General features: G+C 42.6%; 1 protein-coding gene and 3 pseudogenes across 3 annotated transcripts; 2 read left to right on the forward strand and 2 right to left on the reverse strand.

Annotated features, from left to right (window-relative positions):
• Positions 1-3,857: 3,857 nt before the first annotated feature.
• On the reverse strand, positions 3,858-6,310 carry LOC148122715 (small ribosomal subunit protein eS12 pseudogene; annotated as a pseudogene). The gene is made up of 2 exons (XR_015737523.1): positions 5,161-6,310; positions 3,858-4,349 (listed from the first exon to the last, which is right to left on the reverse strand). The product of XR_015737523.1 is annotated as a small ribosomal subunit protein eS12 pseudogene (transcript).
• Positions 6,311-10,739: 4,429 nt separating this feature from the next.
• LOC148122716 (large ribosomal subunit protein eL33 pseudogene) lies at positions 10,740-11,147 on the forward strand (annotated as a pseudogene).
• A 6,261-nt stretch (positions 11,148-17,408) lies between these two features.
• LOC125416867 (cytochrome P450 4B1-like) lies at positions 17,409-32,125 on the forward strand. Its single transcript, XM_087904714.1, has 12 exons — positions 17,409-17,630; positions 21,137-21,278; positions 21,465-21,509; positions 22,660-22,787; positions 26,074-26,198; positions 26,433-26,584; positions 26,699-26,805; positions 27,702-27,892; positions 29,568-29,701; positions 30,828-30,892; positions 30,990-31,072; positions 31,424-32,125. Exons 1-12 carry the CDS (start codon positions 17,451-17,453, stop codon positions 31,599-31,601), a joined length of 1,530 nt encoding a protein of 509 aa, XP_087760840.1. The 5' UTR covers positions 17,409-17,450; the 3' UTR covers positions 31,602-32,125.
• A 19,852-nt stretch (positions 32,126-51,977) lies between these two features.
• Positions 51,978-53,683, reverse strand: LOC148122717 (small ribosomal subunit protein eS12 pseudogene; annotated as a pseudogene). The gene is made up of 2 exons (XR_015737524.1): positions 53,633-53,683; positions 51,978-52,817 (listed from the first exon to the last, which is right to left on the reverse strand). The product of XR_015737524.1 is annotated as a small ribosomal subunit protein eS12 pseudogene (transcript).
• Between the last annotated feature and the right edge of the window lie 2,859 nt (positions 53,684-56,542).

The following is a 56,542-nucleotide window of genomic DNA, read 5'->3' on the forward strand; positions in this document are numbered from 1 at the left end:
CTTAAAAATCAAAGCTGGCTTTGGAGTTGGACACTCCAAGCTCTGTCCTTCTCTAAATTCAAGCATGTTGTTAAAATAAAAATTCAGAGTTTCTGTCTCATGTCAGGAGCCATGATATGGGACAGAAAGAAAAAAGAATTTAGAAAAAAATTTTACTTTTCTTCATACCTATCTTTGTCTCTATTGTACCTTTCATTGAATATATATGTCTGTATATGTCTATATAAATAATGTTTAAGTTTTCCACAATGAACAATGAATTTTTCTGCAGTAATCTTTGAAGTTTCCAGGAAGAAGATGGGGCCCCACAACAACAACTCTACGCAGTTGAAATGACATCATGATGTTGATAGTGCTACTAAAAGACCTGTTTTGGGTACCAGCTGCTCAAGATGATTCCAACTTGGTTAGCTGAAATGGTGTACTTTTTTTTTTTTTTTACAACGTTCTGGTCAGAACTCCAAATAGGAACCTCAAAACAATCCTACTGAATACTCAGCTACTATTTGCAATTATACCAGACAGTAATCTTGAAATTTAATCATTATTTTACTTTCATAGGATCCCATAGAAAGAACATTGCCCCCATGACAGCTGGAAGTCATTCTAGAAGACAATGCCCCCTTTCTCAATAAAGTTTGTCCTCAGGGTTAAGGACATAATTTAGGGGTTGATTATAATTGGCATAGGGTTAGGAGTTGGTAGAAAATTATATGGGATCAGGGTTCTCTTTGAAAAGAAAAGGGGGGTGAATTGAATGGGATAATAGATTAAAGTGAGCTTGCTCACCACTAATAATAGTGAGTATTTCACTAATAATAGAGTGAATACTTGTGAGCTATTATTTATAGGTAATTTACATTGGTATAGATTCTTGTATATTGATACAAACTTAAATTATATTGAATATGTTCCTATTTTAACCTACAATATTTGTATATCTAGGCAAAGTTATTTTGTCATATTTTATGCATGCATGCTTCTACCTCTGCTTAAATCATTTTTTGTATATTGATGTAATTTTAGGATATATTGATCATATTACAATGTACAATTCTACCTCTGGTCAAGATTCTTATACATTATTTACATTTTGAGGTCATTGTCCTCATTTGTTGCACAGTTGTATATTGTATAATATTCTAATATGAAGCCTTCATCTTTAAGTTACATAGATATTAAGAATTATAGATCAATAGTTATCTATGTTTGTCATACTTAGAGTAATCGGGTTCTTTAGATACATAGAGATTGTGTTCTGCATAGATAGGTAATCTTCAACCACTTTAAAGAACTGTAGAACATGGCATTTAAATAACTTAGAGTTCTGTTGATGTGAGACACGATTGCTCCTGACAGCACCCATGTATTCCCAAGAGAATGTTGAGCACCGAAGACATTCCACTTAGAGTTTGTTTTCTTCTTGGCAGGATTGACCTTTGGGCTAGGAACTGCCCATGCCTCAACCACTGACAAGGTACATGGTATCAGAAAATAGGTAAGCAGGACACAAGGAAAAAGACTGTCAAATCTTGCCAAGACAGGGTAAGACGGTTTTTCAAAGATTTCCTGCCTCTGAAAATGGTCTTTCAGTTACACTAGGCCTTAGACAAAGTGGGTTGTTTCAACATTGTCAATGAGACTTTGTGGGATTGTCTAGGTAGCCAGTTGTCTCTGTCATTTGTTGTACATTTTTGGAAGTTGCTTGATTGCACTTCCTGCTTACTCAAGTAATATTATTTCTCTTCTTGAATCTTTGATAGGGTTGGAGACTAGATAGTTGTAGTTACTTTCCTCTCATGTCTTGTCCAAGTTATTTATTATACAAGACTTATTAGGATAGAATAATTATAGGATAGAATAATTATTGGAATATTTATCACATGTTTCTTGCTTGATATCTTTGTTCTTATTGTATATAATTTTGTATTAGGCTTAAAACTCTTTTATTTAAACAAAAGGTGCTGTATGAATTCCTACATCCAGTAGCCTTTAAGTTACCTGCCTACTTTGGCGTGGTCTCATACTATTTATGCTGATCTAAAATGCCCGTCTGGCCTGTGGATGTGGGATTCTGGATGTCGGATTCAATTGCTATTCTCCATTCCAGCAGAGGATTATGACTTGTGAGTCTACCCCTAAATGAACAACCCTCTATTATTTTCAATTCTGAGCTAGTGTGGAATTTCTTTTAAGCATCCTTCTTCACACTTGGGAGAACGGAACTTGCACCTTGCCTGGGGAACACATAGAACTTACCCTGTTAATGGGGGTGCAGGTGATTTGGTCCCAGGAACATGTGGGAGAGATCTGGCCCCACCTCTCATCTGCCTTATGATTGACTGGGTGAGGGAGAGATGCTCCCAACCCATTGCCTCCTGTGGCTGGTGGGAGAGCTAACCTTGAGGTCATGAGAATAGAAGAATTGGTCCTATCCTTCACTGGCTGCAGCACACACAGTAGATCCTGCATCTCACCTGGGCAACACACTAGAGCTGACCCTGTTGGTGGGGGGCGGAATGCAGGTGAGCTGGTTCTGAGCACATGAGATCAGGAGAGCTGATCCTGTGGCCCCCACCTTGTCTGCTGTGGGGTGGCATGGGTAAAGAAAAGATGCACCCCCCCACCTATGGCAGGTGGGAAAGTTGGCCTCGGGGGCCTGAGAGTGGGAGAACTGGCTCTGCACCTCACCAACTGCAGCATTAAGGAGAGTGGGCCCTGAATTCACCTGGGCGAAACAGTAGAGCTGACCCTGGTGTTGTGGGTGCAGGTGAGCTGGCCCTTCTCCTTTCTGCCTGTTGCAGTGGATAAGTTAGCTGGGGCAATGCTGGAGAGCTCACCCTGGTGGTGTTGATGAGAGAAAGCTGGCAGGCTGACCAGTCAACTACCACCCAGGCCCAGAACCAGGGTTATGAAATGGCTCACCCCAACATCCATCTCTCTGCTGGGCGTGAAGGGGCCAGACCTGTAGATCCCAAGTTTCAGGATCTCTATGACACAAGACAACAACAGGATATCCAAGAGGAGCTCCAGTAATGGCCCAGTATTGACAGGATAGCAGAAGCCAGAGATCTCGAGCCAGACCAATGATTCATTGCAATGAACACTTACAAGTAAAGATTTATGGACTAAATGGTATACTGTGTCTCACCAGGCACAGAGTCCGTGCCAAGATTTTTCTGTTCTTTGTTTTTGTTCTTCATTTGTTTGTGTTGTTGGAAGCTGTTGGTTCATTTTCCAGCTGCCCTGACCAGAAATAATCACTCATAAACTTTATTAATTAAGTCACTGTTTGGACAATCACTTGAGCATATTGCTAGCTAGCTCTTTTATCTTAAATTAACCCATTCCTATTATTTTATATTTTACCACGAGGCTTGTGGTCTACTGGCAAGGTTCCAGCTGGCAGCTTGTATCTTTCTCCTCTGGCAGCTCCATGGTTTCTGTCTGACTTTGCCTGCTTTCTCTATATGTCTTTCCCAGCCTGGCTACATTCTGTTAAGGCACTGGCTGAAAGAAGCTTCTTTATTAACCAATGGTAATAAAGCATATTCACAGCATACAGAGGGGAATCCCCCATTATGTTTGTTTTTGTTTTTCTGGCTTTTCTTTTACATTTTATTATTTTTTTTGTGGGGAGAGAGGTTGCAAGGGTAGAGGATGAATTTGAAGGGACAGGGAGATGAATGGGATCAGGATACATGATGTAAAACCAACAAAGAATCAAAAAAGGAAAAAAAGTCTAAAGAATTATCAAGATTTTATGTCTTACTATGATAATTGCTTATGTTTAGGTGCTTTTGATTACTTAAAACCCTATCTTAACGATGTCAAAGTTCATTTCAGGTTATGTTAAATTTTTTTAAATGACAACTTTATTTTATTTTTTTGAGCCAAATTTTTTATTTATTCATTTCTTGCACTTGAAGTACTTGAGATTCTTTGCCCTAGTCTTTAACCACTACACAACTGCAACCAACTACTTTCCGTGGCTTTCCCTCTCAATCAATTTTGCAGTGGCCTACCCATTCGCCGAGTTTCTTCTTGTCATCAACCTTAATTAGGTTGATTTGGTGCTCAGCACAAAGTGCCTCCACCAACTTGACATACATAGGCTCATCACAGTTGGACGCAAGCACACAGAGATGGACTTGGCGCTTGTCTAAGGCTTTGGCAGCTTCGCGGATGCCACGTGTGAGGCCATCGTGGATGAGGGCGGTCTTCAGCACCTCTTGAAGAGCAGTGTTGACGTCCATTACACTTCCAGCAGCAATGCCTTCCTCGGCCATGGCAGCGGATTACGGGTGAGGCCGAAGCCTCCGCGCAACTCGGCGGCTACAGGGAAAAAGCTAAATGACAACTTTATAAGAAACCATTTAAAGCTATTTTAGCACATTTAATACCCTCTGTACCCATAAGAAAGATGTATAGCTGTGTGTCTGAACTTTGTGTAGTATGCAAAAGCTTGCAGTTAGTGACACATAATTCTGATACATGTAAAATGGACATCAAATGCTGTTTTACTGGTTGTATCTTGACTGTTTATATCTATCTAAAATAGATATTGAATTTTTTTTGGCATTTCTTCTATTTTAATCTGTACCACTCAGTCAAAAACAAACAAAAACAAGAAAATAAACAGACAAAAATAAATAAAGGAAACAACCATTCTGTCACTTATGTGGCCCTGTGTAAATAGAGACTGTTTGTTTGTTTCCCAGCCGCCCAGCCCAAATAATCACACAAAAACTATATTAATTACAATACTGCTTGGCCTATTAGCTCAGGCTTCTTTTTTTTTGTTTTTGTTTTTCTTGAGATGGTTTCTCTCTAGCTTTGGAGTCTGTCATTGAAACTAGCTCTTGTAGATCAGCCTGGCCTCAAAAATCACAGAAATCTGCCTGCCTCTGCCTCCCAAATGCTGGGATTAAAGGTGCTTGCTAACACTGCCTCGTTTAGCTCAGGCTTCTTATTAACTAACTCTTTTATCTTAAATTAACCCATTTCTATTAATCTGTGTATCTCTGCCTCCCAAGTACTGGGATTAAAGGTGTGAACCACCATCACCTGGTGTAGCTCAGGTTTCTTATTAGCTAACTCTTACATCTTAAATTAACTCATTTCAGTTAATCTGTATATCTCCACAAGGCTGTGGCCTACCATTAATGTTCCAGTGAGTCCTTCTCCTTCAGCAGCTACATGGTGTCTCTCTGACTCTGGTTATTCTCTCTCTATATCTCTTCCAGCCTGGCTATATTCTGCACTGCCATAGGCCAAAGCAGCTTTATTCATTCACCAATAAAAGCAACACATATGCAGAAGGACATCCCACATCAGCCCTGATGGCTAAAACTGTCATCTATATAATTTTTCCTTGAGAAAATAAATATTTTGTTATTGTATATATGAGATACACTTGTATATCAGAAAATAAGTCAGTTTGTGGTTACTTGTACTGTTGTTGGGAGGCTGCTTGTTTGTTTCCTGGCTGCCCAGACTCATGAAATAGCCACACAGAAACTATATTAATTAAATCACTGCTTGGCCAATTTCTTAAGTATATTGTTAGCTAGCTCTTACATCTAGAATTAACCCATCTCCATTATTCATATTTTACTATGAGGCTTGTGGCCTACCAGCAAGGTTTCAGTATGCCTGTCTCTGAAGGTGGCTTCATGGATTCTCCCTGACTCTGCCTCCTTCCTCCCAGCATTCAGTTTAGTTTTCCCTGCCTAACTCTACTCTTTTGCCCTATCATAGGCCCAGACAGAATACTTTATTAACCAATGGTATTCATAGCATACAGAGGGGAATCCCACATCATTGTACTATTCCTTGTAAGAAGTCTAAATTCATGATTGTGTTAGTGCTGTAGATATGTAATGGCAACCCATTCTGCTCATCACACGTACAAACCAGAAGTTGAATCTTTAAGTGGTATTTTATCCAGATAGCCAGGAATCTGAGAAGATAGTGAGTTATGGTCCAAAAGATCTGTCTTCCATGTCAACTTTAGTCAGCAAATTTTAGAGGAAGGGGAAGCAGAAGCAGTTAATCAATCATCCCAGAGTTTGGTCACCTCTGTGGTCAGGTGCTTTGTTTTATTTCTGAGATTTGTGTTGATGTTTTTCCTTATCATCTCCCCAGAGCAGGAGAAGGTTCACAAACACCAAGGCCATTGAATCTTGAATTCTCCTCATGTCAGTCATTTGGATGCCATCTAGATTCACGCAGATCTCTTCTTTCAGAATAAAGTGCAAATATGTTCTTAGGTAATTTGCTGTGCCCTTATCATTGTGTTCCCATCAGAGCTGTTATCCTATCGAAATGAAAGCAGAAGCTGAGAACTGGAGAGTTGGCTTGGTTAAGAATGCTTGCTGCTCTTCCAGAGTACCTAGTTTTGGTTCCCAGCACCTACTTTGGACAGCTTACAGCTGTCTGTGACTCTAGCTCCAGGGGATCTAGTGCCCTTTTTGGCCTCCATGGGCACCTTCACCCACACATACGCATACACATACACATACATACATGTATACACCCAATCTTTAAGAAGTAGAAGCTGAGTTTATTGTTATATTTGTGTGTACGTGTGTGTATGTGTGCACACATGTGTCAGGGTACATGTCAAGGTCAGTAGATAGCTCTGTGGAGTTGGTCCTCTCCTACCAACCTTACCTAGGTTCTGGGGATAGAACCTAGGTCAACAGGCTTGTGCAGCAAATCCCTTTACTTGTTATTTAGTAGGCTTCTGTGCTGTTCTGTCCAATGATGCTACTCATTATTGCCTTTCAAAATTTGCGTTCATTTCCTTTTTTTGCACAAGCCCCCTAAGATGCAAAGTTTGCTAGAAGACTTTACCAAGCTGGTGTTAGTGGTGCTAACCCTCCAGCCCTTGAGTTCTGATGACAACTCCTATAATATTAACTTGAGATCTCCAAAGATTTTAGCCTCTCCTCTCCCCTCCTCTCCTCTTCTCTTTTTTATTCTTCCTTCACCCTTTCCACTTCTTGACACTTATTTCTTTAAAGTTCTGGAGGCCAGAATCTGAAATCAAGGTACAGGCAGGACTGGGTCCTTCTAGAAGTTTGGAGGAAACAATGGGCTCCATACCCCTCTCTCAGCTTCTAGCAGGCGCAGGCATTCCTTAGCTTGAACTGTATCAGTTTGGTCTCTGCATCTACTATGAGTCAACACTTTTTAAACAAATTGTATGAAAACGACTAAATAATAACAACAGCATTTATGATGGGATTATCAGAATTTACCAAACACCATAACCAAAGGTACCTCACCAGAAGTGGAGGCACAAGACCAGAAATTTTAGCAAAGCTACATTTGATATAAAGACATTTCTTTAAAAAATTTATTTTAAAAATGGGGCATGTAAAGAGAATAATATTTCAGAAAGAGAAAAAAAGAAGAAGGAGAATAACTTATAAAAGGAAAATTATGCTTTATAAAAACGGAATAAACAAATAAGTAAGTAAAATAAAAAATAAAAAAGTAAACTTTTCAGGACTTTCCCTCAACTCAAAGATAAAAAGTAGCCCACACTAAAATATATTTTAAAATATTTTTATTATTTTAATTATACATATGTGTGTGCCTGCCACCAAAACAGTAACATGTGGGAGGTTCTTACATATTACCAAGCTCTGTTTCTGCTCGAAATGTCGCCTCGCTCCCTTCTGGATCACAGCTTCTATGGGCCGGCTCTGAGACTCCCCCCCCCCCCCCCCGAAGACTCCGCTGTATCTAAGAAGGCTAATGGGTTAGTTGCCCAGAAGGAAGGAGTGAGAGCAGCCGTGAATCCTGAGCCTTTGGCGTTCTGGTACCATGTGTCACCTGCTGGTAAAAGACTGAACAAGCTCTCCAACCTCTCATGTATATTTTCCGCTATACTGTGCTAATTCACGAAATCGACTCTCTGGGAATTTTAAGATATCTTGAGAGACTTGTTTAGAATGTCCTAAAATGCTATTTCTTGTGTACATAAGAACGTGTAGCACGACATAGTCAGTCTTATCCCTGCTATGAGAAGAAATACACCACGGTAATAGAGGTCCAATCCATTAAGCTTTCAAGGGGCTAAGCACCCTCCGCCCCTTCTGTGGGGACACTCACCACGCCCACCCCAGCCACTTCGGACCTCCCTCACCGCCATCTTCTCTCTCTCTCTCTCTCTCTCTCTCTCTCTCTCTCTCTCATGTGTGTGCGTGTGTGTGTGTGTGTGTGTGTGTGTGTGTTTATTTCGTGTCGTGTGCATGTGTGTTTTTGTTCTCTCTATGTTTGTCTATGTCTCCCTTTCTTTAAGTAATAAATGTCTAGCTTTATGTATAGCCTTATGTCCATTTACTCTGCCCTCCACCGCATCCAGCCGCCTGACTCTGCCGCTCGCCCTGGGGACCCTGACTCCCCTGGCCACATGGCGCTGCCACCCTGGAGATCTTGCGGGGACCCACAGCCACTAATAGCTGCTCTGTGAGCTGCCCGGGACATCCCATCATATTATTTTTAAAAAGAACAATATTGGTACTGGGACTCGAGAGATTCACCCACCAAGGGCCAGGGTTCCAACTTTACCTTTCGTCCGGGACTCTGACCACCAACTTCCGGGATTAAATCGGCCTTCCTCAACACCGCCAACTGCCTGGACTCCTTCCTACAAACAACACCGGCTTCTAATTGTAAGTTTCCTCACTCCTGCCAGCTTATCTGAGCCTTTTTAACCCGGGATTGACCGGTCCTCCCGGTGTTTCTGGGCTCGGGGAGGGGTACTTCTCTGCCCCGTCGCTGGCGTCCATTATGGCTTGCATTCTGTTAAGCCCGTGCATTCCCTCATCTGGAGGCCTGGGGCTTCCAGTCTCCTTCTTCCTCTTTATTTCAGTCTTTTCTTCCTTCCTACCTTTCTCCGGTTCAGCCTTTAGCATCCCACATGGGCACTCGGACGCCTGGGCACATGGTTTGGATGTTCGCTTGCTTCTCACCTAAACGGGGAGCCGTTCCCCATAGGCTCGAGATGCCACGGTTTTTAGGGATTTTCATGGTCTTGACCTGGGAAAGCAAGACGTACCAGCCTAAATATGCCTTAAATTGACTGTTTATGTGGATTTTTCACAATTCAACAACCAGGCAGCCCCCGGCTTTTAAAATCCTCGTGGTTTTTCCATTCAAGCCACAACACGTGGCCGCCGCCATGTTCATTGGGGTCAGGTGACTTTATCACTAGATTCACTGAGAGCCAGATCACTTGACCAAGCTCTCTCATTCTTATGTATGTCCTGCCTTTCCTCTCCCCCTCCTCGGTGTTCTTGTTAACTCTGATTACAGGTGTTTTGCATAGTGACATGCTTTCTGATAGGGCCCATCAGAAACATACACTTTACCTAATTCCTGTTCAATCTTTCTATGTAAAATAATTGTTCGTTTCATCTCGTTTCAGACTACAAAATCATAATTCTCATATTTTAAACTGGTATGTACTTTTAAGCTGTTTTCTACCATTGTCAGTTCTGCCACTAATCTTAATGTTACAAACAGTTTTTTTCTTTCTGTCTGTCTTTTTACAAATATGGATCTTACCTGTTAAGAGTCAATACAGTCAAACTCAAACCCAATCTTCCAGACAGATTCTATACTGCAGCTATACCTAATAATTAGCCCTCAACTGCTCAGAGATCTGGGGAATGCGATATTTAAATGTTTAATTATTTAAAAAACTTTTCATAACAAAAAGAGACAGGTTGGCCCCTAGCAAGCACTCTGTTTCCTCCGAGAAGACATAAGACAAACCGTCACTGACCACCTGCAGTTTGCTTCGACTGCCAAGCGCTGACCATTGGGCAAAAAACTGCCTTTCACCTAAACTGGAGACCTCCAAACGTGGACAAAATCACTGGAATCGACAGTCTAGCTGCCCAGGGTCAAGGTAGGCCTGTCTTCCTAAAGATTTCTTAGTCCACAGGGTCTTCAAAAGCCTGGCAGGCTCTACATTAAACAACAAAGGTCAAATACAACCTTCAGCGACCAGGGAGGACCAAAAAAGAGTAGCTCTGGGTGCCAACCAAGTAAGTTCTCTGTCATTTTTTAATCAAATAATGATTATTTTAATCAATAAATTTATTAAAATTTATTTTAATCAATAAATGATTTATTTAACTCAAATAAAATCTTATCCTTCTCAAAAATCTCTGACAGTCTGATAGCTGAGAGGTTTTGCCAGGTTGTCTCACCAAATAAAAATACTTTTCATTATAATTTCTGTTTTTATAAACCCAAGGAGTTCTTAATACAATATATATATATATGTCTAAAACTTCTGTTTTTCTTATAAGTTCCAGGGAGCCAAATTAAAGAACCCACTGTAAACAGGTCAGATACAAACCTCTCAATTCCCTGGTCCTAAAAATTTTTTCTCAATTTAACTTTGTCCTCTGTTCTGCCAATACCCTAACCAGGTCCAAGGGACACCAGACATTTTCATGCCACAGACACCTGTCCTGTCATGAGCAGAGACCAACTATGCCAGGATGTGACCAGCACCCAGCTTCTCTCGGATCTCCCTCACCCCCCCCCCAAAGACAACGCCCACAAATAAGCCGGGAGCAGTCATGAGAATTCGCTGCCCCAAGTCCTTCAACCTGTAATGTCTAACCTTCTACTTTTTATTATAAAAAGGATCCGGAAATGTTATTCCTTTGGATCACTTTAAGAACTAACCACGCTCTTTCAGCCATCTTGGTGCCTGTGGAGGCCTGCTGGGAACAGGACTTCTAAAAGACACTATGTCTGGAAGGCTGTGGTGCAAGGCCACGTTTGCTGGCTATAAGCGAGGTCTCCGGAACCAGAGAGAGCACACGGCTCTTCTTAAAATTGAAGGTGTTTATGCCCGAGATGAAACTGAATTCTATTTGGGCAAGAGATGCACTTACATGTATAAAGCGAAAAACAACACAGTGACACCTGGAGGCAAACCAAACAAAACCAGAGTGATCTGGGGGAAAGCCACTTGGGCGCATGGGAACAGTGGCATGGTCTGTGCCAAATTCCGAAACAACCTTCCTGCAAAGGCCATTGGACACAGAATCCGTGTGATGCTGTACCCATCCCGGATTTAATGAAAAGTAAATAAATAAAAGTAGATTTGTGCTCTTGTAAAAAAAAAAAAAAAAGAACTAACCACGCCCACCCCAGCCACTTCGGACCTCCCTCGCCGCCATCTCCTCTCTCTCTCTCTCTCTCTCTCTCTCTCTCTCTCTCTCTCTTCTCTCTCCTCTCTCCTCTCTCCTCTCTCCTCTCTCTCTCATGTGTGTGTGTGTGTGTGTGTGTGTGTTTATTTTGTGTCATGTGCATGTGTGTTTTTGTTCTCTCTATGTTTGTCTTTCTCTCCCTTTCTTTAAGTAATAAATGTCTAGCCTTATGTCCATTTACTCTGCCGTCCACCGCATCCTGCCGCTTGACTCTGCCGCTCGTCCGGGGACCCTGACTCCCCCAGCCACATGGCACTGCCACCCTGGAGATCTTGTGGGGACCCACAGCCACTACCAGCTGCTCCGCGAGCTGCCCGGGATATCCCATCATATTATTTTTAAAAAGAACAATAGTGGTGTCATGTTGTGAGTGGATGCTGGCCCTGCCCTCTCCACTTCTGCATCACAGTATAACTTTTGAGGTTGTTTCGTGAATATAGTTCTGGCCCCACCGACTGCATTTATGCTCTGCGCAAAACAAGGGAAAGGTGGGTTTGGTCTCTGGAACGCAACAGGTTGGAAAGATTTGAAGGCTATAATGCACACTCAAATGGCTGCCAGGGAGAAAGTGCACACATTCAAAAGGAGTGTAGATTAAGGTTTGAGTTGGTGTTTTTGGAGAGAAAGGCGCTGGCTGGAGGCTTCCTGGAAGACAAAAGCTCCCAGATAAAGGCAGCACCTTTCTCTCTCATCTTCCCTTCCACGTCTACAGCCCCTGTTTTCCTCTGACAACTAACAAGTCTAGATTTTCAAATACTCTTTTTGAGGCTCTAAAATGGAGCCTTCCAGTCTTGCTGCAGTCTTGCATCATGTAGGCTCTCAGCCAAGTGCCATTGAATAAGGAATTTAAGCCTGGGATTTGGGCCAATGGCATATTGGAAAATGTTTAACAGCTGGCTTCACGGGAGAAAGTTCTTGTTAAGTTTCACATGTTTGTGGTGTGAACGCTCCTGCAATAGTCAATTTCAAGCTGCCTGTATGATGTGGCTGAACCTAAAGTTGAGAAGAGATGCAAATCTGCTTCTGACTCCTAGTTTTGGTCTGTTATAGCACATCCCTGGATTGTGACTTAGCTCCAAACCTCTTTTCACAACTGTTCTCTATGGTGGCCTTGAGAGGTAGGACAAAGTCAGTGGATGGGCACTTCAGAGAAGTATACATGGCTTCCAAGGATCACTATTCATGTGGTAAGGTGTAGGTACCTTTCAGGGTAAAACTAGAAATTAACTGTTATTCAGACTTTGGTTCTGGTCATGAGGCCACTTGTCTTTTGCCTTAGAAGTATGGGTGGTTGCTAGACTTTAGCCAGGGAGTGGGTGTAAGTGTTACAGCTCTGAAGAAAAAGGTATCCCAACAGAAGTGTTACAGCTCTGTTCCAGTGGGGGACGGTTTCCCCAGGGAGTTTGTCACAACTCTGAGCTCTGGTCAGGAGAAATGTTACAGCTCTGCTCAGCCGAGTGTAACTACACTTTGCTACAGAAAGGGAAGGTTTCCCCAGCCAAAGTGTTACAGCTCTGCTCTGCTCCTGCTCCCTTCTGCTCCCAGGAGAGCCATTACAGCCCTGCTCTCCTAAGGGAATTTTCCCCACAGAAATGTAGCAGTTTTACTCCTGTTCAGGTGAAAGTCATGACATTCTCTGCATCCCCTCTGCTCCAGAGAAAGAAACTCCTTACCACAAACCTCACTCAAGAAATTTATTGGGAGGAAGGAATCCAAGAGAGTGACTTGCCTTTGCCAGGGTGGAAAAAGGGAAACCCCAAAATGAACAGATACAGGGCTTATATAGGATTTCTTAGGGGTGGCGCTTTCCAAGATGGAGATTTTTCAGGGTGATGATTGGTAGGCTCTCAATTCCTGAGCTTGGGACAAGCTCAGTGACCGGTTGGTTTTCATGCTCAGGGATTGGTTGGATTTCAGTTCCTGACTTGAGAAGGGACAGGGTATGTTTCTTTGGCTCTAGTCTCAGGGCCGGGGGTTTCTTTCACTGGCCCTTTTTACCCTATGGTGGGGAACAGGGTTTGTGTGATAGATTCATCATGAGTTATGGACCTTGTTTTTAGCATAAAAAGATAAGTAGAGTCTCTGAGGCTACCAGAGGTGTCCTCTTTCTAACTTCATCTCCTAGACTGCCAACCTTAGCTGAGCCTCAGGCTTCTCCCAGACCAGTCCAGAATCATGCTTTCTTCTACCTCGCTACCCAGACTTGTCATCTCCTAAAAGAAACAGTGCTTTGACCATTTTGTCTCCCCTCTAAGTGTTTAGCAGGCTCTACCTCATACCTTCCAGAGTCAACACACATACACACACACACACACACACACACACACACACACGAGAGAGAGAGAGAGAGAGAGAGAGAGAGAGAGAGAGAGAGAGAGAGAGGTGATCTTCCTGGAACCTCCTTCTGACCACCCCTTATTCTGTGCTCTTCTTATGAGAGCTTTCCTTGAGTCAATCTCACAGTCCTCTGTGACCTCCCCTTCAGTGCTGCTCAAAAGAATTTAGGTTAATCCCACATGTTCCTTCTTTTTTAAAATTCATTTTACATACCAACCACAATCCCCCTTCCCTCCTCACCTCCCCCAACACCCGCATCTACTCTTCATCTACTTTTCAGAAAGTTTAAGGCCTCCCATGGGGAGTCAACAAGGCCTGGCACATTCATCTGAGGCAGTACCAAGCCCCCCTCCCCCCACATCAAGGCTGAGCAATGCTTTTCACCATACAGAATGGGCTTCAAAAAGCCAGATCATGCACCAGGGATAGACTCTGGTCCCACTGCCAGGGGTTCTAAAAACAGATCAGGCTACAAATCTGTCACTCACAAACAGAGGGCCTAGTTTGGTCTCATGCAGGCTTCCCAGATGTTGGTCTAGAGTCCATGAGCTCCCACAAAGTTCAGGTTAACTATCTCTGTGAGCTTTCTGATCATACTCTTGACCCTCTCCTTACTCATATAATTCCTTCTCCACAAAGAAGCCAAAAACTGTACAATGGAAAAAAAACATGTTCAACAAATGGTGTTGGCATAACTGAATGTCAACATGTAGAATAATTCAAGTTGATCCATATCTATTGCCTGGCACAAAACTAAAGTTCAAGTGAATCAAAGACCTCAACATAAATCCAGGCACACTGAACCTGACAGATGAAAAAGTCTGAGGGAGCATTGGACACACTGGCACAGGAGACCACTTCCTTTTTACGACACCAGCAGCACATGTTACTTCCTAGGTTAATTTCATTTCATGTGCCTCAGGCTAATGCTCTAAATAAGTTTTCGCCCCATTTAACAAGACCTCTGCCAATTTCCTGAGTTTTCTCAGATATGTCATGTATGATTCCCAAGGTTATAAGCAATAGAAAACCTAACCTGAGTTCAAGCAGTAAAAGAACTTATTGGTTCATATAAGTAAATGGGTTAAAGTCATTTGGAGCTATTGGCAAAGTTTGATCTAGGAGTTCAAGCAATGTAATTAGTGACTATGATTTGAATGTGTTTCCTAGAGGTTTCTGTATTAGAAGTTACCACGGTGGTCATCTTAAGAGGTAGTGGAACCTTTGAAAGTAGGCTCTAATGGGAAGTTATAGGTTATTAATGGTGATACTCCCGCAAGGAATTGATGTAGTCTTGTGTGATCCCTGGTTAGTTCTTGCAAAATGCTTGTTATAAGAGAATGCTAGACTTCTGAATCACACTGGGGTTTACTTTCTTGCAATGTGATTCCTATTTATTATATTGCATTTGCCATAATGCCATCTTACCTGAGGTCCTTCCCAGACCCAAGCTGATGGTAGTGCTGCGCCTTTACACTTCTCAACTGTTAGTGAAACAGTCTCTTTGCTTTACAAATTATACAGCCTTAGGTATATATTTTTTATAGTAATAGAAAAATGGATGAATACTGTGTCAGTTTGGGTATTTCTCAATTTTCTTACTTAGGTGTTGAGTACATTCTTGTTCAGCTCTTCCCATATCAACAGCATGTGAGATTATATTTTTCCAGATCAAATTCAATGAGAGAGACAGACAGAGAGACACACATACTATCCAGACTCCTTAATTTAAGATAGAAGAAGTTAAGTTTTATTAGCTTTGGTTGGATGACATTGGTTCTGTATTTATCCTGGAGCTAATGAATCTATGGGGAAGATGAATAAATTCAGATATCTTTAATTATACTACCAAATGTCCAGGGGTAGGTAGGATCAGGACCTTGCAGTTGACCATGCAGTTGATGCATGATCTAGACCATGATTTTGGCCACAGAATGACCTGCCTTTTGCTCTAGAAGGATAACTAGCTGTCAGACTGTAGCAAGAAGTAGACAGAAGGGTGTGACAAACTGACTATAATTCTGTTTCTATAAACACAGGACCATTCTGGAACTGGGGGTAAGGCCAATCTCAATATACTCCTGAGATGTTAAATTAATGGCAAGCTGAGAAGAGGGGTTTAGGAAAATGATCCTGGATACTCACTCAGCCGAAGTCTACTCTAACCACTTAAAGCTTTCTGGGCTAGCCCTTTTCTAGGTGAATCCCATATGGCCTATGACCTCTTCATCAGCTTGGCACTTCCTTAGGTCCTTCCTCAAACACATCCTTTATCATACTTCCTGGTGGTGTCATGCTGATATACAAATTTACTATAAAATACAAAAGTCAGCAGATAGCTCATCATGTTTGCTAATTCTCTGACCTGGGTAACTGTATTTTCATTGGAATAAAGTGAAACCTGGATATGAATTTTCAGAAGTGAGATAGACCAATAGAGAAGGAACTATCGGGGTTCCTTTCATCTTATTATCTCATGCTTCCCCACCTGTGGTTAGGTCTGGCTCCCCTATCTCCTTAACAGGGAGGAGACTTGGTGTCCTCTGCCAGAAAGGACAAGAGGCCACATTGCCTACTCACTGTTTTCTGAGTCAGAACCTACTGTTGGAGTTCCAAGTCCACCTATGCCCTCTTTTGACCCTGTCACCTCTGCACCACATTCCGTCTTTGTTTTTCTGTCACTATGGAAGATCTGACTTCTACAGATTGACCCTCCTTTATGCCCTTCTATCTCCTGATTTGGTTGACTTTGGGGGGACATTAGTAGGAGGTTGGAAAGTGGAAAAAGAAAGGTTAGGGGCATAGTTCCCAGTGCCAGCACTATTTCTAGCAAAAGCAGTTCCAGTTGATTTTTGGAGACACCATTCTTGCTCCTTCATACAAGAGTGTTGATGGGATCTTGTTGCTAATTTACAGATGCCATGTCAGATCTTGTCTGGGCTTTACAGCCCTATCTACCCCCTGAAAGGACCCTAACATCAATATTGGTGGTGAATTCTGGGTTCTGTAGTTGCCCATAATGATACACTCTACACTGGAGGGAAAACAGCAGGCACTCCCTGTCAAGGCAAGGGCTTCGGTTAAGATTGTCGTTCAGCAGAACTCTTGGCTGTGGCATTCAGAGTAGCCATGATCTTTCTGGGAAACTGGGAATTTCTCTACTCATCACCAGGCCTGAGTGGCTGCATCTACTCATGAGGGATTTGATGTTTTATCCTCATCATCTTGAAAATATGTTCTATGTTCCTGTCCAATCTTCAGTATGGTTTTGGGGGTAGTAGTTCATCCTCCTCTGATCCTTCTGGGGCTGTGACATTGTCCCTAATGTGATCCCACAAAGAGGAACTAAAGACGTTATGAAACAGGCAAAAGGATGAATTCCATCATGGCATCACGTGAAGGGGACAGTGGAAACTGCCTAATGAGGAAGCACAGAAGACCTTATCTGGGAAACAGACACATAGAGCGAGTTCCTACGACCCCTTTGGGTGGGTTAAGTGAGATAGTGTGTATAAAATCTCTTAAACATACAAGGTACTTATAAATAAAAAGCCAGTTGCAATGATCACACAAAGAACTGCCCTCTGTTCTCTTCTTCAAGAAACCAAGGTGGGGTGTTCACGGTCTGGTCTCTATTAAGCTGTGTTTTGGTCGAAGTCAGTCAAGTTCGCTCTGTTGCCTATGATCTTTGAGGCAGTTATCTCCACCCTATGGCACTCAGCCCAGTTTGGGCTGTTGCGGGCTGTTGCTGGCTGTTGCGTGGGGCAAAGAGGTGGGAACTGTCAGGGTGCCTGTGTCCAGAGTATAAGGCAACCCAAAGGCAGCTGGAGGCAGTTGGGGAGCCTGGGCCCTGCGAATATAGCCATGGTGCTCAGCTTCCTCTCCCTGAACTTGTACCGCCTGGGCCTGTGGGCTTCCGTAGTGATCCTGATCGTAAGCGTCCTCAAGCTCGTCAGCCTGCTGGTGCGGAGGCAGAAGCTGGCCAGGGCTCTGGACAGCTTCCCAGGGCCCCCTACACACTGGCTCTTTGGTCATGCCCTTGAGGTATGTGGGGATGGGGATGTGGGAGAATCAGGACTAATCCTCTGGAGGCTGGGAAGGGAGGCCATCAATTTGGGCAGGGGGATAATGCTTGGAACCAACACTTCTAGTCAGCTTTGCTACTCCTGCCTCTCAAGCTGAGTTCGGAAGCAACACAGCTTTTCCGAGTTAGAGCTTAAGAAGGCCCCAGGTGCTTTCCCATTATTCTGAGGGCCAAAGTGTAAGTCTATGTGGAGGCTTGTGGATGGCTCACACAGGGGAGAGACTAAACCCTCAAAGCGCCACCCAACAACTAGGCAGTCATGTTTAGGTTTCTTAAGTGTCCTGCTCTGTGCAGTGTAAAGATTTCCAGGACCAATGAGGAAATTAAAGACAGAGAAAAGCTCTGCCTCCTGAGACCTCCTAGCGTGTTTGAGAGATCGGTCCCGCCTAGCCAGGAAGCGCCTTCTGTGTCCTCTTCGTGTGACTGAGCAACTACGCCATTTTCCCAGGCTCAGATCCTGGTTGGTTCTCCTGTGAAGGTATCCCAGTTGGGGTCACCTCAGCATCCAGCATCAGGAACTCCTCCTGTTGTGGGGATCCAGACCTTTTGGGGGGTTTGGAGTCAAGTTGGAGAAGCAGATGCCCTTCCCACCCCCAGCTTCCGGGGATTCTAATATGTCAGGTTGGAACTAGGAACTTGAGATTAAAAGTCTTTCTTTTTTTAAATTTTTTTTTTTAAAAGTTGGTCAGTGAGTGGTGGTGGCTCACGCCTTTAATCCCAGCAATCGGGAGGCAGAGGCAGGTGGATCTTTGTGAGTTTGAGGCCAGTCTAGTCTACAAGAGATAGTTCCAGGACAGGTTCCAAAGCTACAGAGAAACGCTGTCTCGACACCCCCCCCCCCCCCAAACAAAATTTCTTCCTGAGTGTTTTGAGCTCCAGTTAGGGAGCCCAGGCATGGATACCAGGGATAAAGTCACAAAAAAGGGGTATAATTCTTTCTCCATTCTTATTCCTCCATCTCTCTTTTGGAATTGACACTGTAAATGAACTTGGTCTCTAATCTTATTCTTTCCCCATATGGAGAACCTGTTGGGGATAGCCTATGAACGTCCCTGTACCACTAAGCATCCAGGATTTTAAAAAGGATGGTTTGGGTGAAAAAAAGCAGACATTAGAGCCGTCCCTGCTCCCAGGAGTGTGGAGGTGCCTCCCCAGGCCCTCCCTTCTTTTCATCTTAGCATCTTTTATCTTTTCTGCTAGCCTGAGACTTCTGGAGAATGGAGATCTGGTCTGATTTATTTCTGTGTCCTCAAGGCACAGCATGAAACTTGACACAGACCAGACCTGGCTGAATGAAAGACCGCAAAAGGCTAGATTATCGGGAGAGTGCCCGCAGAGGTAGAGAGTGGTGGGGAGGTGAGGTGAGGGTGCCAGGAGGACTTGGGAGCGCCCCGGTCAACTCTGGGAGGTTAAGGTCACTCCCTGAGGGAACTTGAGAAGGTCTTCAGCCCTTTCCCTCTGTGCCCGTCTCTTTGTGCTTACCTGCTTTTTTCATAGTTGGGGAGAAGCCCTCAATCAGTGGACTTCCATAGCATGTGATCCTTCCTCTCTCAGAACTCCATACCAGAGCTGGCTGCCCTCTTCTTCCCAGGTGTTCCACCCCACTTAGCAGTACACAGCAAGCCTGGAACATAGCCTAACTTCAGCTTCTTGACGCCAGCACCAGTATCTGGAGGGCATTGGCTTTACACCAGGATGGGCATGCCAAGATTGGAGTGGGGACTGATTTTGAGCACTATACAAGTTCCCTGGGAACCATCAGAGGCACACCACCATGGCATTTCTTCCAGGGCTTGGCACTTCTGCTGTGGGTTGTATTCACAACTAAACCTGAGAAGCGTGAAGGACAGGGTGTGGATTTGTTTCCCTAGTGTGAATCCAGATGAGGAAGTTCAAATTCAAAGGGGACAAGGTGTTCACTTAACAACATATAAAAGTTCAGGATTCAAATCAAGGCTGGAACAGGGACCTCTTGCCTTTTAATCTAGAGCACAGTGAACCAAAAGAAGCAAACAAAAAGCTAAACAAATAGCCCAGGAAACAAACAAAAAAGCAAAGTAACTGAAAATTGATTCTAAGGAAGGGCGTGGGAATGAGATGAAGAGAGCTTGTGGGCGAAGGGCCTGGCTATGCAGTTCCTACCAGGGTTAGTTTCTCCATTCTTGACTACCAGCTACAATCTGCAGGCATTGTTAGCATCTGCCTCTCATCCTTTTCAGATCTCAGAATGTGTTCTTTTGAGGCAGGATGTGTCCTTGTCTTGAGGAGCACAGGGAATGCTTTGTATATAACAGATATTCCCTGTGGGCTTAAGTGTGAGGAGTTACTGGGAGCTGACATATCTAACCTGTGTGCAGTGTTTGTGTTTGTGTGTGTGTGTGTGTGTGTGTGTGTGTGTGTGTATGTGTGTGTGTGTGTGTGTGTGTAGGGGGAGTTTCCAGCTAAAGGAAAGGCAATCAATCCTTTGTGGCATCGGAGGCATCATCTCTGACTCTGTTTATTATATTGCACTGTGTACAGAGAACTCTGGTTCACTCTATTCAGCCAATACTGATCACGGATCTTTGCTCTGCCCTATTTGATAAGTCATCTCTCCTCTCTGTGCTTTGTTGTTGATAAAGTGGGGTAGTCATCTTCAGACTGCTGAGTTTGGTGCCGAAGCTCAGGGGTATAGCATTTTTAATGACAAAAACCACAATGACATCAATGTTAGATGAGGGTCAGAGGAACCTTGCAACATTTGTTTCAGCAGAACCTAGCAGTTATACATAACATAGCAATTATTTTTTACTTACAAAGTAATGTATTATTTGGGTTAATACATCTGGAGCATGGTCCAAATCACAGAAATCTTGAATGTGTTGCCAAGACAGACATTGCTAGTGGGAGGGGAGAGGCTTGAGAATTCTCTAAGTGGACACAACATGGAGTCAGGACAAGATGATGTTGCCTTAGTTCCTTTGAGGGCAGGCGGCAAAGAAGAGAGACCCAGCAGAAGGGAGAAGTCCAGGGATTCACAGCTATAAAGGGAGGGGCATCATGAATGTCCCTATACCTAGAGGTAAAGATGATCTTTATCACTTTCACTCCTGACACTGCACACATTGGGCAACCTTTTGGGTTGAATCCAGTGTTCAGAAAGATGACTCTATAGGGAGATTACACCAGGTTCTGCAAAGGAATGGAATTGAGAACTGCAGAGAAGGCGCAGATGGTAGTTGGAAATGAAAGTACGATAATCTCCAGGGTCTTCGAAGGGAGTGGCTTGGTGTGACAAGCATTCCTGGACTTAGAGCAGCAGCTCTGGGGCTGGAGAGGTGAAGTGTGCAGGAGACAGGGATATGGGAAGAGAGGAGGAGGTTCCAGGGTCTGCCTGGGCAGCATCCTTCCTTCTTTTTCCAGAAATCTGGGGTCTGCTGGCCACACTGGATTCCTGAGCGGTCCTTGTCTTCTGTTATTGTTTCAGATCCAGAAGTTGGGGAGCCTGGACAAGGTGGTATCCTGGTCCCAAGAGTTCCCCTATGCCCATCCACTCTGGCTTGGACAATTCGTTGGTTATCTGAACATCTATGAGCCTGACTATGCCAAAGCTGTGTACAGCCGCGGAGGTGAGGTACCTTGGAGAGAGGGTGGGGTTTCCTGGGAATGATAGGCTCAGTTACCAAGTTGGGGAAGGTCAGGGCTTGTGTCTAAAGTCTTGGATGAGAAAGATCAAATCTCTACCTCTTTCATCCCTATGCCTCTCATCTGGGAATATTGTGTTTCTCCTTGACTGACATCCGTTTGTTCTGCAGACCCAAAGGCTCCAGATGCTTATGACTTCTTGCTCCAGTGGATCGGTAAGTTAGCATCTATCTTTCTGTACTTTGCTTTTGCTCCATTGTGCTAAGTGACCAGAATTCTGCCCTGCCACACTCAGCTGGTTATCCCTCCAGTGTACTGCTTTGCTCCTGAATGCCTGTCCTGAGCTTAGCATCTCTGTGGAGAGGCAGGGGAGCCCATTGCAGGAGCTAGACTTTGCCGTGCTGGATATTTTTCTTCCTCCCTTCCAAGCAGGGGTAAGGCAATGTGTATTTGAAGAAAAGCTTCCTAGAGGAGGCAACCTTGGAGCTGATCCCGTAGGATATTATAGTGATGTGTTTCCTGGAAGAAGGGTCTGAGAAAAGGTGTAATCGTCATAGAATCATGGAGGCTGCAAGCTGTCTGAGTGATTGAAAGGCAGACTTCAATTAGTAGATGAGGCTTGTCAGGGAAGATGGACCAATGTTGGCTGTCAGTATGTAGACTGATGTTGAAAGTGAAGAGAGCCACTGGGTCATCTACTTCTTTTAATTAACTAGTTGATTAATGAATTTATTTTGAGACAGGGTCTCACTATGTTGCCTTAGCAATTCTCTATCAGGTTGGCTTTGAACTCATAGAGATCCACCTGCCTATAACTTCTGAGTGAGTGCTGGGATTGATAGTGTACATTAATAGGTACTACCATACCTGGCCTTATTCTTACTTTTACTTTTATTTAATCTCTATGTTTGTCTTTGTAGATATATGCCACTTGTGCATAGGTACTTAGGTTGGATCCCCTAGAAAAGGACTTATCTCTGGTTGTGAGCTGTCATGTGTGCTCTGGACATTGGCCCCAGGTTTTCTGTAAGAGCAGTAAGGGCCCTTGATCACTGACCCGTCTCTCTAGCCACCTCTGAGTCTTCTTGATCCAGGGCCACATCCAACTCCAAAGTTCCTATTATTTATTTATTTACCCTGGAAGCGAAGAAAGGAATGGTTAGTAGGGAGGTAACTATCAATAGTCTAGACTATTGACTTAGAGGTCCTGACCAGTGGGGGCCAGAGGTCTATACTGGTTCTTGTAGTGCCTCCCCACAGGGTTTTCCAGGTTTGGGAGTGGTAACTGCTGTGGTTGATCCCAGCTCTCATGGATAGATGAGGATTGCCTAGACTCCATAGCCTCCATCTCTCTTCCCTTCTCAGGGAAAGGCTTACTGGTTCTCGATGGGCCCAAATGGTTCCAGCACCGCAAACTGCTCACACCTGGCTTCCACTATGATGTGCTGAAGCCCTATGTGGCCATATTTGCCGAGTCCACACATCTCATGCTGGTGAGTCCCCTCCCTGCGGCAGGCTCCTGGAATTGTGGGCTGCCAAGCTAGGCTTCTCTACCCATCCTATTTGCCTTGGTTGAGGGTGAGCGGTGCTCTCTTCTGGAGAGAGGGTCTCTGTCCTCATTATTCCTGCAACAATTGTGCCAAAGAATTTTTAAAGTATATCCTCATGATTCTATTGATTTCTCTTGTTATACACCCTTCATCTCTAATTTTATTAATTTGGATATTTTCTCTCTGCCTTTAGTTAATTGGGATAAGGCAGTAGTTCTCAACCTGTGGGTCATGACCCCTTTGGGAGTCGAATGACCCTTTCACAGAGGTCACATATCAGATATCCTGCATATCAGATATTTACATTATGATTCATAGTAGTAGCAAAATTATAGTTATGAAGTAGCAATAAAATAATTTTATGGTTTTGGATCACCAAAACATGAGGAAGTGTATTAAAGATCACAGCATTAGGGAGATTGAGAATCACTGGGATAAGTGTAAGTCAACCTTAATGATCTTTTTTCAAAGATGCAGCTCTTTGCTTCATTGATTTCTTTTATTTTTTTGTTTATTTTTATTTTATTCATTTCAGCCCCAAGTTTATTTCTTGCCTTTTATGCTTTTGGGTGTGATTTCTTCATTTTGTCCTAGAGTTTCATGTGTGCTGCTCAGTTACTAGTATGAAATCGCCACGACCTCATGGTGATGCATAGATTAATGGAGATCAGTTAAACTAAGATGTAAAAGTTAGCAAATAAGAAGCTAGAGCTAATGGGCCAAACAGTGATTTAAATAATAATATTAAAAAGAAATCTCTCCATTTCTTATGTAAGCATTTAGTGCTATGAACTTGCGTTTTAGAACTGCCTTCATTGTGTCCTGTAAGCATGGGTATAATCTTTCTAAATTTCTGTCTTGGCTCATTTTTTATTCAGCAATGTGTTGTAATTCAGTAGTGTGAGTTTGTAAGCTTCCTGTTATTTCTGTTGTTGCTGATATCCAGGTTTAGTCTGTGGTGGTCTGACAGGATGCTGGGTGTTATTTAAGTTTTTCTGTATTTGTTGAGACTTGCTTTGTGTCTGAGTATGTGTTGTTTTAGAGAATGTTCTATGAGGTACTGAGAGTAAGGACTATTCTTTTGTGTTTGGTGAAACGGTCTGTAAATGTGTTGAGTCCATTTGGTTTATAATTTGGTTCATAGATGCTAAGAATTGAAAGGTCCTGTTGTGTATTTTGTCTTTGATGAGCATAGACTGTCCTTCCCTATCTCTTCTGATTAGTTTTGCTTTGAAGTTTATTTTGTCAGATATTAAAAGTGCTACATCAGTTTTCTTCTTAGATCCGTTTGTCTGAGATATTTTTTCAACCCTTTACCCTGAGGTAATATCCATCCTTGAGGTTGAGGTGTGTTTCTTGGGTGCAGCAGAAGGGCCCTGTTTTCACATCCATTCTGCTAGTGTGTGTCTTTTTCCTGGGAAATTGAGACCATGAATGTTGGGCGATATCAGTGAGCATTTTTTTCCTCTCTCTTTAGATTTGCTGGCCTGGGATTATTTATTCCTTGTGTTTTTTTCCAGGTGTGATAAACCGCTTTAGATTGAAGTTTTCCTTGTGTACCTACTATGGGGATGGATTTGTAAATAGATACTGCTTAAATTTGGTTTTATCACACAATGTCTTGTTTTCTCTATTTAGTGTGATTGAAAGTTTTGTTGGGTGTAGTATTTAGACGTGGTATCTGTCGTCTCTTAGAGTTTGTAAAACATCTACCCAGGCTGTTCCAACTTTTAGAGTCTGCACTGAGAATTCAGATGTACTTCTTATAGATCTACTTTTATATGTTACTTGACCTTTTCCCCTTGCAGCTTCTCTCATTCTTTCTTTGTTCTATATATTTAGTGTTTTTATTATTTTTATGTGCTTTCATTTCTGGTCCAATCTATTTGGTGTTCTGTATGCTTCTTGTATCTTCATAGGCATCTCCTTCTTAAGAGCAGGGAAATTTTCTTCTATGATTTTGTTGAGAATATTTTCTGTGCCTTTGAGTTGTGATTCTTATTCTTCTTTTATTCCTGTTATTGTTGAGTTTGGTATTTTCATAATGTCCCAGATTTCCTGTATGCTTTGTGCTAGGAGTTTTTTTTATATCTTATATTTTATTTGCCTGAGGTATCCCTTTCTTCTATCTTGCCTCAAATGGCTGAGATTTTCTCTTTTGTCTCTTGTATTCTGTTAGTAAGTCTTGCCTATGAGGTTCCTGCTGAAATTTCTAAAATTTTCATCTCCAGACTGCCCATAGTTTGGATTTCCTTTATTCTATTTCCACTTTCAGGACTTGAATGATTTTGTTCATTTCCTTCCACTATTTATTTATGTCTTCATAGATTTCTTTAAGTGGTTTATTAATTTCCTCTTTAAGGACATCTATCATATTCGTAAATGATATTTTTATGGTTTTTATCTCGTGCTTCAGCTATGGGCCTGCTGTTATAGGGTTGCTGGGCTCTAGTGGAGACAAATAGTTCTGGCTGTTATTGATTGTGTTTTCATGCTGGCTACTAACCATCTGGGTTTGTGAAGACTGCAATTCTAAGTGCTCTTGTCTTTGCTGTGGGTGTTTTGTTCCTTAGTTTCTGTTGCCCTTTCTGGTTCTTATGAGGGTGTGGTGGCTGTGTATTGCCTGGTAGAGAATTCTTCTCAGATTCTGATAGGCATTGCCAAGGGAGAGGGATCCTGGTAAAATGTGTTTCTGTGTATTGGGAACTTAGGAATAGAGAAGGCCTGGGAGGAATGAGGGAGTCTACAAGAGGGAGGAATTCAGGATGTAATACCAGGATGTGCTTTAGTCCCTTGGGAATAGGGCCAAGAGTGAGGAGAGGCACCAGAGCCTGCTGGAAACCTAGGGCTGAGACTGGGGTCTTGGACTTGGAGGAGGTGTGAGAGTGGAGATCAGAAACTCAACCATCTTCTTTGGCTTATGTACTTCTCTGGCAGGCTTGCCTGGCAGGTTCCCAGGAAGTGCCTGCTGAGGCTGGGCACTGGAATAAAGCCATGAGTTGGGGGAAGGGTGTTTGGAGGAGACTTGTGTGATCCACTGACTATGCAGGCAGGGGGAATAGGGGAGACCACAGCAAGTGGTCTGCTACAGAGCCAGGGATGAGAGTGGGGGAATGGATTTGGAGGAGTTGAGACAGAAATGAAGATCTGTGTTTAGCCTACCAGCTTCGCTGGCCAGGCAGCCCAGTTCTTCCACATGTTACCTCCTCTCTCTCTCTCTGAATTCCAGGACAAGTGGGAGAAAAAGGCTAGTGAAAATAAGAGCTTTGACATCTTCTGTGATGTAGGCCATATGGCGCTGGACACCCTCATGAAGTGCACCTTTGGTAAAGAAGACAGTGGCCTAGGACACAGGTCAGAGGCAACTCTACCCAAGGCTCTCAGATAAGGAAGGTGGAAGGGTGCTTGCTCTCTGGTTGGAGAGGTCCTACCTTAATTTACCCAGGCCCTACTCATGGTGGAAGATACGTTGGGTGTTAGTGAGGAGGTTTAAGGAGGCAACAAGAGGAGCAGGAAGTATTTTAGAAGGGATTCCTAAAAGAAATCTGCTCAGGCCTCTTCTTCTCCCTCTGCTCTTTTTTTGTACAGAGACACCAGCTACTATACGGCAGTCAGTGAGCTCACAGAGCTGGTGCAGCAGCGCCTGGAATCCTTCCAGTACCATAATGACTTCATTTACTGGTGCACTCCACATGGCCGCCGCTTCCTGCGGGCCTGCCAGATAGCCCATGACCATACAGGTGGGCCTCTCCTTCAACCCCCTCTCCCCTTGGTGCCTATGCCAACTAGGAAACCTTGGTTCTTCCTCTGGCACAGGATCAAAGCAGGCAGTGACACCTATGCTCTTGGTCTAGATCAGGTCATCAAGCAGCGGAAGGCAGCCCTGCAGGATGAGAAGGAGCAGAAAAAGATCCAGCAGCGGAGACATCTGGACTTCCTGGACATTCTCCTGGGTGTTCGGGTGAGTGCATGGTGCCCACCTTACCTGACAGCTGGTCCCTGGGAGGTTTTTAGACTCTCCTTCTAAGGAAGACTCCTCGCTCAACAAATATAACCTACTGCTTGCCCAAGGCACAAATCAACGAAGGTAAAATGTGCAGCATACGTGTGATTGGGCTGCCACACTAGGGAGCTGACAGCCTGGTCACATGGGGGCAGCTTGCAGACATTTCTAGACTTCCATGATCCTTAAAAATCTTGGCATTGCAGAACTTTAAGGTTTATATTTTATTTCATTTCCTTCCTTCCATTCTTCCATCCTTCCATCCTTCCTTCCTTCCTTCCTTCCTTCCTTCCTTCCTTCTTTCCTTCCTTCCTTCCTCCCTCCCTTCCTCCCTCCCTCCCTTCCTTCCTTCCTTCCTCCCTTCCTTCCTTCTATCCTTCCTTCCCCTACATCCTTTCCTCTGTCCATCTCTTCTTCCCCCTTCTCCTACCCTTCCCTCCTCTATTCCACAAAACTCAGTGCCTATCCTGAATCAATTTCTGGGCTAGGAGGCAGAGGTAAGAAAGAACTGGCATGGCCATCCATCTGCATATAGTATAGTGACCGGGTTAGGCGAGGTAGTGGGTGGATGTTGACAAAGATGTTTTCTCTGTCAACGAGAAGCAGTGTCCCTGATGAGCAATACGGGGGCTAAGTAAAGTTAAAGGTCATGTGTCTAGAGGGCTCAGGAAGGGTTTTATGAATGGGAGACATCTGGGTTAGGATTGGAAGGGACAGAGGAAACTGGAGGAAGACTCCAAGTCTACCAACAAGCGTTCATATGCTTCTTCAGATCTATATCTGACAGCTACTCTTGGGCATTCTTTTTAGCCCTTACTCAAAGGTTTGAGCTGTCCCATTGTGCTTCCTCTCAGGATGAAAATGGGACCAAGATGTCAGATGCAGATCTCAGGGCCGAAGTGGATACATTCATGTTTGAAGGCCACGATACCACCACTAGCGGTATCTCTTGGTTTCTCTACTGCATGGCCCTTTATCCTGAGCACCAGCAGCGATGTAGGGAGGAGGTCCGTGAGATCCTAGGAGACAAGGACTCTTTCCAGTGGTGAGTGGACCTGAAAGTGAGTTCAGCTCCTCTTGCTCAGCCCAGGGAGGGGTTGTGCCTATCCTGCCAGTGCCTGCCAGGGACAACCCACACCTCTTCTGGAAACGAGGTGATGTGGGCAGCAGTTGTTCCCTCTCTTTGGTTCTGTAGCTTTCTTGGGGGGGGCGGTTAACAAGAGAGACCCCCCAGACCAATCTCCCCAAATGGAGGCTTTTCAGTGTCACATAAAATTGTCAAGAGAGGCTGAATTTCATGACAGAATATGAATCCCTACTGGACTTCTGGATAGAGTAGAGGGGCCTGAGAAAGAGGAGGCAGTGGGAGATGACAGAGGACGAACAGCTGGGAAAAAGTCACTGCCTTGCCACTTGCCACCTGTCTTTGTATGGCAGCACATGGGCCCCAGACTCCACATCTTTCATCATGGTGAAGGAGGCAGATCCTCAACGCCACCATTTAAAAATTTCTGTGTGTTCATCCTTGTTTCTCAACTCAAGACTGAAGTCCTGAATGTGAGACCAGCTGAACCAATTTCTCTTTCAGAGTGGTCTCTGAGAGTTCCACCCAGACCTCTTCTGTTGCTTCCTCCTCTGAGGCCTTTGTAGTCTGACAGTCACCCCATCCTACTGAGTTCCTAGTCTGCCTCCTACATGGAGCAGGACACACAGTAGGGATAGAGGAAATGCCCATCAGTGTCTACAGTCCTGTTCTCCTAAGGGGGAACTGATCACTAATTCCAGTGTCAGAGATTTGAAGGATGGAGTCTCCATAGCTAATGTGTACTTGCTGGATGTTGGAAACTTTCCAAGGGGTGCAGCCATGGGCACAGTGCTCCCTGGAGTGTGTTGTAAGTGTGAAGAGGAAAGGAGGAGACAATTCGCTGCTCCTGGAGAGTTTTCAGAAAGTCAGACTCACATGACTGAAATCCAAAGAAGGCTGCAGGATGGAGTAACACTGAGTGATGAGGATGTTGAGGGTAGAGGGTGAGGAGGGAAGGACTTGAATGGACTTTATAAAGAAGGTTAAACTCAGGAGAAGAGAGCTGTACTCTCTAGATAGATCATCATGGACATGTCTGAGGCTGGGAATTAAATACTTTTTTTTATTATCCCTTAGTTTTATCCAGAATTGGAAGCGACTTAGAGGATCCTTATTTAATAAAAAGAATATGAAATGAAAAATCATATTAGGGGGAGAGTGACTTGAAGTTTGGGGTTCTGTAAGAAGGTATTACATAGTTCTGATGATTGAACCTCACATTTGGGCCTGAGCTTTCTGGTGGCCAAAGAGGGTATTTATAAGAGTTTGTCAGTATTCAGCCATGGACATTGGTTCACTCACCTAACACTATCAGATCACCTTCTCCAGTCCAGTCCCATAAGGAATGCCACTTGTGGGACTTTTGATGAGGCCCCAAATGACAAAAAAGTGGCCTTGTCTTTGCGGGTTGGTTGCCCATATGTCTCTCGGATCCTGTGCCTTCTCTTCCTAGATAGCTAGGTTTGTATGACCACCCAGTGTTATGTTATACTTAGATACTTGAACCCCCCTTGGCTCCTCTGTTGCAAATGTGGTGGGGGCAGAAAGTGAAAATCATGGGGAAATAGGAAATGTGGCCTACCTTCTCCTTGGATCCCACTGTTCCCAGTTCCCAAGTGTCCTGTGTTGCTGGCAGGGATGATCTGGCCAAGATGACCTACCTGACTATGTGTATGAAGGAGTGCTTCCGCCTCTACCCACCTGTGCCCCAGGTGTTCCGCCAGCTCAATAAGCCAGTCACCTTTGTGGATGGCCGCTCTCTGCCTGTAGGTGGGTTGGGGAAACAGTTGGGGTGGAATGAAAGTCCTCTCTACGCTCTGATATTGCCTGCGCCATTGGACATTCTTGACATTAGGCTTTGTGTGCTGAGTCCTGGGCCCAGGCACCAGCCTCACTGAGAGAACTTGTCTGCCCCAAACCTCCACTTCCTCTTCTGTAAAATATGACTGAGGGTATAAATATAAATGTTCATTTTCCCCTAGGTTTCAGGGTTGTTATGTGGATTCATCTTTCTGTAGATTGATGTAGCAAGAACTATTTTTTTTGTCTTCCAAAAGATTCTGACATGAATTATTTCTTTGAGGCAGTGACTGTAGAGGTTGGATTTTCCATTTGACCGTTGCTGCAGTAGGACCCAGGCACGGCTAATCACTGGGTACAGTTGCTGCATTGTTCTCAGGAGGAGAGGAGTTCTTGTAACCTGAAGTTTTTCTCTTTTTCTTTTGTTTAAAACTATATAAAATCACTCTACTATGGTGCTACTTAACAAGAAGATTGTAATGACATGCATAAAATAAAACAAAAATAAATTGAGGATAGGAGGGTAGGACAGAATATATTTTTCATAGTTGACAGAGTTAAAAAGAGAGAATGGTCATCAGGGTTTTCATGTATCCTGTGCCTACTCTGACTGCACCCTGGACAACACCAGGAGACGAGTCACATAGACTACGATGCAGCCTCTGTACAGCGTGACTGCTCTGTGTTGTCGCTTCATAAAAATGTTCAGACCTGAGCGTGACATGGAGCAAGCATCAAATGAAGGGTATCTCATTATTGTTCATAGCATAATAAATTTCTGAGAGCTAGTCATTTGACAGTCAAAAGGCTACAATAAACAGCTGCTGCCTATATGACTTCATGGTGGTCTGGGTTCACTGTTCTTGTTTCCATTCCACAGATATCTGCGTTAGACACTGTTCTCAGTACCTGGCTACAGGAGCTGTTGATTATGATGATTAAATACTTTGAATGTGACCAAGACCTCAGTGTCACTGTCAGTGCACAGACAGAGGCTAGTGTTCCAAATAGGAGGACATCAGGGAATTCAGCCTAATGTGGAAGTGAGCCTGGCTGCCTCATGACCCCTTGTCATCAACCTCCTTTTTGCTTACAGGAAGCCTGATCTCTATGCACATCTATGCCCTTCACAGGAACAGTGCTGTGTGGCCTGACCCAGAGGTACTGCATCTCTGGGCTTTGAGGGTAGACAGGGAGTGGACTGTGGGGTTTCCTCTGCAAGGATTAGGTGAGTATTTAAGAAAGTACTATCTCATAGGTCTTTGACCCATTGCGCTTTTCTCCTGAGAACGTGTCAGGACGCCACCCCTTTGCCTACATGCCTTTTTCTGCAGGACCCAGGTAGGAAGAGGGACAACATTCTCAGGCCCTAAAGACTGGGAGTGAAAAATTGAAGGCCATCACGGGAGAGACATCATTATGGAGCATGCTGTGACGGGGGGGGGTTTGTTATTTTTCCTGTTCCTGGGAAATGGGTGGAATAGATGTTCCCTTCTGTGGGAGACTGTAAGCCAGAATTCCTAGTGGGACGATACCCTCTGGGACCCTTTACATGCTAAGATTTGCCTTTTAAGCCCACACAAATCAATCAATCAATCACTATGCATCCACAAATAGTTACTGCTTTTTTGTGGGCCTCTAAGAACACTGGGTAGCCAACAGCTTGATGCCTCTTTTTGCCTCTTGCTGCAGGAACTGCATTGGGCAGCAGTTTGCCATGAACGAGATGAAGGTGGTCACAGCCCTTTGTTTACTGCGCTTTGAATTCTCTCTGGATCCCTCAAAGCTGCCCATCAAACTTCCCCAGGTGGTCCTGCGCTCCAAAAATGGCATCCACCTCCACCTCAAGTCACTGGGCTCTGGGAAATAGGTCTTTGGAGATCATGACTTGGACAGTACAGGCTGTGGCTTTTTCTGGGACATTGCCCTTTTAGATTAAGTGTGGAGTTGTCATGGATCCCAGCTTTTGGGGGCTTAAAGATGTGAAAGCATTGGAACTGACAGTCTCATGGAAGGCAGTCCCTTGTAAACACGTGTGTCTAATGACTCAGTGCCTGGACTCTGGAGCTCATTTCTTTACTCCACAAACATTTGTTGAACATCTGGCTGTCACAAGAAGCTTCATATCTTTCTTGTAGCTCTATGTCTTTCTAAAACAAACAAACAAAAAATCAGAACCATACATACCAAGCCTTGAAAAACCTTAGTGAAGACAATGGCAATTGTCTTGAGATCTATGGAGAAGGGATGTGAAGAAGGGATTCTGGATAGAATGTGGCTCTTCATATATGTGTATGTCTTTATCTGCTTCTGGGTGTATTTGGAATATAATGGAAAAAAGAAAAGTTGATTCAACTAAATCTGTACAAAATAAAGAATAATTGTAAAAGCAAACTCCCACCACCAAAGTGTCAGAACATGAATGGTGTCTTTACTGGTGTGACGTCTTCCTTGGGATGTATCTGTGGGACTCTTGTCATTCCTAATAGTGGTGTCTCATAGTCACACAGTGCTCTGTCCTTCACAGTATTTCTAGGGAAGGTGCTGCAGTAGCATTAAGGTGGAATCCTTGGAGAAATGGAACTCCTTTCTATAAGCCATGACTGTGCAAAGAAGGACTTTTGGGGTGGAGGTCAGGGTGGGGCCCACGTGATGACTGAGTGTCTTTCCCTGCCAGTCCCTGCAGCAGCATCTTGATGGCTGTGGGAACCTATATATCTAGGGTTTAAGGTCTAAGGTTCGTATAAGGTTCCAATCCAGGAATTAGTTTCATAGGGAAGGAAGGACACTCAAATCTAGGACCAGAGGTAGGAGCTAGTAATTTTGTCCCTGATACTTGGTGAAGTCCCTAGGGCAACCATATTCAATGGGTGTGGAGGATTTCAAATGACCCTTTTACATTGGTTGTCTAAGAGCATTGGAAAACACAGATGTTCACATTATGATTCATAACAATAGCAAAATGACAGTTTATGGTTGGGGCCCACCACAATATGGAGAACTGTATTAAAGTGTTAGGGGATTAGGAAGATTGAGAACCACTGCTCTGGGTGTCCTGGGTTATGTGCCATATACTTTCTTATTATCAATTCTTTCCCACTTGAAAGAAGGCTACATCTTGGCAATCTGCCCCAGGACACTTGCTAACTCCTATCAAGCCACGTCAAGACACAGATCTCCTTGTAAACTCGAAGATGAGATGCGAAGGTTCCTGTATAGTGTGCCTGTTGGCTATAAGCGTTAAGCAGCTAACTTGCCTTTTTGTCCTAGCACCAGATAGACCTCTCTGAACAAATGCAGTAAGGTTTCAAAGTTATTACTCAGTGCTGATTGTCTAGTCACAACAACCATGTGCCTCTGGGTGGCACCTGAATCTAAACTTTATCATTTTAGATCTTCAGATCTAAAATCTAGGAGGACTTTAGCTGAGGCTTCCTGACTCTGATAACTTTTGTTCAAAACTCCATCATTAAAGTCTGTTCTTCTTATTATAGGTGTCAATCCAAATAAATTTTCATCATTAATACCAGTTCTTTTTGAGTATGTGTTTCAGTGAGAATAAAGCCAAGGTCTCTGACTCAGATGTTTGGGTGTGATCTCTTGTACACCAGAGTATATACGTGTGTGTGTTTGTGTGTGTGTGTGTGTGTGTGTGTGTGTGTGTGTGTGTGTAAATTGGGACCTCCTGGGTGAGGTGAGTGGACACTGAAACTGATGGCCATCACAGATGACCACAGATTCATCTTTCTGACTTTTCACACACTCCTTGAGACTTCCCTGTTCTTGGGCATACAATGCCCATGTGGAGGTGGAATGTGCTCTGGGTGTGCAGAAAGTGCTGGCATGAATGGCACTTTGCATGCATCATGCAGGAGAATGCTCAGGACTGTGCACTCAGTCAGTCTTGCTCATTGCTTCCAGGCAGTAGAATTGCTTTCTGGTTACACATTTCATCCCATTTGGAATCCTGTGGTTAGAGGACATGTCTTTGCCTGGGTACCCAGCATTCTGTTCTGTGTTCTCACTTTCCTTTGTTCTCTCAGCATGGCCAGCATGAGACTTTCTTGATTATTTGAGAGTTCTGTACATGTCGATTTGGGGTAATGTTCCTGCCCAGTTCTCCCCTTGGTCAGGTACTGGGTATCTAGTCTGACCTCTCCTGCCCTTCCTCAGAACCAACCTGTACTAGCTCAGCTAAGTAGAAAGTTAGAAACTAGGAAGGACATCCTGGTTGCAGGCAGTGGCTTCAAGAGAAACCATTCTAAGAAGCAGGGCATGGCATAACAGGGAAATATGTCCATGGCATCATGGACCCTGATCCAAGAGCAGTTTGAACATGAGAACATGACAAACACTGTGTGTGACACTGGGAACTTTATTGTCCAGAAGAAGAAAGATGAAGAACGTTGTGTGAAGGATGGTCAGGTAGAGAGAGACTATACAGGAGAGATGTAGACAAAGCAACCATGTGACAGTCATGTAAAGACTATGCCAGGCTTCACAACGATGATCAAGCCCTAAATTTGGAATCCGTGAAGGTTTCCTCATAATTTCAAAGAACTTAGTATGCTACATTGAGAAAGACATATTATGCTGGGAGAATTACCTTGGACTTTTTAGTGGGCTTGATGATGTCACAAGAGTCTTTACAAAAAGGAAAAAATTTAGAAGAGAGGGGTTCAGAGGAGAGTCCTGTGTTAAGGAATGATAGTTTATACTGAAGAGTGGAGGAGGACGACCCTCCAGCGAACTCTCCAGAAGGTTGGGCTCACCAACAACTTGATTTTCTGCCAGTGACACCAAGTTCAGACTTCTGAGATCCAGAAATGTAAGATAATGGCATTCAGTTATTACAGACCACCAAGGTTGTGACTGTTGGTTATTTGTGCAATCAAAAATCATGTAGGGAAAATAAGACAACAGAAAGGTAAAGGGCAAGGAGAGGAGGCTGGAGGACAGAGAAGACTAGGGATCAGATGTGGGTAGTAAGAGACATGAAAGACAAATAGGGAATATAGAGGAGAGAGAAAGAGAGAGAGAGAGAGAGAGAGAGAGAAAGAGAGAGAGAGAGAGATATGAAGGGAGGGAGGGATAGAGAGAGGGGGAAGAGAGATAGGGGAGAGAGAGAGAGAGAGAGATAGAAGGAATGGGAACAAAGGAGTGAGGAAAGATGAGTAGATAGAAAGCCAGATGGTGACAGGAACAGATGGCATGAAGAGGGGATGTCAGGCAGCATGCTCATTGAATCTGTCCTTGTCTCTACCAGAATTAGTGGATCTTCTTGAGATGCAGGTAGATCCCATTTTTGAATTTCAACACAAGTCGTAGTAAGGGGACTGGGACCCTGGTGCGATCTGGCAGCAGCTCAAAGCGGAGTAGGGTCAGGGCCACACCCACCTTCAGCTCATTCTGCCCTTCTCCTGAGAACTTGCTTGAGTGAAATTATAAAATAATAGACTAATATCTTCAGTGGAGGAAATTTTAAGACTATATAATGTTGAGTCTGGTGTATGATTATTATTGATAATGTTTATGTAGATCTATAATGGAAAATTGCAAGTGGGCCAGAATAATTTATAAAATAAATTATTTTATAAATATTTCTCCAATTTGGAGAAAAAAGAACACTAGGAATCTTTTTTTTTCTGTTTTACTTGTTTTTATTGTATCTTATTATTTTTTCACATTTTTTGCATTTTTTTCCGTTAGACTTGTTTATTCAAGTATCCGAAAACACTCTTTCCACTTCCTCCCCTCCTCCCAATAACCCCCCCCCGCTGCCCCCACTCCCACCACTTCCTCTCCTCCTCCCTCACCATTCCCAAGAGCAGTCAGGGTTTCCTGCCCTATGGGAAATCCAAGTTCCTTCCCCCTCCCTCCAGGTCCAGGAAGGTGAGCATCCAAACAGGCCAGGATCCCAAAAAGCCAGTCCATGCAGACGAAACAAGTCCCAGTGCCATTGTCAATGGCTTCTCAGTCTTCATTTGGACCTTGGGGGCTCAGTCAGCCCCCATGTCAACCACATTCAGAGAGTCCGGTTTGATCACATGCTCGTTCAGTCCCAGTCCAGCTGGCCTTAGTGAGCTCTCATTCGATCAGTCCCCTTGTATCAGTGGGTGAACGCACCCTTCGCGGTCCTGACTTCCAGTGCTCCAATGTGGGTCTCCGTCTCTATCTCCATCCATCGTCAGATTAAGGCCCCCTCTGATTTTGCTTTCCTTGCTCACGATCTCCCTCCCTCTGCTTCTCATTTGGACCTAGGGAGTTAAGTCCAGTGTTCCAATATGTGTCTCTGTCTCTATCTCCATCCATCGCCATATGAAGGTTCTGTGGTGACATGCAAAATATTCGTCAGTATGGTTATGGGCCAAGGCCAGTTCAGGCACCCTCTCCTCTGCTGCCCAGAGTACAATCTGGGGACCTCTCTTTGGGCCTGGGAACCACTCCAGAATCAAGTCTCTTGCAAACCCTAAAATGGCTCCCTTAGTTGAGATATAAACTTCCCTGCTCCCATAATCATCCTTCCTCCCTCCCCCTCCCATTCCCCCAAGCCATCCCCAATCCTCCCCCTCTCCCCTCTCCCTAACCTTCTCTCCTTACTTCCACCCCCCACCCCCTGTGCACCCAAGTTTGCCTGGCAATCTTGCCTACTTCTAATATCCAGGAGGATAACTATATGATTTTCTTCAGGTTCACCTTCTTATTCAGCTTCTCTAGGATCACAACTTATAGACTCAAAGGCCTTTAACTATGGCTAGAATCCACTTATGAGTGAGTACATACCATATTCCTCTTTTTGGGTCTGGGTTACCTCACTCAGTAAAGCGTTTTCTATTTCCATCCATTTGCAAGCAAAATTCAAGATGTCATTGTTTTTTTACCGCTGAGTAAAACACTAATGTGTATATGTTCCACACCTTTTTTTAACCATTCTTCTATTGAGGGGCACCTAGGTTGTTTCCAGGTTCTGGCTATTACAAATAATGCAGCTATGAACATAGTTGAACAAATACTTTTGTAGTATGATAGGGCATCTCTTGGGTATATTCCCAAGAGTGGAATTGCTGGGTCCTGAGGGAGGTTGACTCCCAGTTTCCTGAGAAACCGCCACACTGATTTCCACAGTGGCTGTACAAGTTTGCATTCCCACCAACAATGGATGAGTGTTCCCCTCACCCCACATCCACTCCAGCATAGGCTATCATTGGTGTTTTTGAGTTTAGCTATTCTGACAGGTGTAAGATGGTATCTCAAAGTGGTTTTGATTTGCATTTCCCTGATCGCTAAGGAGGTTGAGCATGTCCTTAAGTGTCTTCTGGCCATTCGAAGTTCATCTGTTGTGAATTCTCTGTTCAGTTCAGTACCCCATTTTTTAATTGGATTAATTAGAGTTTTAGTGTCTAGTTTCTTGAGTTTTTTTGTATATTTTGGAGATCAGACCTTTGTCTGATGAGGGGTTGGTGAAGATCTTTTCCCAGTCCGAAGGTAACCTTTTTGTCTTACTGACAGTGTCCTTTGCTTTACAGAAGCTTCTCAGTTTCAGTAGGTCCCATTTATTCATTGTTTCTCTTATTGTCTGGAGCACTAGGAATCTTAATGTTATATCAGGGCATATGCTGAATAAGAAGTTATATTTTTGCTGAATAAGAAGTTATATTTTTAATGATATTAACACTATTAATGTACTCTACACTGGAATGAAGAAGGGTTGTTTCAAGGCAAGTTCTAGCCTAGATAAGTTTCCAACTTGTGAAAGAGAACCTAAGACATTTTCTATTTCTAAAAGCAACCACATGCTAAAGCTGCAGTGAATGTGATTTGGGGTAAGGGTCCATTCCAGTATGTCAGCCAAACTTGGCAGTATTGGATATGTGGTGCTGGCTTTAGAGGAAAGAAGGTTGAAGAGTGAAGGGGCTGTGGATTTTTCTTTTACAGTTTCAGAGAACATCTGAGGCTAAACAATGAGGGAGCAGAGTATCTGTATGAAGGACCTGAAAGAGCAAGGATCTGTGAGAAGCCATCGAACAAAGTTGTGAAAGTGAGACCTGGGCTGTAGTGGAGACCTAAAAAGTTGAAGATGCCATGAGGCATCTGCCAAGGAGAACTTCACACAAGGAGTGGAACCATCTAGAAAGAGAGATAGAGATAGAGATAGATAGATAGATGGATAGATAGATAGATAGATAGACAAACACAGATAGATAGATAGACAGACAGATAGATAGTTATAGGTATGTTTGCAGACAGTAAAGTTAGAGGGGCAGAACCATGGAGAAACAGGATTTAGTGTTTTTCCTGCTGTTTTTCTTGTTATGCTTTGGATCAGTATTTCCTCACTATATGCCCATGCCCCCCATTAGGATGGCAATGTGTATTATGTGCCATTATATATTGGAAGTATATAATTCACATTTTTGTTTTATAGGGGACTACCATTAAGAGTGTGCCTGAGTCTTAGAAGTACTGTGGATGTTAGACTTTTAAATAGAAGACTTATAACAAATGTAGAGAGGATGTGGAGAAAGAGAAATCTTAAATCACTGTTGGTAGTAGTGCAAATTAATACAGCCATGATGGAAATCAGTTTGGAGATTTCTCAAAACTTAAAAATTCAAACTTCCAAATGACCTCGATATTTCAGTCCAGAGCATATGGCAGAGAGCTCCATAGCTTACCACAGAGCCATCTGTAGCCACATGTTTATTGCTGCATCTAAAAATAAAATGCTATTCAGATCTAAAGAAAAATTAAATCACAAAATTTGCAAGAAAATAGATGATCTTAGAATGTATAATGTTAAGCTGAGGTCACTTGATCTCAGAAAGAAAAAACCACATATGTTCTCTTATGTTAATATATAGTTCCTACACACACATACATACATACACACATATACAGATACACACACATGTGCATGCACACAAGTGTATATGTATGGAAAATTGAATATGTGGGTACAGTGCAATATTTATAAAGGAGAATAAGAAAGGTTAAATCTTAGGTGATGAGAAATGATGAAATCCATGTATTGGACAAATGAGTCATTAAAGAAAATATAAAGCTAGTTGTTTTTCTAATTTTAGGTCTGTTATTTGATAGTTTCTTTTTCTATTATTTTCCTGTGTATGTGTAAGTAAATAAAATATAACTGAGAGCAAAATTGTGAAAATCCAATGTGAAGCTCTACAGCTTCAGAGTCACAATGGCCATTCTAACCATATAGAAGTTCACTGTGTTGTACAGACTTTGGGTCTCACTAAATTTGCTGCACAATGTTTTCTCTTTGCAAGATCTTTACAGTAAAGTTTTAATTATTAAAAAAAGTACTAAAATGATAAAGACTAGGGGCCTAATTCATCTAAATTCAATTTGCATTATGACAAGGCCATGAGATCTGTGATGGTTTGAACAAGAAATGTTCAGGATCTCTGGGGTTGCCCGTGGCTCATGTAATGGAACACGGTGGATTGATTCTGCCGCTGGTTGAGTGCAAACTAATAAGCACAGCCAGGCAATGGAAGAATGGAGAAAAGTTCATCACCTGCCGCAGATAACGGGATCATCCCCAGACCATGTGTTCCTTGATGAAAGAGATACAGGAATTTTTCGCAGAGAACCAATACGTGTTTACAGGAAAGGACTTGGGGTGGGCCCATTCCCAAACATACTCATTTTGCCCAGCATTCTCAGGTTACGATCACAGGTCTAAGGAAGGATGATGGACACAGTCCTGGGTATCTGTAGCTCAAGGTCCTGGTGCATATATTTGAAAGGTAAAGATGGTGGATACTTTTGAACATGCTTAGTTTGTATCATAAAAACTGCAGAGAGAAGTAAGTATTTTGGGGAACACTTAGCTTGTTTTGAGAAGATAGCGGTCAGGGAAAGATCTGGGCTTGTTCAGCTTCTTTTACCCAAAGAAGTTTTAGATGAAATCAAAGGAATTAAAGAAAATGTCCATTAATATAAGAGTTTGCCTCAAAGGGTGCTTGCCTCATTTAACTGCTAACGTTAGGACTCTTAGTCTGTTTCCCTCAGGACTGCAGCCCTGTTTGGGTTCACCTTGTGGTTGTAGCTTCAGGGTTTGCTGACCCCGAGGAAACCGCAGTGGGGGCTGCAGTTGTAGCTTCGGGTTGCTGACCATGAGGAAACCGCAGTCGGGGCTTCAGACTGTCTCCTCCATTCCTCCTCACTGTGTTCTGTTTCTTTGTAGCTGTCCTGTCATCTCTTTCTTGACTCCTGATGTCCTTCTCTTTCTTTCCTCAGACTATGAACTCTCCTTGTTGATCCTGACTTCTCATTCAGGGAGCTGCATGCAGGAACCTTCTAATCAGCCACCTCACCCCCAGGGTGATGGGTAGACTTTCTGAAGTGATGAGAATATTGCCGATATTGAGAGTTTTGGTGAAACTATAAATAATGATGATATTATGTCCAGTCATTACAAGTTTCAAACTTTTATTCTTTGGCAATTACATGTGTGTATACAGTGTATCTTGATTATATATATTTCCTTCCCCAGACCTCCCAATGTCTCCCTTTCATTTTCATATTCTCTTCTTCTTTTTTATAACCCATGGGTACAATTAGTGATACCCATATGTACAAGGGTGTGGGACCATTGGATGGAGCATGGACTACCTATCATAGCCACATCCCTGAAGAAAATTGACTTCCTCCAGCAGCCTGTCAGGAGCTCCTCACCTAAGGGTGCGACCTCATAAGCTCCCATCTCATCTATTTTGGAATCTTGACTGCTTGCACTGTGATGGTATAGCATGGTTACCAAAGCTGTTGTGAGTTTGTGAGTATAAGGGCTGGCCATGTCCAGAAAGCAGCGTTTTGTCTTGTCACAGTCCTGCAAGCTTCTTGCTTTGGTGCTCTGCCTTCTGAGGAGAAGGAAAAAAGAGATCTCCATTTTCTCCTCCAAGGATCTCTTTCCTGGAGGACAGGGACAGGATGTGGAGCATTCGTGCGTGCATGTAACACCTTTGCTTTGTGGATTGTTTTCCTGTGTCTGTGGCTGATGGCTGTGTGGTAAGGGACAGATAGCGCTGCTAACTTTAACTCCCTCCCTGAGCACAGGATTCCTTCTTGTCTCCATCACCATTGCTGTTTTGTCAGAACCAGAGAGACTTCTGAAAGGGAGGGGATCCAACCTTACAGAAAGTATTAGAAGGAAAATCACAACCCAAGGAATACAACATTGCCAATACTGCCTACAATAACTCAGACATCTAGCGACCCTTCACAAGCACAACTCAAAGAAGGGAAACACACACACTCTACTACCCCCCCCCCCCAAAAAAAAGGAAAATATCTGGAGTCAACAACCACTGGTCATTAATATCGCTCAATATCAGTGGACTCAATTCACCTATAAAAATGCACAGACTTAGAGATTGGATTCAGAAACAGGATCCAACATTCTGCTGTTTACAAGAAACACATCTCAACCACAAAGACAGACACCTACTCAGAGTAAAGGGTTGGGAAAAGGTTTTCCAAGCAAATAGACCTAAGAAACAAGTGGGTGTGGCCATTCTAATATCGAACAAAATTGACTTCAAACTAAAATCAATCAGAAGAGATGGAGATGGACATTTCATACTCATAACAGGAACAATTCATCAGGAGGAAGTCTCAATCCTGAATATCTATGCCTCTAATATAAAGGCACCCACTTATGTAAAAGAAACACTTCTAGAACTCAAGGCAGTCATTAAACTACACACACTAATAGTAGGAGACTTCAACACACCTCTCTCACCAATGGACAGGTCAATCACACAGAAATCTAACAGAGAAATAAGAGAATTATTGGAGGTATTGAATCAAATGGACTTAACAGACATCTATAGAACATATCACCCAAATAAGAAAGAATATACCTTCTTCTCTGCAGCTCATGGAACCTTCTCGAAAATTGACCACATACTCGGTAACAAAGCAAACTTCCACAGATACAAAAAAATATTAGTAACCACCTGTGTCTTGTCAGATCACCATGGATTAAAGTTAGAATTCAACAACAGTGCTACCCCCAGGAAGCCAACAAACTCATGGAAGCTGAACAGTCAACTACTGAATCACCCCTTGGTCAAGGAAGAAATAAAGAAAGAAATTAAAGTCTTCCTTAAATTTAATGAAAATAAAGACACAACATACTCAAACCTATGGGACACTATGAAAGCCCGTACCTAAACAGTGGCTGAGGGCCATGTCTGGGTTTGTGGTCCTACACAGCTAGGATTTGCATTGACGTCTGTAGCTCCTGCTACCATCGAAGGCCAATCAGATGCCCAGGGGCTGGGATGCCACTTGGGGCTATGTAGGTACTCAAATGCTATGCTGCCACTGGGGCCATGCCAATCTAGGTGACCTGTGATGCCAGCTAGAGTCATGATGACATTCAGGCCTGGGATGCTACTAGGGACCAAGTCTGGGTTTGTGGTACTACTGCAGCCTGGGTCTGTGTTGATATCCATGGCCCATGTTGCCACTAAAGGCCACAAGGATGCCCAGAATCTGAACCATCACTTATGGCAAGATTGGTATCTGAGGGCTGTGTGCTGCCACGGCCATACAGATCTGAGTTCCTGCACTGCCATCCAAGGCCATGGTGTTATTTGGGCTGGGGCTGCTGCCAAGGGCCATGTTTGGGTCCTTGGCCCTGCCTCTGTGTTGATGTCTGTGGTTCCTGTTACCACTGAAGACAGTGAGGATAGGGCTGCCCCTCACTGGCTGCAGCACTGGGGAGAACAGTCCTGTCCACCAACAGCTGTGGTACTTGGGAGAGTGGGTCCTGCACTTTGCCTGGGCAGCACAATAGAGCTGATCCTATTGGTGGGGGTGGGGATGAGCCAGCCCTGAATGCATGGGAGTGGGAGAGCCAGCCCCACTATCTGTCTTGTAGTGACTTGGGTGAGGGAGAGATGCCTCCCTCACCCCTTGCCAACTATTGCAGGCAGGAAAGCTGGTCCTGCTGTCATAAGAGAATTATGACCTTGTCCCTCACTAGCTGCAGCACCTGTGCTGTAGGAATTTCTATAGCCAGTAGCCTTTAAGTTACCTGCTCACTTGGCCTCTTATACTATTTATGCCGACGTAAAGCACACGTCTGGCCTCTTTTCTGGCTGCGGGATTCGATTGCTGTTCTCCATCCAGCAGAGGAATGTGACTTGTGAGTCTACCTCTAAATAAATAACCCTCCATTATTCTCAATTCTGAGCTAGTGTGGGATTTCTTTTAAGCGTCCATCTTCATCTGGTGCCCCACGTGGATTCAGACTCCACACCTACCGGGTGGATAGCCTGAGGGCCTAACTGGTCCACAGCCCAGAGAGTCTCCCAACCCTGCCTGCTTGGCTTGCTTTTACCTAAGTGGTTTTTGTAGGACCCCCACCACAGCAGCAACTTGGAAATTTCCCAAGTGCATGCACGCCCCCGTCCCCACTGCCATGTTTCCTGGCACGGTTCTCTGTTGCTTGGCGACTTGTGCAGCTTCTGGTTTGAGCTCAGTGCCCATGAGTTCTGGACTTCTTGCTTCGTGTATGGAATTAATTTAATTGCTTTTAACTTGTCAAACAAAGTGTATTTCTCAGTATTTAACCAGTACCTAGGTGGGAAAGTAAAGTGGTCAGGACTCTTTGGGTTGCCACGCTGCTAATCGCAACTCTGCAACTACGACACCTGCTGGACAATAAAGATTATTACACCTAAAACAATTTACCATATCTCAAAACAGGTAATTAATAAATCAATATGGCAGACTACCTTAACATTGAAACTTTTAGTAACTTTTTTGCTAATACTATGGATTGTATTCTGCAAGGCTTATAGGAATATGGTGATACATCCATTTATTGGATATATGGACTCAGTTTTTTCTTCATATTATATCCTTAAGAAAGAATGTGGCGCTTTTAGAAATGATACAGTCTTTACAGACTAATAATGAACAGTTAGTTGACAGGATTAATACCATAGAAAATCAAACGTTACCTAAAAAAATTAATACTACTGAAAAGGGTAACATTAATTTGACAGACAAAATTGAATCCATGTCTAAGGGTACTGAGAAATTATCTGAAAGAATTCATACTGTTGGAATTTAATAATCAAAATTTGTTAAAAAGTTATGATAGGTTAGCAGATAGAGTATCTCTCCAGGATGGTAATCTGCACTCTATCCAAATAATGTCCAAGGATGAGGTGTTATCATTAAAGGAGAAACTTCAGACCTTGGAATCACATGTGCAGAATAAGGACCAGAGGCTAGGTGCCTCAATGAAATCACTAGAAATATATACAGGCCGGGAGATTCAGGCTTTACAAAAGACAGTAGTAAAAAGATTTGAAATGATTGAGGAAATTATTGGAGCTGATGAACAGGGAAAGAAGGTACAAGGGCAGGATTCAACATTGCCAGTAGCTGTCAGAGATGACTTATTCAAGTTTTAGCTTCCTACCCTGTAATCTGCTCTGACAAAGCGTCAAGTTCTAAAGGCCCAAAAGGATCCAAAGAAGGTAGATTGGTACCTATAGGGATAAATGATCTAAAGGAAATTAAGTAAGCTGTTGTAACTTATGGCTTACATTTCACATTTGTTAGGGAGATGATAAAGACATGACTTCTGACATTAAGGTGATGCCACATGCCTGGCTTAAGTTAGTTCCAACAGTCTTGGATGACAGGCCCCAGTTGATGTTTAGATGCTATTTCAAGAAAGAGGCTAAAATTTTAGAACAACAGGGAAAAGCAAAAGGACCTGAGAGTTCCCAAGATAAAATTCTTGGTGAGGGCACTTATGCTGACCCACAGGTTCAAGCTCTTTATGATGAAGAAATCTTGTCCCTATGCCACAAAACAGCCTTAAATGCTTGGGACAGGATTCAATAACCGAAAACGAATTGAATCATATACTAGGGTTGAACAGGGACAGAGAGAACCCTTTACTGACTTTTTTTTTTTTTTTACAAAGATTAACAAAAGCTCTGCAAATAGAAGTAACAGATCCAGATGCTAGATGAGTACTTATTGAATATCCGGCTTTTGAAAATACAAACCTAGAATACAAAAAGATACTTGGGCCTTTAAAGGTTAGATCAACACCTATGAATGAATGGATTTTGCATACAATGAACATTGAGACATTTGGCTATAGTACTGAATCTTGGGTAGGAGAAACAATTCCCAAAGGAATGAGGAGGCATAAAAATGCCAAATGTTTTAATTGTGGTAGAATAGGACATCTGAGAAAAGGTTGTAAACAAGGAATTCCAAGGAATAATATCTTCTCTGTGAATGGCAAGAATAGGAGAACTCAACCTTCAGGTATATGTAGAAGGTGTGGCAAAGGCTGACATTTGACCAATGAATGCAGATCAACAAAAGACAGACAAGGCAACCTGATACCATTGGGAAACTTATTGAGGGGCCTCTCACAGGCCCCCAAGCCAAAAGTGGCTCAGTCATTCCCAGTCACTGTGGAGGACATGTCTCACCGGGAAAATTAAAAAATCCAGAACCTTCTGTAAAAGATCATACTGTTCTAGATGATGGCAAAAACATGGAGGATAAATCAAAAATTCATATAGGAAACGTATATTCTGGCAGACTTCTATAAATGATCAAAGACCAAAACTAAGAGTGTGTAGAAATGGTATTGTAATTGTTGGTTGATAGACAATGGTGTGGATGTATCATTACTCCAGAATCTTGTCCTCCAAATTGGCCTCTTCAAGAGGCAGATATTCAATTACTAAGAATTGGGACCATATCTCAAGTTAAACAAAGAATGAGATGGTTTAACTGCATGAGTCAGAAGGTCAGAGAGGGAATCTGAGGCCATATGTGGCTAATACTGCAATAAATTTGTGGGGTCATGACCTGCTATAGCAATGGAGTACCCAGATTAATATTTCTGCAGTCCCAGGAACTCATAATTCTGGGAATGATATTACAAGTTACTATACACAAAGATCACCATCCATCCAGGCGGTACAAGAACATAAAGCAAACCTTTAGAAGTACCAACAGTCCTACCATTAAAATGGTTAACTGAGAAACCAATATGGGTTAAACAGTGGCCTCTAGTAGAAGAAAAGCCGCAGGCTTTAGAACAGCTTGTAAAAGAGCAACTAGATGCTCACCATATTGAAGAATCAATCAGCCCTCGAAATTCTCCTGTATTTGTTGTTAAAAAGAAACCTGGTAAGTGGAGAATGGCGACAGATCTAAGAGCTGTCAATAAGATAATTCAACCTATGGATCCTCTACAATCTGGAATTCCTCTGCCTTCTCTATTACCAAAAGGATGGCCTCTTATAGTTATTGATTTGAAAGACTGTTTCTTCACTATACCTTTACAAGAAAAGAACAGAGGAAAAATTTGCCTTCACAGTACCTACTTATAATAATTCTCAGCTTACTAGGAGATATCAATGGACCATCCTCCCACAAGGAATGCTCAGTATCCCCACTTTGTGCCAAAACTTTGTAAGTCAGCCATTGGAAATAAAACATAAGCAATTTCCTAAGTCTATAATTTAGCATTACATGGATGATATTTTGCTATCTGATTCAAACATAGATACTTTAGAATGTTTGAAGAAGTAAAGAAAGTTTTGCCAAAATGGTCATTACAAATTGCTCCTGAAAAGATACAGGGAAGAGATTCTGTCAATTTCCTAGGTTATAAAATAGGTTTACAGAAAATAGAACACAAAAAGCATAAATTAGGAGAGACTGGTTGTGGACTCTTAATGACTTAAAGATTGTTAGGAGACATTTCAAGTATACACCTGACCATTGGGATAACACCTGATCTAATAATTCATTTAAATAAAATCTTAGATGGTGATAAAGACTTCAATAGTCCTAGAGAATTAACAGCTGGAACAGAAAAATAATTGACAGTTGTTGAGGAGAATTTACAGGAGACACATGTGGATAGCATGAATCCAAATCTTAATTATATTTTAGTCATATTGCCTTCCAGAATTTCTCCTACAGGAATTTTAATGCAGAGGGATGATATTATCTTAGAATGAATCTTCTTACCACATAATCCAAGTAAAAAATTAAAAAAACTTATGTGGAAAAAGTCTCTGAAGTAATTATAAAAGTAAATCGAGACTTTGTCAATTAGCAGGTATAGACCCAGCAGAGATTATATTGCCTTTTACTACTGATGAAATAAAAAAGTTATGGGAAGACAATGAACCATGGCAAAGAGCTTGTGCTATTTTTTTGAAGAAATTAATAGCAATTATCCCCAAAGCGATAGACTTAACCTTATAGAGAAAACTTCTTGAATTCTTCTCTGAATTATACATGATGCTCCAATAACTGGAGCCTATACATTTTATACTGATGCAAATAAATCAGGGAATGCAGGTTACAAATCAAAATAATTAAGTAAGGTGGAACAAAGGCCTTATAATTCTGTCCAGAAGGCAGAATTATATACTATTCTCATGGTGCTAAGGGATTTTAAAGCACCTCTTAATATAGTTACTGATTCACAATATGCAGAAAGAGTTGTCATATTGAAACCACTGAATTTATACCAGATGATATAGAACTGACTTTATTATTTATCCAGGTGCAAGATATAATCAGGAATAGGCTTTGCCCCATATACATAACACAAATTCAAGTCTGCCAGGTCCTCTAGCACAAGTTAATGCAGAAATTGATCTATTATTGATTGGAAGCATGTTGTAGGCCCCAGAATTTCATTAAAAAGATCATGTCAATAGTAAAGGTTGAAAGAAAAATTTTCTATTATATGACAACAAGCTAAGGAGATTATAAAGAGATGTTCTACTTGCTCGTTCTTTAACCAAACACCATTGCCTCAAGAGACTAACCCAAAGGGTACTCAAAGGAATGACATCTGGCAGATGAATATGTTCCACTTTGCAGAATTTGGTAAATTAAAATATGTACACCACACCATTGACACTTATTCAGGTTTCCAGTGGACAACCGTTTTAAGCTCAGAAAAGGCTGATTCAGTAATCACACATTTATTAGAAGTTATGGCCATCATGGGTATACCTGCAAAAATAAACACAGATAATGGTTCAGCATATGTCTCTAAGAAAATTAAATGGTTTTTTGCTTATTATAATATTAAGCATATTACAGGTATACCACACAATCCTACAGGTCAGGCAGTTACAGAAAGATCAAATCAAGCTATCAGAGAAATGTCAAACAAACAGAAAGGGGTGGAAAATATCCCCAGACATAGATTACATAATGCTTTATTAACCTTGAATTTTCTTAACACTAATGAGAAAGAGACAACAGCAGTAGAGATATTGGATAATAGAAACATCTTCTGAATTAAATAAGCCAGTGTATTTCAATGATGTGTTGAGCTCAAAATGGAAACCAGGAGAAGTGCTACATTGGGGACGGGATTTTGCTCTTGTTTCCACAGGAGAAGAAAAAGCTATGGATACCAACAAAATTAATAAAGATTCTCTTTAAAAAGGAAAAAACTCTTGAAAAAGAGAAATGACAATTACTCCACAATGGTGACAACCATACAGGGTTGGGGCAGGGCTCTGCTCTTGTCTTTGCAGGAAAATACTCATCTTCAAAAGGTCAGGAGACCCTGGACATCTAGATGCCTAAAGAGGAAAAGATATTTATCCAGATAGGATCACCAAGCAAAGAGAATTATGATTTATGAGGACTTATCATTTGAGGGTAAGAATCTCAAAAACCTAAACAAAAATATTAATCATGATTCACTTAAAAATCAAAGCTGGCTTTGGAGTTGGACACTGGCTCTGTCCTTCTATAAATTCAAACATGTTGTTAAAATAAAAATTCAGAGTTTCTGTCTCATGTCAGGAGCCATGATATGGGACAGAAAGAAAAAAGAATTTAGAAAAAAAATTTACTTCTCTTTATACCTATCTTTGTCTCTATTGTACCTTTCATTGAATATATATGTCTGTATATGTCTATATAAGTAATGTTTAAGTTTTCCACAATGAACAATGAATTTTTCTGCAGTAATCTTTGAAGTTTCCAGGAAGAAGATGGGGCCCCACAACAACAACTCTACGCAGTTGAAATGACATCATGATGTTGATAGTGCTACTAAAAGACCTGTTTTGGGTACCAGCTGCTCAAGATGATTCCAACTTGGTTAGCTGAAATGGTGTAATTTCTTTTTTTTTTTACAACGTTCTGGTCAGAACTCCAAATATGAACCTCAGAAAAATCCTTCTGAATACTCAGAGACTATTTGCAATTATACCAGACAGTAATCTTGAAATTTAATCATTATTTTGCTTTCATAGGATCCCATAGAAGGAACATTGCCCCCATGACAGCTGAAAGTAATTCTAGAAGACAATGCACCCCTCTCAATAAAGTTTGTCCTCAGGGTTAGGGACATAATTTAATTGGCATAGGGTTAGGAGTTGGTGGAAAATTATATAAGATCAGGGTTCTCTTTGAAAAGAAAAGGGGGGTGAATTGAATGGGATAATAGATTAGTGTGAGCTTGCTCACCACTAATAATAGTGAGTATTTCACTAATAATGGAGTAAATACTTGTGAGCTATTATTTATAGGTAATTTACATTGGTATAGATTCTTGTATATTGATACAAACTTAAATTATATTGAATATGTTCCTATTTTAACCTACAATATTTGTATATCTAGGCAAAGTTATTTTATCATATTTTATGCATGCATGCTTCTACCTCTGCTTAAATCATTTTTTTGTATGTGGATATAATTTTAGGATATATTTATCATATTACAATGTACATTTCTACCTCTGATCAAGATACTTACACATTATTTACATTTTGAGGTCATTGTCCTCATTTTGTTGCACAGTTGTATATTGTATAATATTCTAATATGAAGCCTTCATCTTTAAATTACATAGATATTAAGAATTATAGATCAATAGTTATCTATGTTTGTCATACTTAGAGTAATCGGGTTCTTTAGATACATAGAGATTGTGTTCTGCATAGATAGGTAATCTTCAATCACTTCAAAGAACTGTAGAAAATGGCATTTAAATAACTTAGAGTTCTGTTGATGTGAGACACGATTGCTCCTGACAGCACCCATGTATTCCCAAGAGAATGTTGAGCACCGAAGACATTCCACTTAGAGTTTGTTTTCTTCTTGGCAGGATTGACCTTTGGGCTAGGAACTGCCCATGCCTCAACCACTGACAAGGTACATGGTATCAGAAAATAGGTAAGCAGGACACAAGGAAAAAGACTGTCAAATCATGCCAAGACAGGGTAAGACGGTTTTTCAAAAATTTCCTGCCTCTGAAAATGGTCTGTCAGTTACACTAGGCCTTAGACAAAGTGGGTTGTTTCAACATTGTCAATGAGACTTTGTGGGATTGTCCAGGTAGCCAGTTGTCTCTGTCATTTGTTGTACATTTTTGGAAGTTGCTTGATTGCACTTCCTGCTTACTCAAGTAATATTATTTCTCTTCTCGAATCTTTGATAGGGTTGGAGACTAGATAGCTGTAGTTACTTTCCTCTCATGTCTTGTCCAAGTTATTTATTATACAAGACTTAAACTCATTAGGATAGAATAATTATTGGAACATTTATCACATGTTTCTTGCTTGATATCTTTGTTCTTATTGTATATAATTTTGTATTAGGCTTAAAACTCTTTTATTTAAACAAAAGGTGCTGTATGAATTCCTACATCCAGTAGCCTTTAAGTTACCTGCCTACTTTGGCGTGGTCTCATACTATTTATGCTGATCTAAAATGCCCGTCCGGCCTCTTTTCTGGATGTGGGATTCAATTGCTATTCTCCATTCCAGCAGAGGATTATGACTTGTGAGTCTACCCCTAAATGAACAACCCTCTATTATTCTCAATTCTGAGCTAGTGTGGAATTTCTTTTAAGCATCCTTCTTCACACTTGGGAGAACGGAACTTGCACCTTGCCTGGGGAACACATAGAACTTACCCTGTTAATGGGGGTGCAGGTGATTTGGTCCCAGGAACATGTGGGAGAGATCTGGCCCCACCCCTCATCTGCCATATGATTGACTGGGTGAAGGAGAGATGTTCCCAACCCATTGCCTCCTGTGGCTGGTGGGAGAGCTAACCTTGAGGTCATGAGAGTAGAAGAATTGGTCCTATCCTTCACTGGCTGCAGCACACACAGTAGATCCTGCATCTCACCTGGGCAACACACTAGAGCTGACCCTGTTGGTGGGGGGCGGAATGCAGGTGAGCTGGTTCTGAGCACATGAGATCAGGAGAGCTGATCCTGTGGCCCCCACCTTGTCTGCTGTGGGGTGGCATGGGTAAAGAAAAGATGCCCCCCCCACCTATGGCAGGTGGGAAAGTTGGCCTCGGGGGCCTGAGAGTGGGAGAACTGGCTCTGCACCTCACCAACTGCAGCATTCAGGAGAGTGGGCCCTGAATTCACCTGGGCGAAACAGTAGAGCTGACCCTGGTGTTGTGGGTGCAGGTGAGCTGGCCCTTCTCCTTTCTGCCTGTTGCAGTGGATAAGTTAGCTGGGGCAATGCTGGAGAGCTCACCCTGGTGGTGTTGATGAGAGAAAGCTGGCAGGCTGACCAGTCAACTACCACCCAGGCCCAGAACCAGGGTTATGAAATGGCTCACCCCAACATCCATCTCTCTGCTGGGCGTGAAGGGGCCAGACCTGTAGATCCCAAGTTTCAGGATCTCTATGACACAAGACAACAACAGGATATCCAAGAGGAGCTCCAGTAATGGCCCAGTATTGACAGGATAGCAGAAGCCAGAGATCTCGAGCCAGACCAATGATTCATTGCAATGAACACTTACAAGTAAAGATTTATGGACTAAATGGTATACTGTGTCTCACCAGGCACAGAGTCCGTGCCAAGATTTTTCTGTTCTTTGTTTTTGTTCTTCATTTGTTTGTGTTGTTGGAAGCTGTTGGTTCATTTTCCAGCTGCTCTGTCTAGAAATAATCACTCATAAACTTTATTAATTAAGTCACGGTTTGGACAATCACTTGAGCATATTGCTAGCTAGCTCTTATATCTTAAATTAACGCATTCCTATTATTTTATATTTTACCACGAGGCTTGTGGTCTACTGGCAAGGTTCCAGCTGGCAGCTTGTATCTTTCTCCTCTGGTGGCTCCATGGTTTCTGTCTGACTTTGCCTGCTTTCTCTATATGTCTTTCCCAGCCTGGCTACATTCTGTTAAGGCACTGGCTGAAAGAAGCTTCTTTATTAACCAATGGTAATAAAGCATATTCACAGCATACAGAGGGGAATCCCCCATTATGTTTGTTTTTGTTTTTCTGGCTTTTCTTTTACATTTTATTATTTTTTTGTGGGGAGAGAGGTTGCAAGGGTAGAGGATGAATTTGAAGGGACAGGGAGATGAATGGGATCAGGATACATGATGTAAAACCAACAAAGAATCAAAAAAGGAAAAAAAAAGTCTAAAGAATTATCAAGATTTTATGTCTTACTATGATAATTGCTTATGTTTAGGTGCTTTTGACTACTTAAAACCCTATCTTAACAATGTCAAAGTTCATTTCAGGTTATGTTAAATTTTTTTAAATGACAACTTTATTTTATTTTTTTTGAGCCAAATTTTTTATTTATTCATTTCTTGCACTTGAAGTACTTGAGATTCTTTGCCATAGTCCTTAACCACTACACAACTGCAACCAACTACTTCCCGTGGCTTTCCCTCTCAGTCAATTTTGCAGTGACCTACCCATTCGCCGAGTTTCTTCTTGTCATCAACCTTAATTAGGTTGATTTGGTGCTCAGCACAAAGTGCCTCCACCAACTTGACATACATAGGCTCATCACAGTTGGACGCAAGCACACAGAGATGAACTTGGCGCTTGTCTAAGGCTTTGGCAGCTTCGCGGATGCCACGTGTGAGGCCATCGTGGATGAGGGCGGTCTTCAGCACCTCTTGAAGAGCAGTGTTGACGTCCATTACACTTCCAGCAGCAATGCCTTCCTTGGCCATGGCAGCGGATTACGGGTGAGGCCGAAGCCTCCGCGCAACTCGGCGGCTACAGGGAAAAAGCTAAATGACAACTTTATAAGAAACCATTTAAAGCTATTTTAGCACATTTAATACCCTCTGTACCCATAAGAAAGATGTATAGCTGTGTGTCTGAACTTTGTGTAGTATGCAAGAGCTTGCAGTTAGAGACACATAATTCTGATACATGTAAAATGGACAACAAATGCTGTTTTACTGGTTGTATCTTGACTGTTTATATCTATCTAAAATGGATGTTGAATTTTTTTTTTGGCATTTCTTCTATTTTAATCTGTACCACTCAGTCAAAAACAAACAAAAACAAGAAAATAAACAGACAAAAATAAATAAAGGAAACAACCATTCTGTCACTTATGTGGCCCTGTGTAAATAGAGACTGTTTGTTTGTTTCCCAGCCGCCCAGCCCAAATAATCACACAAAAACTATATTAATTACAATACTGCTTGGCCTATTAGCTCAGGCTTCTTTTTGTTTTTGTTTTTGTTTTTCTTGAGATGGTTTCTCTCTAGCTTTGAAGTGTGTCATTGAAACTAGCTCTTGTAGATCAGGCTGGCCTCAAAAATCACAGAAATCTGCCTGCCTCTGCCTCCCAAATGCTGGGATTAAAGGTGCTTGCTAACACTGCCTCGTTTAGCTCAGGCTTCTTATTAACTAACTCTTTTATCTTAAATTAACCCATTTCTATTAATCTGTGTATCTCTGCCTCCCAAGTACTGGGATTAAAGGTGTGAACCACCATCACCTGGTGTAGCTCAGGTTTCTTATTAGCTAACTCTTACATCTTAAATTAACCCATTTCAGTTAATCTGTATATCTCCACAGGGCTGTGGCCTACCATTAGTGTTCCAGTGAGTCCTTCTCCTTCAGCAGCTACATGGTGTCTCTCTTACTCTGCTTATTCTCTCTCTATATCTCTTCCAGCCTGGCTATATTCTGCACTGCCATAGGCCAAAGCAGCTTCATTCATTCACCAATAAAAGCAACACATATGCAGAAGGATATCCCACATCAGCCCTGATGGCTAAAACTGTCATCTATATAATTTTTCCTTGAGAAAATAAATATTTTGTTATTGTATATATGAGATACACTTGTATATCAGAAAATAAGTCGGTGTGGGAGAATTGTCTGTATTCTGTCAATCATATTTTAATAAAACGCTGATTGGCCAGGCAGGCAGTATAGGTGGGAAAGCCAGACAGGAAGTAGGGGTGGAGCAAAGAGATGGGAGTATTCTGGAAGCAGAAGCTCCCTCCGCCACTCCTGCGCAGACCACCGAAGAGGCAAGATGTAAGCTGCCCAGCTGAGAAAGGTACCGTGTGGCTGACATAGATAAGAATAATGGGGTAATAAAAGTTATAAGAGCTAATAAGTAACCTGACCTAATGGGCAAATCAGTTTATAATGTTATGGAGTCCTGTGTGTGATTTTCTCTTTGGGATTTGCCGGCTGTGGAGTACCGGCGGGACAGAAACCCCAACAAGGTGGCCCCTCATGTTACATATGGCGCCCAGACGTTGATAACTGAATCTACAGAAAGCTTGAGAAAGCTTGGGAAAGAATAGAGTAAAGCATGTTTTCTTGGTAGCAGCAATTTCTCGGGTCTGCTCTGCTTGCTAGAGGCAAGCAAGCGCTCTCATCTAAGAGAGGCTTCCTGACTCAGCTTTAGCTGCAAAATCTTGCAGCTCATTTAAGAGGTCCTGCCATGAAATACTTAAACGGTGTTGATGAAAAGCTGAATGCATGCTTTTCGGTTTTCAACCGTAGCAGGAAAAAAAGCTGCGCTGTTTTAAAATGCTGGCTTTCTGGGCTGCCCTGCCAGGGCAATCTCTGACTGTTTCAGGCAGGCAGTCCGACTGAGTGTGGTCTGTGAGCAGAATGCTGCAGCTTGCTTGCTAGCAGGGACCTTGAAATGCCACAGAGTTGTGGTAATAAAAATGGCTTCAGCAGTACCTCTGCCATGAGGCTGGAAAGCTAAGGAATGGCCTAGATCCAGCTGTCAAAGCCACGGTTTTAGGCTCATGTGGTCAGAAAGAGAGAGATATACAGTAAAGAGAGATTCAAAGAGGAAGAAAACCTCTAAATGGTTTACAGTGTGTTAAAAATATATGCAGGCTAAAGGTTAAAGTCATTAAAAATAAAAAAGAAAGAAAGGGAGAAATAGGGTGTGGTTACACCTTTAATCCCAATGCCTGGGAGGCAGAGGCATATTGACCTCTGTGACTTCAAGGGGTAGAGGTAGATTGACCTCTGTGACTTCAAGGTATGCTAGCACACACCTTTAATCCCAATGCCTGGGAGGCAGAGACAGATCTCTGTGAGTTCAAGGTGTGGTAGCACATGCCTTTAATCCCAGCACTGGGGAGGTAGAGACAGGCAGATCTCTGTGAGTTCAAGGACAGCCTGGTCTACAGACTTATTCCAGGACAAAGATATACAGAGAACCTGTCTCAAAAAGTAAACGTAAAAATAAAAGAAATAGAGGTTAAAAGAAAGATGGAAAATATACAGAGAATCTTGATACGGTATGCAATTATGCTCTCTTTGAATTGTTTGAATGCTGAGGAAGGAGCAACAGCTGCTAAAGGACTGTTGTTTATAAATACTGCTGAACTAACCCAAGATAGGTATTTTGAAAATACCTTGGCTTCAAAACTGAAGTCAAAAGGTTTATTACTTTGGAGAAGAGCTTTTGCTTTTGTTTCCACAGAAAATGAGAGGCTGTGGATTCATTCTGAGTTAAGAAAAATCCAGTTTGAACAAGGAAGACCTCCTGAGAAATCTCCAATAGGAACAGATGGCCCAGATGACAGAGTTCTACATCCAGAACAGATTCAAGACTGCTGCCTGAGATGATCAAGACTCACAGGATACTCCAGTCAGGACTTGATTATAACTCTAAATTTTCTTTAGGTCCCCATAAGATTATCAGCACCCCCAACTAGCAGGAAGTAGCCTGAAATACTATGCCCACATTCCCAACAAATGGACTATGGGTATTTTCCTTTGTTTAAAAAAAAAGAGGGAAATGGTGTGGGAGAATTGTCTGTATTCTGTCAATCATATTTTAATAAAACGCTGATTGGCCAGGCAGGCAGTATAGGTGGGAAAGCCAGACAGGAAGTAGGGATGGAGCAAAGAGATGGGAGTGTTCTGGAAGCAGAAGCTCCCTCCGCCACTCCTGCACAGACCACCGAAGAGGCAAGATGTAAGCTGCCCAGCTGAGAAAGGTACCGTGTGGCTGACATAGATAAGGATAATGGGGTAACAAGTTATAAGAGCTAATAAGTAACCTGACCTAATGGGTCAATCAGTTTATAATGTTATGGAGTCCTGTGTATGATTTTCTCTTTGGGATTTGCCGGCTGTGGAGTACCGGATGGGACAGAAACCCCAACAAGCCGGCCCTCATGCTACAATAAGTCAGTTTGTGGTTACTTGTACTGTTGTTGGGAGGCTGCTTGTTTGTTTCCTGGCTGCCCAGACTCATGAAATAGCCACACAGAAACTGTATTAATTAAATCACTGCTTGGCCAATTACTTAAGTATATTGTTAGCTAGCTCTTACATCTAGAATTAACCCATCTCCATTATTCATATTTTACTATGAGGCTCGCGGCCTACCAGCAAGGTTTCAGTATGCCTGTATCTGGCGGTGGCTTCATGGATTCTCCCTGACTCTGCCTCCATTTTCCCAGCATTCAGTTTAGTTTTCCCTGCCTAGCTCTACTCTTTTTGCCCTATC

The sequence above is a fragment of the Myodes glareolus genome, chromosome 3, assembly GCF_982192425.1.
Source record: "Myodes glareolus chromosome 3, mMyoGla1.1, whole genome shotgun sequence".
Taxonomy (NCBI): domain Eukaryota; kingdom Metazoa; phylum Chordata; class Mammalia; order Rodentia; family Cricetidae; genus Myodes; species Myodes glareolus.

Bases quoted from the DNA above. Each gene is read 5' to 3' on its own strand.
- LOC125416867 (XM_087904714.1), top strand. From the start codon at position 17,451: ATGGTGCTCAGCTTCCTCTCCCTGAACTTGTACCGCCTGGGCCTGTGG. The intron at 21,510-22,659 runs GTAAGTTAGCAT...TTCCCTTCTCAG, and splicing joins CTTCTTGCTCCAGTGGATCG to GGAAAGGCTTACTGGTTCTC. The intron at 26,806-27,701 runs GTGAGTGCATGG...GCTTCCTCTCAG, and splicing joins ACATTCTCCTGGGTGTTCGG to GATGAAAATGGGACCAAGAT.